The sequence below is a fragment of the Neoarius graeffei genome, chromosome 13 (assembly GCF_027579695.1).
Source record: "Neoarius graeffei isolate fNeoGra1 chromosome 13, fNeoGra1.pri, whole genome shotgun sequence".
In the NCBI taxonomy this organism is placed as follows: domain Eukaryota; kingdom Metazoa; phylum Chordata; class Actinopteri; order Siluriformes; family Ariidae; genus Neoarius; species Neoarius graeffei.
This window is the reverse complement of record NC_083581.1, coordinates 67,285,568-67,357,656: the sequence shown is the minus strand read 5'-3', so window position 1 is coordinate 67,357,656 and position 72,089 is coordinate 67,285,568. Positions and strand designations below refer to the sequence as shown.

Genomic DNA, 72,089 nt, shown 5'->3' with positions numbered 1-72,089 from the left:
CTACAAACGTAAGCACCTGAAGTTTACAAAACGCTACTACAACTTTGACCGGAATTGTGTTCTCTGGTCTGATGCAATAAAAATGGACCGTTTTGGTAATAAACACTCAAAGTGGGTTTGGTGTAAAAAGAAGGACGGTTATAATGAAAAGAACCCGATCCCAACTGTAAAATATGGTGGAAGTTCTGTGATGTTTTGGGGCTGTTTTTCCTCCAAAGCACCTGAAAACCTTGTTAGGGTACATGGCATCATGGACTCCATGAAATACCAGGATATTTTAAATCAAATGTGGCTGCCTCTGCCAGGAAACTAAAACTGGGTCATTATTGGATCTTTCAGTCCCCTGACTCGAACCCCAGTGAAAACCTGTGGGCTGAGCTGAAGACGAGAGAGCACAAGAAAGGGCCTCGGACCCTGGATGATCTGGAGAGATTGTGTAAAGAGGAACGGTCTGAGATGCCCTGCTCTGTATCTCCAACCTTATAAAATGTTATAGGAGACTCGGTGCTGTTTTACTGACAAAGCAGGTTGTACAAAGTATGAAATGCAGGGGTGCTAATAATAGTAATACACGTGTTTTTGTTGAAAATAATTATTCCTTGATGAGGGATTTGTTTTTCTCTGAATACATTTATTTCAATTAAAGGTTTTCTCATTTTTTCAGTGTGAGATGAAGAGACTTCACCGAAAGGTGGATTTTTTCTAACCCTTTTTACTCATCTTTACAAGGGGGGCCAATAATCATAGAGGGCACTGTATATAATCTCATCTCATCTCATTATCTCTAGCCGCTTTATCCTGTTCTACAGGGTCGCAGGCAAGCTGGAGCCTATCCCAGCTGACTACGGGCGAAAGGCGGGGTACACCCTGGACAAGTCGCCAGGTCATCACAGGGCTGACACATAGACACAGACAACCATTCACACCTACGGTCAATTTAGAGTCACCAGTTAACTTAACCTGCATGTCTTTGGACTGTGGGGGAAACCGGAGCACCCGGAGGAAACCCACGCGGACACGGGGAGAACATGCAAACTCCACACAGAAAGGCCCTCGCCGGCCATGGGGCTCGAACCCAGGACCTTCTTGCTGTGAGGCGACAGCGCTAACCACTACACCACCGTGCCGCCCCACTGTATATAATATTATATTAATTTACATTAATGTAATGCAATACATCTGATTTCAATCTGGATCATACTTCATAAGAAAATTACTCTGAATTAAACCTGTAAATTTAAGTTCTACCCTTGAATTACCCAGACTTCCAGAATTAAACCACAAATTTAACCACTTAGAAAGCGTTATCTTTGAGACATCGCTGACTAATCAGTATTTCGGGGAAAGTGATAGAAGTCTACTTGTATGGTAGAATAGTATATTTTCCCTTAACTGTAGGCGTACATGTTATTTTTTTGTTTTGCTTTTTTGTTTGCTTGGTTTTGGGGGGGGGATTTTTAAGTCTGTATTTATCGCATGTAAATTAGAGTGCAGGGAAATTCTTTCTCTGCATTTAACCCATCTGGAGATGTGAGCACACATACCCAGAGTAGTAGTGCTCAGGGAGCAGTTGGGGATTAGGTGCCTTGTTCAAGGGCACTTCAGCCATGGATGTAGAGGGAGGGGAAAGTGCTGTTCATTTATTCCCCCACCCACACATTTTTCCTGTTGGTTCAGGGAATCGAACCAGTGACTTTTTGGTCCCAAAGCTGCTCCTCTAACCTTTAGGTCATCTTTCCTAAAACTAGTTCCCAAAACCATGGACTAAAACCTAGTCAATCTAAACACCTTCCCTCATGACAAAACATGAATCAAACTTGATGTCCATGGTGCAAGCCTAGACGTTTACCTGTATGAGTCCAACAGTTTGGCCCAAAATACGTGGATTACATTTATTTATTCAGCAGACACTTGTGTTTAAAGTGGTCAAGTGCAGAGCAGAGCAGAGCAGAGCAGAGCAGTTGTGGGGCTTTGAACACATAACCTGCTTTTGGATTACAGCATACAATTCATTTTAAATCATGCATCCAGGGCTGCACGGTGGCATAGTGGTTAGGACTGTCGCCTCACAGCAAGAAGGTCCTGGGTTCGAGCCCAGCAGCTGACGAGGGCCTTTCTGTGTGGAGTTTGCATGTTCTCACCGTGTCCGCGTGGGTTTCCTCCGGTTTCCCCCACAGTCCAAAGGCATGCAGGTTAGGCTAATTGGTGGCTCTAAATTGACCGTAGGTGTGAATGATTGTCTGTGTCTATGTGTCAGCCCTGCGATGACCTGGTGACTTGTCCGGGGTGTACCCCACCTCTCGCCCATAGTCAGCTGGGATAGGCTCCAGCTTGCCTGCAACCCTGTAGGACAGGATAAGCGGCTCAAGATAATGGATGGATGGATAGATAATGCATCCAATCCAGTCCAGAGTATATATAAGCAATAAAGTGGCCAAACCTGAGATTTTCATGTGAGTATTTCATCTATTTCACCACAAGATGGCGACATTTCCTGTCTTAAACATTTTTTGCAGGTGCTGTTTGTTACTAAATCGCATTGAGTGTAAACACAAGATTTAATTCGGCTGGTTTTGTGAGGTTGAGGTTTTCGAAGAAATAACTTTCCATCCTTGTGGAAAACATTTTTCCCCCTCATTAACAGACTAAACACTGACAGAGCACAATTCTGTTTATTATAAAACGTAACAATATAGGGCTGAATGAAGACTTCACACCAACATCAGTGTTATCAATGTTAAAGTCAACATCTAATCAATGTCTGTTAAAGGGAACAAAACTTCTAATTAAATTCCTTACAGGGGTCTGATTAAAAAAAAGAACCAAAACACAAAGATATTATGGGTAAAACTTTAAAATAAATAACAATAGAAACAAATAGCTTAACATTTTGTTGAAAAATGCATCTATAAAAAAATAACAACTTGTAACCACTAACCAAAAGTGAACAAGAAGCTTGTCTATACGTAAAATATATTGATGTGCAAAAGTTTAGCCCCCCCTTTTTTTTAATAGTACAAACTTTTATTTGATGACTTCTACAGTGCAAAAACATTTTAGATTTCCAAACACTAGTTTTCCAGCATAAAATTAAATGTTACAGAGGGGGAAAATTGTTTGTAGGTGAGTAAAGGAAGCAGTATATTACTGTATGTAAGAAACCACTTCAGACCAAAAAAACAAAAAACAAACATAACTGCTGCTCCAGATTCTGGTTCTGCAAGATTCTCAGTAAGCCTTACAGATCATTTCCTCCTAAGACTGCTGTACTTTTTTTTTTTTTTTACAGCAAAGGGTTGTCACACCAAATATTGTGCACTTTACAGTATTTTTTGGACAGCTGTTTACTGCACTTTATAGTATTTTTTTAATGTAGAAACATTTGATTTGCTCTCAAGAAAAATAGTCTCAAGCACAATGTGTGCAATTTTATAAGAAAATGAGCTCGAAGGTTTATTGAGAATTTTGCAGAACCAGACACAGATCTTCTGGAGACTTGGTCAGACTTATTTTTGCACCGAAATCCAGCATCCTTTATTATGTTTTGGTCTAAAACCTGATCTGTCATGCTTTCTTTCCTGACAGACAAACATTCAAGCGTTAAATTATTATTTTTTCCCCCTGTAACATTTAACTGTGTGCTGTAAAACTGTTTGGAAGCCTAATTTTTTTTTTCTTCCTAGAGAAGTCATCAAGGCAGCACGGTGGTGTAGTGGTTAGCGCTGTCGCCTCACAGCAAGAAAGTCCGGGTTCGAGCCCCGGGGCCGGCGAGGGCCTTTCTGTGTGGAGTTTGCATGTTCTCACCGTGGGTTTCCTCCGGGTGCTCCGGTTTCCCCCACAGTCCAAAGACATGCAGGTTAGGTTAACTGGTGACTCTAAATTGACCGTAGGTGTGAATGTGAGTGTGAATGGTTGTCTGTGTCTATGTGTCAGCCCTGTGATGGCCTGGCGACTTGTCCAGGGTGTACCCCGCCTTTCGCCCGTAGTCAGCTGGGATAAATAAATAAAACACAAACTGAGTTGTTTTAACACACTAGTGTGTTAAATAGTTCAACACAGTTACTGTGTTATAGAGTTCAACACATTTATTAACACAAACTGTGTTGTCCTTATATAAACACGCTGATGTGTTAAATATGTGTTGTTTTTAACACATCTCTTTTGAGAGTGTAGGCTTGCCTGCGACCCTGTAGAACAGGATAAAGCGGCTACAGATAATGAGATGAGATGAGAAGTCATCAAATAAAAGGGTGCACAACATGGGGTGCCTAAACTTTTGCACAGGTTCGATTCGGTTTTAGAGAACATTTTCACAATTATTGTAAGAAGAAGAAAAAAACACACCCAACACTTTCAAGGAACTAACCTTCTCGGTACTGGTTGTAGAGTTTGTGGTAAACGAATTACAGTCGAACAGTTTATGGAAGTCAGGAAGGTTTATGCGTAAAACTGACGCGCTGGAGATTTGAGAACACTTTCAGGAACGTAGGCGATGGATCTGGAGGCTGAAGATCCATATTTCTGGAGAATTGTAATCCAGACCTCGGGTTTTCAGTCAGTCAAAGCCGTGCTCCAGGTCGGCCTGGCTGTATGGATGCTGCGGTGCGTAATTGTTGGCGATGTTGTTGGGACTCTCCGGTGCCGAGACGCCGCTTAAAGTGCCCCCGATGTGCGGTGCGAGAGCATGGTATGGGTGCTGGTACGGTCCGTAGGACGGGTGGATGTTAGCGGTGTGGTGGTAATAGCTCACTGGGGAACTGGCGTAGGTGTTTGGAGACGCAGGACGCGCGTTCCGGCTGCTGTGGAAGCTGTAAGCTGGAACCCCAGGCTGAGGCACGACGCTCCATGAGCCTCCGACCAGCGGGGTTTGCCAGTACACAGGCTCCTGAGAGAAGTAGAGCGGCTCGGTGAAGTTCACAGACGGTATAAAGGGTAAAGCCGGTGCTCGGTAAGATCTCCTGATGCGCTTCCTGCGCCGGTAGTTGCCCTTATCGAACATGTTCTCGAAAGCCGGATCAAGCGTCCAGAAGTTGCCTTTCTTCTCTCCATTGCTGTCCCGAGGCACTTTCACGAAACACTCATTGAGGCTGAGGTTGTGCCGGATGCTGTTCTGCCATCCCTTCTTGTTCTTCTCGTAGTAAGGGAACTTGGAAATAATGAACTGGTAGATCCCATTCAGAGTCAGTTTCTTCTCAGTGCTCTCTCGGATGGCCATCGCGATGAGCGCTACGTACGAGTACGGCGGCTTCTCTTCCAAACCTTTCATCATGTCGGTCCCGGCGGCGGCGCGCGCACCTGCGTTCTCGTCCACCTCTCCGGTGGTGGACACCGCATCCAGGGAGATGTCCAAAGGTTCCGGTTCCTGACCGGACAGCTCCTCAGGTCCTCCATACTCCATACTCGGGTTACCTCAGATTGGGATGGAGATAAACAGGTTGGAAGCGCTTCAGCGTTCACGAGATCAAACCGTGCAGGTGTGTAAAGTCCCGCCCACAAATAAAGCGCGACATTCGCGCGAGCCGGTGCGTAAACGCGCCCTTCAGAAGCTCTCGGGTCAGGGGTCACGAGGTGACATCAAGGTCGGAGACATATTTTGACTCAATGTTAGACTGAGTCGGCAAAGCTGCTTTGAAGTACACTGATGTTTGGATACATGTAGACCAAACTGCTGGTTATTAGGACTTCTGGAAAAAGTAAAACACAAGCCCTCGGCTATCTTTAAATGCGTTTGAAGTTTGTCCCCATACATACACCTTTTCACCCACATTTTTTACCTCATACAGTGCCTTGCCAAAGTATTCTTGAACTTTTTCACATTTTTCCACCTCACAACCACGAACTTAAAAGTTTTTTTTAATTGAGATTTTATGTGACAGACCAACACAGAGTAGCACATAATTGTGAAGTGAAACGAAAATGATAAATGGTCTTCAAAATTTTAAGCAAATACAAATCTGGAAAATGTGGTGTGCATTAGTATTCAGCCCCCTGTACTCTCATCTCATCTCATTATCTGTAGCCGCTTTATCCTGTTCTACAGGGTCGCAGGCAAGCTGGAGCCTATCCCAGCTGACTATGGGCGAAAGGCGGGGTACACCCTGGACAAGTCGCCCAATCATCACAGGGCTGACACATAGACACAGACAACCATTCACACTCACATTCACACCTACGGTCAATTTAGAGTCACCAGTTAACCTAACCTGCATGTCTTTGGACTGTGGGGGAAACCGGAGCACCCGGAGGAAACCCACGCGGACACGGGGAGAACATGCAAACTCCACACAGAAGGGCCCTCGCCGGCCCTGGGGCTCGAACCCAGGACCTTCTTGCTGTGAGGCGACAGCGCTAACCACTACACCACCGTGCCGCCCCCCTGTACTCTGATACCTCTAAATACTAATGCACATCACATTTTTCAGATTATTATTTGTTTAAAATTTTGAAGACCATTTATCATTTTCGTTTCACTTCACAATTATCTGCTACTCTGTGTTGGTCTATCACATAAAATCTCAATAAAAAACTTTTAAGTTCATGGTTGTAAGGTGGAAAAATGTGAAAAAGTTCAAGGGGTATGAATACTTTTGCAAGACACTGTATTTATGTCCATAGTGGTTAGCACTGTCGCCTCACAGCAAGAAGGTTCTGGGTTCGAACCCAGCGGCCTTTCTGTGTGGAGTTTGCATGTTCTCTCTGTGTCTGCATGAGTTTCCTCCAACAGTCCAAAGACATGCAGGTTAGGTTAATTGGTGGCTCTAAATTGACCGTGAGTGTGAATGGTTGTTTGTGTGTCAGCCCTGTGATGAGCTGGCGACTTGTCCAGGGTGTACCCTGCCTCTCGCTCATGGTCAGCTGGGATAGGCTCCAGCTCGCATCCCGCGACCCCACATGAGATAAACAGTTACAGATAAAACAAACAACTCATACCCTTCTGCCATAAGGTTGAGATCACTATATATATATATATATATATAATTTTTTTTTTTTTTACCTCATATTTCTGTCCATGGGCGGCACGGCGGTGTAGTGGTTAGCGCTGTCACCTCACAGCAAGAAGGTCCGGGTTCAAGCCCCGTGGCTGGTGAGGGCCTTTCTGTGCAGAGTTTGCATGTTCTCCCCGTGTCCGCGTGGGTTTCCTCCGGGTGCTCCGGTTTCCCCCACAGTCCAAAGACATGCAGGTTAGGTTAACTGGTGACTCTAAATTGACCATAGGTGTGAATGTGAGTGTGAATGGTTGTCTGTGTCTATGTGTCAGCCCTGTGATGACCTGGCGACTTGTCCAGGGTGTACCCCGCCTTTCGCCTGTAGTCAGCTGGGATAGGCTCCAGCTTGCCTGCGACCCTGTAGAACAGGATAAAGCGGCTAGAGATAATGAGATGAGATGAGATATTTATGTCCATAGTGGTAAGCACTGTCGACTCACAGCAAGAAGGTTCTGGGTTTGAACCCAGCAGCCTTTCTGTGTGGAGTTTGCTTGTTCTCGCCATGTCTGCATGGGTTTCCTCCAACAGTCCAAAGACATGCAGGTTAGGTTAATTGGTGGCTCTAAATTGACCGTGAGTGTGAATGGTTGTTTGTGTGTCAGCCCTGTGATGACCTGGCGACTTGTTCAGGGTGTACCCTGCCTCTCACCCATGGTCAGCTGGGATACGCTCTAGCTTGCCGCCCGCGACCCTGCACGGGATAAGCAGTTACAGATAAAACAAACAACTCATATCCTTCTGTCGTAAGGTTGAGATCAATATTTTTTTATCTCATATTTATGTCCACGGTGGTGTTAGCACTGTCGCCTCACAGCAAGAAGGTTCTGGGTTTGAGCCCAGCGGCCGGTGAGGGCCTTTCTGTGTGGAGTTTGCATGTTCTCTCCATGTCTGCATGGGTTTCCTCCGGGTGCTCCGGTTTCCCCCACAGTCCAAAGACATGCAGGTTAGGTTAACTGGTGGCTCTAAATTGACCATGAGTGTGAATGGTTGTTTGTCTCTGTGTGAGCCCTGCGATAACCTGGCAACTTGTCCAGGGTGTACCCCGCCTCTCGCTCATAGTCAGCTGGGATAGGCTCCAGCTTGCCGGCGACCCTGTAAAACAGGATAAGTGGCTACAGATAATGGATGGACAGATGGATTTATGTCCACTACAATGGACACCAAGACTAATGGATTCTTTCCACATGCTGTCAGACTCCTCAACTCTGAGGGATTGGACTGATAACACACGGACTGTTGATCAAACCACTCCCACTGTACTTAATGTCTGCACTTTATGTTGTGTGCAGTTTAATGTTTGCACTCACTGTACTATTGCACTTTATGTTGTTATTTGTAGATTTGTAGTCCTGTGATGTTTAATGCAGCACCATGGTCCTGGAGAAACCTTCATCTTCTTCTTCCTCCTCCTTGTCCAGCACTATTCCCAGGTCAGGGTCCATGTGCACCCTACTGATCCACGTCATGTTAAATGGAGCATAGTTTTAAGCTGGATGTCCTTCCTGCCGCAAACCTCCCATTCCTGGGCTTGGGAAACAACACACACAATAACACCTATGGGCAATTTAGAGTAGCCAATTAGCCTAACTGCATAACGGCACGGTGGCATAAGTGGTTAGCACTGCTGCCTCACAGCAAGAAGGGTCTGGGTTTGAGCCCATCGGCTGACGGGGGCCTTTCTGTGTCGAGTTTGCATGTTCTCCCCATGTCTGCGTGGGTTTCTTCCAGGTGCTCCCTCACAATCCAAAGCCATGCAGTTAGGTTAACATGGGACGGCCTTGGACTGAAGTGCCCAAGAGTGATGGCACGCACGTACGCAGCGGCTTTGCTTTCCTATGATGAACTAAATTTCATTGTACATTTGTGTAGTGACAATAAAGGCATTCTCCTTTGGACTGTGGGAGGAAACCGGAGCACCCAGAAGAAACCCATGCAGACACGGGGAGAACATGCAAACGTCCTGGAGAAACATTGTTTCGTTTTAACTGTGCTGTACCAACTGTATATGGTTGAAATGACAATAAAAAAGCCTTGACTTTGACTAGAATAGTGTCAAAGGTTTAAAAATTTCATAATGCTTTGTCTCATTGTCTTTTTTGAACAATATACCTACAGCATGTATAAACTTTAAACACTTGTAACGACAGGTAGCACAGTGGTGCAGTCAGTGGTTATTGCTGTTACCTCACAGCAAGGTCCTGATTTCGAACCTGCGAGTTAACCTGAGCCTTTCTGGACAGAGTTTGCATGTTCTCTTCGTGCCTGTGTGGGTTTCCTCTGGGTTCCTCCCACAGTCCAAAGACACGATTAGGTCAACTGGCTACTCTAAATCTAAATCTGAATATGTGTGAATAGCTGTCTGTCTCTCTGTGTTAGCACTGCAGTATTTCAGCCATCTGTCCAGGGTGTACCCCTTGCCCAAACTCTGGCCCAAAGTCAGCTGGGATTGGTGCCAGCTTACCCACAACCTTCAGTGGATAAGTGGTATAGAAAATGAACGAATGTCTAAACTTTAAAAACATGTAGACTAATCATTTTAATTATTTGACTCATTCTTTTCTACAAGTAAAATGAGTCTGTTTTAGAAATGTTATTCTTAAAGCTAACATCAGTATTATGTTTGCAAAATCAATTTGTTATAACACTGCTATGAACGACGCACACGTAGTAGACTTTTAGTAGAATAACTATATCACTGATATTTTATTTGAAATCATAAATGCAAACACTAATGATGTCGTCCTTTGTAATTATATCATCACTGCATGTGTATTCCCTTAACATAGACTAGATTTATCATTTGTGATGAGCTGCTTTGAAATCATTTCAGTTTGGGACAAAACACAGGTGAAATCCTGGATTTTTCATAATAGACATGGGGTTTTTCCAGTGCAGTTTGGCTTCTTGCATCTGGATACCTCTTTTTTTGCCATCGTAGTTGGGCATGTGGTCCATGATGTCATACTATATCTCTTGTAAGGATCTTACTTCCTGAGCTTGGTGTGATGGTCTTTTCACTTGAACTAGTTCAGGAAACATACTTGGTCTGCCAAGTGACATCCTCATCTCCTTATCTCTAGCCGCTTTATCCTGTTCTACAGGGTCGCAGGCAAGCTGGAGCCTATCCCAGCTGACTACGGGTGAGAGGCGGGGTACACCCTGGACAAGTCGCCAGGTCATCACAGGGCTGACGCATAGACACAGACAACCATTCACACTCACATTCACACCTACGGTCAATTTAGAGTCACCAGTTAACCTAACCTGCATGTCTTTGAACTGTGGGGGAAACCGGAGCACCCGGAGGAAACCCACATGGACACGGGGAGAACATGCAAACTCTGCACAGAAAGGCCCTCGCTGGCCACGGGGCTCGAACCCGGACCTTCTTGCTGTGAGGCGACAGCGCTAACCACTACACCACCGTGCCGCCCCAAGTGACATCCTAAAGATACAAAAGATGTACTGATACTACACAAGTGACAAGAATAACTACAGGGGTGGGTTTCCCAAAGCCTCTTAAATGCTAAGAGCATCTTAACTAGGAGAGTGAGCATTCATTGTGCTGCTTGCGCTACCATTTAACAATGATCTTTGTGCTTCGGTGCTTTTGGGAAACTCAGGCCAGATTAGTACCTTTTATTTATAAGGGTTTTTCAGTCAGGCAGCCAATGCATTGCAAGAAAAACAAGAGTCATGAGGAGATGACAAATCCCCCTGGCCCCCACATGAAACCCCACTCCAAATTTTCCTAAGTTGATTTGGTTGGCATGGAAATATGGAAAAAAAACCCACAAATCCCAAAATATCAAAAGGCACAACTCATCTAGTCACTTAACATAACCGTGAGGCCTCGTGGAAAAATTCCTAATAGTTTTTGAGTTATGCTCCGGAAATTAAAATGTTTACAGACGGACGGACAGAGCAATAGCTATATCCCCCCACATTATATGCCGGGGGAATAAAAATCACCAACCCCATTATGATCACGGATTTATTTTATCAGTAAAATCCAACTATTCAGATATCAGGCATACAGTGGTATGCAAAAGTTTGGGCACCCCCTGGGCAAAATTGCTGTTACTGTGAACAGTTAAGCAAGTTGAAGATGAAATGATCTCCAAAAGGCATAAAGTTAAAGATGACTTATTCCCTTTATATTTTAAGCAAAAACAATTTTTGATTTTCATCTTTTACATTTTCAAAATGACCAAAAAAGGTAAAGGGCCCGAAGCACAAGTTTGGCCACCCTGCATGGTTAGTACCTAGTAACACCCCCTTTGGCAAGTATCACAGCTTGTAAACACTTTTTGTAGCCAGCTAATAATCTTTCAGTTCTTACCTGGGGGATTTTCACACATTGTTCCTTGCAAAAGGCTTCCAGTTCTACAAGTTTCTTGAGCTGTCTTGCATGCACTGCTCTTTTGAGATCTATCCACAGATTTTCAATGATGTTTAGGTCAGCGGACTGTGAGGGCCAGGGCAAAACCTTCAGCTTGTGCCTCTTGAGGTATTCCATTGTAGATTTTGAGGTGTGTTTTGGATCATCGTCTTATTGTAGGACCCATCCTCTTTTTAACTTCAACCTTTTTTACAGATGGTGTGATGTTTGCTTCTCGAATTTGCTGGCATTTATTCGAATCCATGCTTCCCTCGACCAGTGAAATGTGCCCTGTGCCACTGGCTGCAACACAACCCCAAAGCATGATCGATCCACACCCATGCTTCAGAGTTGGAGAGGTGTTCTTTTCCTGGAATTTGGCACCATTTTTTCTCCAAACATACCTTTGGACATTGTGGCCAAAAAGTTCTATTTTGATTTCATCAGTCCACAGGACTTGTTTCCAAAATGCATCAGGCTTATTTAGATGTTCATTTGCAAACTTCAGGCGCTGAATTTTGTGGCTAGGACACAGGAAAGGTTTTCTTCTGATGACTCTCCCATGAAGGTCATATTTGTTCAGGTGTCGCTGCATAGTAGAACAGTGCACCACCACCACTCCAGGGTCTGCTAAATCTTTCTGAAGGTCTTTTGCAGTCAAACAGGGGTTTTTATTCGCCTTTCTAGCAATCCAAAGAGCAGTTCTTTCAGAAAGTTTTCTTCATCTTCCAGACTTCACCTTGACCTCCACTGTTTCTGTTAACTGTCATTTCTTAATAACATTACAATCTGAGGAAACAGCTACCTGAAAACACTTTGCTACGTTCTTGTAGCCTTCTCCTGCTTTGGTGAGCACCAATTATTTTATTTTTCAGAATGCGAGGGAGTTGCTTAGAGGAGCCCATGGCTGTTGATTTTAGGGACAAGTTTGAGGAGTCAGAGAACTTATACAGCTTTGAAATCTGCATCATCCGACCTTTCCTAACGAAGAATTTGAACAAGCCACAGCTCAATAAGCTAATTAAGGTCTGGAACCTTGGTAAAAGTTACCTGAGAACTCAAATGTATTGGGGTGCCCAAACTTTCGCATGGTGTTCCTTTTCTTTTTTCACTCTCCAATTGTACAAAACAAAAATAATATACAAATCTTGCAGAAAACGCTGAAAAGAAATGCGTCGTCTTTACCTTTATGCCTTTTGGTGATCAGTTCATCTTCTGCTCACTTAACTATTCACAGTAACAGACATTTTCAGCAAGGGTGCCCAAACTTTTGCTTGTCACTGTATATGCAATCATATTTTTTAATTGGTCATGTCATACATAAGGATGAAGAAAAGTACCTGTACTGATTAGCAAGACAACGAGATCAAGTTGGGAAGGATGTGCAACACCAGGTTAGGCTGATAAAAAGAATGCAGATGGAAGTGTGCTTACAAATGAAGAATGTATGTTGAGAAGGTGGATGGAGTACTTTGAGAAGCTGACGAATGAAGAAAATAACAGAGAGAAGGTTGGCTGAGGTGAAGACAGTGAATCAGGAAGCACAACAGATTAGCAAGGAAGAAGTAAGAAGAGATATGAAGAGAATGAAAAGTGGTAAGGCCCAGATGATATACCAGTGGAGGCATGGAGACGCTCGGGAGAGATGGCAATTGACTTTTTGACTAGATTGTTTAACAAGATCTTGGAAAGTGAGAAGATGCCTGAAGAATGGAGAAGTAGTATACTGGCACCAATATTCAAGAACAAGGCCAATGTTCAGTGCTGTAGTAACTATAGAGGCATAAAGTTGACCAACCACAACATGAAGTTATGGGAAAGAGTAGTGGAAGCTAAGATAAGAGTACAAGTGGAGATATGTAAGCAGCGATATGGTTTCATACCAGGAAAGAGTACTACAGATGCAATATTTGCTTTGAGAATGTCAATGGAAAAGTATAGAGAAGGCCAGAAGGAGCTGCATTGTGTGTTTGTGGATTTAGAGAAGGCATCTGACAGGGTGCCGAGAGAGGAGCTGTGGTACTGCATGAGGAAATCAGGAGTGGCGGAAAAGTATGTGAGATTGGTGCAGGATATGTACGAGGTGTAGGGACAGTCACAGTCCCTTCTAGAACTACAAATCCCATCAACCAACTTCTGCGATGACCTACGCCACGCCTGGGCGGGATTGCCTATGTCACATCCTCCCTGAAGCCATAAGTGGCTCAACCACACTTCCGTTCTCTCTCTCTCTCGTCGTGGACTCCATGCCGTCCAGACATAAAGAGACACCCTCTCATCAGAACATCTGAAATCAAGACATCTGCTTTGCAAGAAAGAAGACTCAGCGCGCTTTCGTATTTACCACTGGCCACGGTAAAAATACTACTTAAGTTGCGCTGTCTCACTTACTTGAGTCTACAACCGGTTTTATTTGTATTATAAGTAACATTATGACTGCCGCCCAAGCAGTTAATTAAAAGTTAGAAGCGACCGGATTCCTTCTGACTTAATCACTGTGCACATTGTTTGAGCAGAGACTCTTCCTCATGAACGACGAAGTGTCGGACCAAGAATTCTCTGCTTTTCACAGAAGCCTTCACGAGCTCTGTGAACCCCACGAAACTTCGGAATATCTGGAAGTAAGGCTGGCATTTGGGCAGATTAGTCTTAGGAATTAGCTTTATGAAGTAGTGTGAATTTAAACTCAGGAACTGTTTAATTGTGCACACTGTAGACACTCAGAGTGTTGAGTTGATCACTGTGGTTCTATATTGTTTCTCTCAGTCGTTCAAAAAGAGATAGGCTGTTGCATGCTTTTCTCTATCCTCTCTAACACCTTTAATTTCATTATTACACATATTTTGACCTCATCAAGATTTCAGTGGATTTAGTAATAAGCTAGTGAATTAGCAACCAGGGCTAATTCCTTTGTCTCGAGGGACCACGAGGTGATTGTCACCTCCCCCACTTGAGATAACATTCCAAATCTGAGTTAGTTACCGCGCACATTCAAACTCTCTTTGTCTCCTCCTTCTCATACTGCGCAGTCGCGCATGGGACACACCCTAAGAGCTCAGTTGCTTGCGTAGTAGTAAGGAGAAAATCTCTCCTCCCCTCTCTGCCTCGCACCCCTTCCTCTCTCTCTCTCTCTCTCTCTCCTCACACACACACATACCTCAGATAAGATTCCAATCACTCTCACACACACATAACACACACACCGTTTATGCTTGCTTATATATCTGCTGACTTTATTGAATGTACATCATTGTTATAATAAATTCAATTATTCTGTTAAACTGTGTGTTTATTTGTTGCTCCTATATACTCGAAGTCACACAATCTCAAAGAATTCCAAATTGCCTTCAGAGTGCTATTGGCTGTAGTGTCGGTAAATAATACATTATTGCTGCATCAGTAGTGATCATAATCATTTGGAATATACCCTAATTTAGCTGTTTGGTAATTTATTATTAAAACACCAAAATTAATGGTATTATTAATGAGACTGATTTGATGAGACTGATTTAATGAGACTGATCACTTAAGACCAACAGCACCCACAGAGGACAATGTGACAGCAGTGAGATGTGCAGTGGGAACGACAGAGGCACTTAAGGTGGATGTTGGCTTGCACCAGGGCTCGGCCCTAAGCCCTTTCTTGTTTGCAGTGGTATTGGACAGGTTAACCGACAACGTTAGGCAAGAGGCCCCATGGGTAATGATGTTTGCAGATGATATTATGATCTGTAGTGAGAACAGGAAGCAAGGGGAAGAAAACTTAGAGACATGGAGGTATGCACTGGAGAGAAGGGGAATGAAAGTCAGTAGGAGCCAGAGATGTTCACAAGTCATTTTTTCCAAGTCCAAGCCAAGTCTCAAGTCTTAGTACTCGAGTCCAAGTCAAGTCTCAACTCTTTGAGGGGTAATGCCAAGTCAAGTCTCGAGTCTTTTGCCCCAAGTTCAAGTCAAGTCTCAAGTCTCAAATGACTGAAATTAATGTTCTCTCATTAGATGCTATCTGAGATGATACTGCATTTCTGTATGTTTTGGATTGAAAGCATTTACTGTACTTTATTATCTATTAGGCTATTATACGCAATATCAAAATTGATCAGAGCATGGTAACCTAGGAGGGCTATTTCAATGTGTAATGTGATGAAACATGAAAGCTTTGTTTGAACTTGATAAATATATTTTGAAAAAATACCACAGTTTACATTAACAAATGCATTATGTTGTGTGGCCTTTTCATTCTTAAGGTCTAACATGGTCCTGTCTGTCCAAATGTCCACAGTCACAGTGCCTGTCTTTTCTAGTTTTGATTTGATAGAGGCCTGTTTCTCTGATGTTAGATCACTCAGACGTCTTGTAACTGTGCATCGACTTACTGGTTTATATCTCTCCTCTGTCACTGACAAAAATGTCCTGAAGTTGGGGTGCTCAATCAAAGACGGGGCAAATTGCATCCAATGACAAGGTCATTCACTATTGATTCCGTGATGATCCTCTGTCTAGGATGACCCTGGTGGTATACTTGCACACCTCTCGTCTGAACCAAGAAAGACTCAATGCTGCTCTGTCCCTCTTCACTGGTCCCTGTCTTTGCTTTGCTGAATTCTGCAAACCTGAAGATGAACATATAAATCCATTTATAAAATATGGATGATAAAGCTAATATTGGCGGCACGGTGGTGTAGTGGTTAGCGCTGTCGCCTCACAGCAAGAAGGTCCGGGTTCGAGCCCCGTGGCCGGCGAGGGCCTTTCTGTGCGGTGTTTGCATGTTCTCCCCGTGTCCGCGTGGGTTTCCTCCGGGTGCTCCGGTTTCCCCCACAGTCCAAAGACATGCAGGTTAGGTTAACTGGTGACTCTAAATTGACCGTAGGTGTGAATGTGAGTGTGAATGGTTGTCTGTATCTATGTGTCAGCCCTGTGATGACCTGGCGACTTGTCCAGGGTGTACCCCGCCTTTTGCCCGTAGTCAGCTGGGATAGGCTCCAGCTTGCCTGCGACCCTGTAGAACAGGATAAAGCGACTAGAGATAATGAGATGAGATGAAGCTAATATTGTTGCTAATAGACAAAATACTATGTGGCTGTACCTTCAAAATTAAAAACCCTGCTGTTATTTTATATTAACTGCATTGATGCAATATTTTTTATACCATATTGCATTTTTGCAGTAAAATCCAGTAGGCTAGTTTGTATACATTCTGTTTGTCCAAAATATGACATTTACTCCAGAGCAATATTAGACTAACAATAATAATGCAGTGGAATAGGCCAACAGTATGTTTGTGATAGATGTTCTGAAAGAAATACGTTTTAATATTTTTTTCTGAATAAACACTTGGGGAGCTGAATGTAGTTTTACCAGATCATAACAGTAGCCTATTCTGAAACCGCGATTAATGCATAAGCTTAACGTTAGGCTACATCCATGAACTACATCCATATAGCCTACTCTGCCACTATCTGGTAACAGGTAGCAGAGTATACTGTAATAGTAGGCTCAAATGTGGTGAGATGTTAATCAAATAAAACCCTAACATTGGGCGGGTAACAATAAATCTATAATCTGCATGTAGTCTGTGGTTCGATTAGTTTGCTAGCGGTAACGTTATCTGTTCATACACGCTAAATTTTCGTTTCACCTAACCAAGTAACTGACCTATCCTTGTGCGTTCTGAGGTGCTTGATAAAGTTGGATGTAGTTGAGCCGGCATCATTTATCCTGATGCCACACAGTTTGCAAGTGGCCGTTAGCTTGTTAGCTGTCTGTGTGAAGGCTTTACTGTATATCCAAATGCGATAACAAATGGCACAGTTCCAGGTGAACTTGCCATCGCCATGGTCAGTGTTGATTTGAAATCTGTGGCTGCATGCATGCGTTACGTTGCACGTAATAGCCTATCAAGGGAGGGAAATATTCAATCTGCCTCTGATTTTCCCATAAGGCTCGGCAACACATTGGAAAAACTGAAATAATGAAATAAATACTTCCGTGAAATGAACGTTGTTCACGAGTCACAACACGCAAGTCCAAGTCAAGTCTCAAGTCATTGAGGGCAAGTCTAAAGTCAAGTTTCAAGTCTTTGTTTCTGCGACTTAAGTGCAACTCGAGTTCGAGTCTCAGACTCGAGTCCCCATCTCTGGTAGGAGCAAGACGGAGGACATGTGCACGAATGAGGTGGAGGACAGTGGAATGGTCCAGCTACAAGAAATAGAGGTCGTCAAAGCAGATGAGTTCAAATATCCGGGGTCAACTGTACAAAGTAGTGGCAAGTGCGAAGGAGGAGTGCAGAAGAGAGCGCAAGCAGGGTGGAGTGGGTGGAGAAGAGTGTCAGGAGCGATTTGTGACCGAAGGTTGCCAGCAAGAGTGAAAGGGAAAGTAGACAAGACAGCAGTAAGAGCAGCCATGTTGTATGATTTGGAGCCAGTGGCACTGACAAAAAGCCAGGAGGCTGAACTGGAGGTAGCGGAGATGAAGATGTTGAGATTTTCACTGGGACTGATAAAGTTGGACAAGATTAGAAATGAGTATATTAGAGGGACAGAACGTGTAGGATGGCTTAGAGGCAAAGTAAGAGGCGAGATTGAGATGTACAGAGGTGAGATCCAGGGTACACTAGGGAAAGAATGATTCAAATTCAAAATGCATTTGTCACATACACAATCATACATAGTACGATATGCAGTGAAATGCTTAGTGCAATGCTCCATAAGTAGTAAAGATAGTTAAAAAAAGGAAAAGTAGTAAAAAGAAAAGAGTTAAAATAGAATGTAATAAATACAATTAAAAAATATGATAGAATACTCTGCAGAATATTTAAGAGTTATTCCACGAAATCGAGCCGTACATGAGCTGATAGTCACCAAGTCGGCTATAAGCCATGTACGACCAGATTGAGTGGAATAACTGTTTTATTCTATCCACATTCACTGGATTTTGAGAAACAGAGCATTTTTATTTTTTGCAAATTCGATAAATAAAAACTTTCTACAAAACGTCCGACCAAATAATTTCCGCTTAGAATGTAAGCAAACGGACAAAACGACAGTAGCAATTTGTGAAAAATGCTATAATAATAATTCTTGAAAAATAAAAAAGATATATGTTCTTACCAGGGCGGCACGGTGGTGTAGTGGTTAGCGCTGTCGCCTCGCAGCAAGAAGGTCCGGGTTCGAGCCTCGTGGCCGACGAGGGCCTTTCTGTGCGGAGTTTGCATGTTGTCCCTGTGTCCGCGTGGGTTTCCTCCGGGTGCTCCGGTTTCCCCCACAGTCCAAAGACATGCAGGTTAGGTTAACTGGTGACTCTAAATTGACCGTAGGTGTGAATGTGAGTGTGAATGGTTGTCTGTGTCTATGTGTCAGTCCTGTGATGACCTGGCGACTTGTCCAGGGTGTACCCCGCCTTTCACCCGTAGTCCGCTGGGATAGGCTCCAGCTTGCCTGCGACCCTGTAGAACAGGATAAAGCGGCTAGAGATAATGAGATGAGATGTTCTTACCATCAAATACTTTTATTCCATATTTTGTTGCTTTTTTTTTTAGTTTTCTTCTTTCAGGTTTTTTTTTTGGCGGTTGGCAAATCAGCTTAAAGCTGCATTACCGCCACTGACTGGGCTGGAGCATGGAACAGGAGATATTGGGGGGAAAAACAACTATATTCTTTTAGCTATTTCTGTTTATTTTAAATACTTAATTTCTGGGGCTTTGTTTTCGAGTAGAGTTTTTATTTCGTCCTTAGTTAGTTCAGCAACATGCTCTGCCATTTTGTTTTTCTCTACTCACGGTATATGAGCTGATATCCTAGTAGTAGAGTAGCCAATCAGAGTGCACGGTTGCTCATATCCAGTGAATGTAGATAGAATAAATACAGAATATTTAGAATATGCATAAATATATATTACACTAAAAATGCACTTATTGCACAAAGAGGTACAATTGCAATGGGAATGTACTATATATATTGCACTTTAGAGAGGTGAAATTGCATGAAGAGGTGTAAGAGATGGAAGGAATGAGGGTGAAATGGTGACGACACTTAGTTATTGTCCTGGTTAAGAGCCTGAATGGCCTGAGGGAAGAAGCTCCTCGTCATCCTCTCCATGTTGGCCTTCAAGGAGCGAAAACACTTCTCTGACCTCAACAGAGAGAAGAGTCCATAGTTGGGATGGCTGAGGTGCTTCATTATCTCCATAGCTTTGGTCCGGTACTGCTTGGTGTAGATAGATTGCAGGTCAGAGAGCTCGATATGGATGATGCGCTCGGCTGATCGCCCCACTCTCTGGAGAGCCCATCTGTCCTGCTTGGTTATGTTCCCAAACCAGGTGGAGATGTTTCCCGTCAGGATGTTCTCGATGGTGCATGCATAAAAGTTCCTCAGCACCTTCAGTGGAAGACAGAAGTTTCTGAGACATCTTAGATGGAACAGACCGAGATGGAGTTGCCGGGTAGAAAGAAAAGAGGAAGACCAAAGATGAGATTTATGGATGTGGTGAAGGAGGACATGAGGACAGTTGGTGTGACAGAAGATGATACGGAAAACAGGAGGAGATGGAGGGACATTATCCGCTGTGGCAACCCCTAACGGGAATGGCCTAAAGAAGGTCTTTTCATATAGCACTCGGGGGAAAAAAGATACTAAACTGTACCATTCCTTGTTGGTGAGGTTGTACCTTTAATATGTGTAATTTACCAGGAAACATGGATCCTTTAAAAAAGATTTAAGACAAATTATTGGACTGTAATTACCTTTTTTGAGTTAAGTTTTAAAAGTACACTACATGCACCTTTTTAGACAAAAGTCATCAGGAGATGACATTTCCCCCCGTCCCCCACATGAAACCCCACTCCAAAATTTGCCAAGTTTAATTGGTTGCCATGGAAATATGGGGGAAAAAAAAAAAATCACAGAAATCCCAAAATGTCAAAAGGCACAACTCCTCTAGTCACTTAACATTATTGTCGGGTTTCGTGAAAAAAAAAAAAAAATTCCTAATAGTTTGAGTTATGCTCCGGAAACGAAAATGTTTACAGACAGACAGAACGATAGCTATATCCCCCCACATTATATGCTGGGGGGATAATAAAAGGTGAACACTGTCGGTATAAGTGTATGGTTGAGAGTACCACCCCAACAACAAGGAATGGTACTGGCCTGAGTTTCCCAAAAGCATCGTAGCACAAAGATAATCGTTAAATGGTAGAGCGAGTAGCACAATGAACGCTCTCTCTCCTAGTTAAGATGCTCTTAGCATTAAGAGGCTTTTGGGAAACCCACCCCTGTTTAGTACCCTTTTTTTTTCTGAGAGTAAGGATGTATACACGCCAGTACTTTGACCCTGATGGATAAAAGATAAATTCTCATCTCGTCTCATTATCTGTAGCCGCTTTATCCTGTTCTACAGGGTCGCAGGCAAGCTGGAGCCTATCCCAGCTGACTACGGGCGAAAGGCGGGGTACACCCTGGACAAGTCGCCAGGTCATCACAGGGCTGACACATAGACACAGACAACCATTCACACTCATGGTCAATTTAGAGTCACCAGTTAGCCTAACCTGCATGTCTTTGGACTGTGGGGGAAACCGGAGCACCCGGAGGAAACCCACGTGGACACGGGGAGAACATGCAAACTCCGCACAGAAAGGCCCTCGCCAGCCACGGGGTTCGAACCCAGACCTTCTTGCTGTGAGGCAACAGCACTAGATAAATTAATGAATTTATTTAATGAGCCCATTTTATATATATATATATATATATATATATATATATATATATATATATATATATATATTTTTTTTTTTTGTTTGTTTTAATTATTCCTGAACAATATCTGATATGGTCTAAAAATTGATGCCATACTATTGTGTGTTTTAAATGTATAAATTAGTAATTCTATAGTGTTTGTTGGGAAGATACTTAATGTATGTAAGCAGCACTTTTAATCTAAACCACAATCTTATATGCAAACAGCAAATCGGCTTTTTTGTGATGTTGAGATTATTCTTGTAGCCGACTTAAAATAAATAAAATTTGTTTTTAAATAAAAATGTTAACTCTAAAAAATTTTTAGAGAAAAAAAGCGCATTTATTCAACACCTTTTTCATAAAAGCCAAGTATGTTTACATGCACATGCAAATCCACCCCACATGTGAAACACAGGTTAATTAGACAATATTAGAAATTATACACAATAACCAGCTGTACTTTATATTTCAGCAGGAGCAATTTTTTTTTTAAATTTTCCATTTTTCACCAACTTGAAATAAAAGAGCAAAGGGGCCAAGAAGAAAAAGAGAGATACAAGAGACATAACGCACATCTCAGTAGTTTCTTCTAGCTAGTAAAATGCAGGATTCTTTGTAAAGCAGCAAAGGATTTCTCAGTAATACTGATACAGTAAAGGGAGACTACAGTTCATCAGAACCAAATAAAACCATCATAACAGCCCAGTTCATAATCTGAACTTCATATACACATATTCCAGGTGTCTTGACAAAACTTTGCTGGTACGTATTTGGGATCCTGTGACGGAACATGTCATGATCGTATTTTGCCTTTAGAGTAAAGCCTCGGCGACTGATACCATGTGATTTATCCTCATAGATTAATGAACGGAAGAATAATTCGAGAGATGCGGATTACAGATGACAGCTACACTGAAATTTACTTCTGCTGCCCTTAAATTATTCTTGAACGTGAAAATCTCACATTCCTCCATGAACGGCGCTTTCTGAGATGCGTTTCAGACATGACATTTTAATCTGCAATTGTGCCGTTTATTTCATTTAATAAAACGTCAGCGGATCTTTTATATTACGGATATTTAAAAAAAAAAAAAAAAAACTTGAGTGGGATCCATAATATAACAGAACTACATCACACAACCTTTTATTACATACAAAGAGCATGCAAAAGTAGGCAAACGTCCCATTCACGTAACCAACATAAACTGTAACCAGGGTTTGTCGAACAATTTTATTAACATACAGTGTATTTATGGTTTTACCATACCCCTGACTAGTAATCTAAAATTCACCATATACATTCACATTGTATAAATGCATCCACAGCAGACAGCTTCAAGTCCTTGCCATGATTTGTACACAGTGAAACTAAAAATGAAAATGCTAAATTAAAAAAAAAAAAAAAAAAAAAAAAAAAAAAAACCGTTGCATTTTCATACAACAAACTTCAGCACATTTATTTTCCGAGTTTGAGTCTCAATGTTATGTATAACCAATTTATAACATACAACCAATACGTATAATTTGTTATGGACGATTGGTTATATTTTATATTATGTATGATTAAGTTTTTAAAATCAAGTCCCTTCATTAAAGACGCCTAATAATGACTGCATTTTTCATCTTAAAGGAACAGTCCACCGTACTTCCATAATGAAATATGCTCTTATCTGAATTGAGACGAGCTGCTCCGTACCTCTCCGAGCTTTGCGCGACCTCCCAGTCAGTCAGACGCAGTCAGACGCGCTGTCACTCCTGTTAGCAATGTAGCTAGGCTCAGTATGGCCAATGGTATTTTTTGGGGCTGTAGTTAGATGCGACCAAACTCTTCCACGTTTTTCCTGTTTACATAGGTTTATATGACCAGTGATATGAAACAAGTTCAGTTACACAAATTGAAACGTAGCGATTTTCTATGCTATGGAAAGTCCGCACTATAATGACAGGAGTGCTAACACCTTCTGCGCGTTTCGACAGCGCATTGATACGGAGCTCAGATATCAATGCGCTGCCGAAGCGCGCAGAAGGTGTTAGTACGCCTGTCATTATAGTGCGGACTTTCCATAGCATAGAAAATCGCTACGTTTCAATTTGTGTAACTGAACTTGTTTCATATTACTGGTCATATAAACCTATGTAAACAGGAAAAACGCGGAAGAGTTTGGTCGCATCTAACTACAGCCCCAAAAAATACCATTGGCCATGCTGAGCCTAGCTACATTGCTAACAGGAGTGACAGCGTGTCTGACTGCGTCTGACTGACTGGGAGGTCGCGCAAAGCTCGGAGAGGTACGGAGCAGCTCGTCTCGATTCAGATAAGAGCATATTTCATTATGGAAGTACGGTGGACTGTTCCTTTAATGTCAATCTCTCAACTCAGTGGAGTGTGTGAGAGAGAGAGAGAGGAGGGGATTTGTGCATGTATTTCACTGAAACAGAATACAGAATGATTACAATTTGAATTTAGGGATGAAGTGTGAATGTAGTGTAGTTTAATGCATCACCAAGTACAAAATATTTACACATACTGTATATCTGCGTACACACTCGCTGGTGTAGGAGCGTACGCGAGTATAGTGAGAGTTACCCGACGTTTTGAACCGTTCAGTGTATTGAACTGGAAACTTTACAAAAAGTTGTTTCAGCCTTACGATAGAAATTTAGTGAAAATAAAAGTATAAGCACAATCATTCAGCATTCCTCACATTATAGCATTCCAATTTTATTACTCGTTGAAAGAAAAGGTCATTGCACAATAGCACCTCACGTTGCCTGCTGAATGCTCAGTTCACTTAAACCGCAAAGGCTTCAATTAATTGCAACATGCCGCTTTATTTCAGACATCTTTATGAAAGCAATTCGTAACAGCAATGTTTAGAAAAGCACTGCCGTTATAGTTTTGGGGCATGATGGGATGCTCTGTTCTATTTGTGAGCAGAACTTAATTGGCACTTAACTCCACTTAGTTTATTTAAGTGTTCTCAAAACGTGTTTCTTTTTGGATCACAGAAAATGCAAAGACAAGCAGCAAAAACAGCTACCAGTAGCGTAAATTCTCTGTCGGACATTCCAGCCTAAAAGCGGTTGAAAGCGCCTAATCCCAGTGTACATCACGTTAGGAGACATTCGAGAACTTGACGTTTCAACCTCATTCTCATCTCCAGTTGTAGTAGAGATAGAATGATATAAAGGTTAAGTTCGCAGTCAAGCTGGTGACCAAAAGTCCTGGCCATATGGAACTGCCAAAAAAACCTGCGAATAAAAAATAGGGATTAAAAAAAAACGAGTTGACAAATTTGGATCAAACAAACATTTGATTTTATCAGTAAACCAGTATTAGACCAGTTATTATACAGGGTGTTTCAAAAAATTTGATGATATATTTCACAATCTAATAACTTTGCCAGTTCTTGTTCAATTGACCTCAAATTTTAGCAGCGTGTGTGGAAAGAGGTCAAAATTTTATGTTTTTTGTTTTTATCTTTTTAGGTATAGAAGTGCCATTCACTGGAAAAGAAAAGGCGTTTTGTGTGTTAGAGTACGCTCGAACACAGTCGAACAAGACTGTGCAGCGTGCATTTATGAGAGAGAGAATTCTCTAAAAATGCACCAACCGCAATACAGATTTGAACATGGACATTTGGAAAAAGTTCAAAAAGGAAGGCTGTCTGTGCAGGACAAAAGGATCTGGACGACCACGAGCATCAGAAGAGACGGTCGAGCGAGCGGGTTCGTGAATATTGAAAATTTGTGTCAGATAACGTTATCCAGGGACAAATGTCGGCCCGGGGGCATTTTGAGTTATTGACAGATTCAGAAAGTACAGTTTCTAAGCTTTCCAATGATGCCTTCCATGTGGAGATCTGACAATATTTGAAGAATGTGTGGCCTTTTGAAAGTGCATACCTCTTAAAACAGAAAAGGGATAAAATCGCCCTCAAAGTTTTCCATCTCAGCTACTCTGGGTGCAGGGCGGGCACATAATGGTGCTCATTTGCATGACATTAAGGAAAGCCCTACCCCCTACGAGCTAGCACGATGCTACTTTCATGTAAACAAAGATCACCACATCAATTTTCCTTCCATGCAAAGTATGCCCAACACAATTATGAAGTACAAAAATAAGTCCTAAAGTATACTTTAACGTTTTGTGGTTGAAAAATTACTTACACCGTTAGAAAGAAAGAGAGCACAATGATAACTAACAACGCTAGTTTCATGTAACCAAACCACAACACTCTCCGTTACATGCAAAAATAACCACACAGCCTTAGATTAATAAACTTACCCCATCAGAAAGAGAAACGTCGCCTTGCACACACCAATGCCTCCGATGGAATATGTAGTCCTAGAACACTTCCTTTTGGTTGCGGTTTTTTTGCTAGAAATGGTTCTCTCCGATGTAACTACCGTGTGTCTGTTTGCTTCGCGGTGTTTCAGCTCCTCTGCGCTCTGTTTAGCTTGCTCATTCCATAGTGAAACTACACGCCTGTATGCAGCTTAAGTAGCCACGAGCTCAGCTCGTATCATACAGCTGATTCGCGAAAAACAAACAAAAGACTTAAATCATCATGTGAATGGCCCATATGGTAATTTACCCACACCCCCCAGCAGGCTACAGTCCTGACAAAAACGAAACAATTTGCAACAAAAAAATTTATGCTTTTCCAACAAAACAATCTATTATCTGAAATACTGATTGCATTCTTCAAGATCTCAACTTGCACATGATGGAAAAAAAAAAAAAAATCACAAATTTCGAAAAAAAAAAATGCTTCTTTTGCGATTATCTCGGATTCGTTTCGGCCGACATGCATCCCTGGATTCGGTGAGGTGTCACATTTGTGGAATCGTTCATGGAATCCACATACCTTTGAATTTCTCGTTCAAATTTTGAGGAATAAATCTTATATCGCTCAACATTAAGCCTGTTCAGTTTCATTTGCCGAGACTATGCAGGTTCTCGGATATTTACATCTCAAATAATATAAATTTTTTTTAAACACCCTGTATTATAGCAATACTACTAGGATTCAGCTCTGGTACTTGGTATTTACCTTCCCATTTGGATTTGCTGTCATTTTCATTCCCTGTGGTTGTGTCCACATGACAGTTGGATGACCCTGAAGAGCTGCTCATTTTGTTCTTCGCATGTTCACAGACACTGCCATCCCCAAGCAGCGAAGCCAAGTCTGAAATGAACGAAATGGCACAACTTCAACACGGAAACATGGCTTTCACAAGCGACATTTAGCAATTGTTTTCTCCAATACAAGAAGGATGTTCCCCATTCTCTCACTAATTTAGTCACTTGTCATTTCCCACCCACCAACCAGCTTCTTCCCATCTTACAACAGAGGAAAGTGAAGGTTAACAATGCGCTTCCTCAAAAGACACGTGAAGCCAGCCAAACGCATCTTTGCGAATTGATGTGCGTGCGTCGTCACAGGGCAACCTAATGCACTTTAAAGAAACTGGCATCTACCTTCTTCCTCACAGATGCTCATGGTTGGCCAGTGTCACTGTAACGGACAGGGGGGAGAGGGTATGCCACCCTTCCCATCCAGAGAGCGCAACCAATTGCTCCCTTGGCTCCCAGCTACATATGGCTGTGGCATTATTGAGGTTTTTGTCAAATTTTAACAAATATCCAAACTCAAATCTATTAAAAATACATCACGGTCTTCTGGATGGCATCTGATCATAAGATGTGCCAAACCATACTAAATAGGGCCCCACCATACCTGGTTTACCAAACTATTTTGGCATCGTTACTTTGGACAGTTGTATCATGATTTCAGTCACAGTCTAAATTAACCAACCAACCAACCAACCAACATCTTAAAAGGGAAAAAAACCCAAAAAACTTCAGACAAAATACATCAAGTCCATATGATGCACTTTCTTGTGAAGGCGGATGCATTTTTTTTACTCAAGTATTCTTCCTTTTTATATTGTGCTAAAAAAACTGACCGACGTGTATAGTCAAGAGAGTTTTGAATACATCACAAAACTCTAAACTTGATTAGGCTTCTAATTAATTCAAAGAGTTAACCAAATGCACTGGATGTACTACAGCACTTAGCTTTGGGAATAGTACAAATAGGTACCCAATGGGTCCATGTGGCTACTGTTTATAAATAAAACTGTTTTCTGATCCCATGTCCATACAGTAAATATAGCATATATACATGTTATCAGTTATACTCGCCTCATCTCTTGCAAGCATCACTGAGCTGTGAGCAGCATCAGCGCTTGCTGTATTTTGGTTACTGATACAATGCTGTGAACTATATTTTCAAAATAGTAAGAAAGCACTTGTTCATGAATTGTCTTGGAAGCTTTATTTAGTACTAATTAGCACATTTTGTTTCACAAGTGTAGTGTAAAGAATCTCGAATAAATAATCCCTCGAAAGGGCTCAATTATCCCTCGAAGGAGCTGATTTATTCCCACATGGGACTTTTGTAATTGCAAACCGAGCAGATCGCTCAAAAGATTCCACCGTTGTCTTCACTGCCTTCTTGAGATTTTGTTGAATTAGAGATGAAAGTGGAGCAAAGAAAATAACCCTGAACTTTTGAAAGTCAAACTAAGATATGGGGGGGGGGGGGGGGGGGGCAACGTCCCCTGAAAAAATTTTAATAACACGCAAAACCCTGCATTCTAGTGCATTCTAGTACTTATTTTCACTAAAACAAGTTATAACTTTTAAGCCTTTTTCTTTCATGTACATTAATGATTAACATGTCAAAAATATCAAATTTAATTCCCCTAGTTAATGAGTAATTTTCAGGAGCGCATTTAGAAAAAATTGCGGTGATTTTCCTGCCTACACAGTTCATTACTTTGAAAAAAAATCAGACAGTTGAAGGTAAACTCAGCAAAATCCCAACACAGTTCTGTTAAAAAGTAAAGGTCTGTTAGAGTTTCTAAAGCTTTCAGGTTTCAATGTTGGGGACATTGAGCCTCGTTTATCAATCTTTTAGTAGGGTTGTGCGTTTGCAGAAGCTAAAGTGAACTAAAAATTTCCAATTCATATTTATGCGAGTTGAAGCCAGTTGTTTACATTAGTTCGTATTGTCTGTAAATTTAAACACGCCAATGAATACCAAATTTCTCATGTAAATCAGGGGCGTAGTGAGGATTTTTCGGGTGTGTGTATGTCACACACTGACTGGCAGCCTGAGTACATTATGTAACAAAAAATAAATTCCCATTGCTAGTTTTAGGCAGCTTAGGCTGGGTTTACATTAGACCGTATCAGCGGATCATCAGATTAACGTTTTTAAAACGATTAGTGTGCACACAGCAACACCAATACACGATTCGCGTGCACACAGCAACACCAATACACGGATACGCTCGGCTCCGCAGGCATCCTGCGCTCCAAATCACTCCGCCCTGAACAGCGAGTGCCCTCTGGAGGGTGCGCACTCCGGCCCTGCGCAGCTCACAGAGCGCGCGAGTGAAGTGCACGAGCTGTGATTCGGGACTGAGCCGCTGTGTGTGTGATCTCAGTGCATATCACTTACCACTTGCAAGTGGAAGGATGGCAAGCCTAAAGACAATCATAACTACACAATGGGCAGTATTTGCATCAGTATTTGCAGTATTTTCATACTTTTATACTCTTTAATGAAAGGTGATACAAGGCGGAAGTCCACGCCGTTTTTCAGCAGTCGCGTCACATGACCAACGCCAGCGAATCAGGAAGGTGGACGTCACAGTGACGTTGTCCAATGACGACGCCAGCTAGAGCTCAGCACAGCGTATCCGCGTATTCTCAATGTTTACACAGCACCGGAGCTGGCACGATCTGGATTGAATACGTGGACCCTGGCGGATTCCCGTTTCCCGGCGTTTTAATGTAAACGGACAGTGCATCCGCGAAGAAAACGAGACAGATACGGTCTAATGTAAACTTGGCCTTAGAAACCGGCTCTTCCATTATTGCTGTTTCTTCCACGTTTTCTTGATGTTGTGTTCTAGAAACGCGACACTAAAACTTAGCTTCGAAACCACAAAATGCAACTTTGATGGGAAAAAAATATATAATAAATTGCTTACCTCTCTTCACGTCAAAAGGAGGAGGAAAGTTTTGCTTGTTTTGACATGGCGAATTATTAACACGAGGAAATACTTGTAATTCGCAACTAAAAAGACTGCAGCTACACTGGCAGCTTGAACATGCTTTCTAGTGCGACTGTGTTGCACTTGCGCAGAACGTTGTCAGTCCTGCGCGCCTTAGCACGTGCACCTGAAGGCGAGCTCCGGCATGCGCGTCGTTAACAAAGAACACCTGTCTTTAATCAATCAAAGAACTATGTTTGGGCTATTTAAGGACCGCGCCCATGCAAGGACGATGCGAAGTATTACGCCGCATCTAGGAACGCGAAAAATCCGAAAAATAAATTTCTCCATTCGGAAAACCGGAGATTTTCAAGAGTTTTGTCAAATATCCGGATTTCCGGGTAAATCCGGAAGACTTCCATCTATAGTTGAATGGCTGGAACTCTTGGCGTAAATATCTGCCAAAAAAAACCCCCCACACCTTACAAAACCTTTCATTTGACCTTTCCAAAGGACCAAACAAAAGCTGAGATAATCAAAAGGCAAATTTTCTTAAAACAAACACCACTTACTTGATATAGAATCGGTAGCCTTGGTGAACCACGAGGTGAATTTCGTTTATCTTTTTATCTGCCGATTATCTTCCGATACTACGACATTATAACGAGGTTTCACCTATTTCATTTCTGGTTCTGAAGTTTACCAAGAAGTAGAACGGGTAATCGAACTTGATCAGGATAAGTGCTGATTGGTTCTGAAGTTTTGCTCTTGTGACACTCATTCTTACACTCGTTCTTGTGTACCTTTGATAACGCGAGATCACGATTCGCCGTTCTGGTGATTGTAATGCTTATGCACTATTGTTACACTCATTCTTACAACACGATGACATAGTCGCTTCGCCTCTAGGAAGCAGTAGCCACAATAAAAATAAGCTTCCTCTAACAACTAGAATATCCATGTACCATGATTGTTTGAGGGGAAGTGAGGAACATCAGGGATGAAAGCTCTACTGTTGAAGTAGTTCAGTTCTGACAAACATGGGGGTGGAGATGAAAGACTCCTGGATTCCAGAGGAGAGGAGAAAAGCTGCAGCTTCTGCCCACTGATGTTGAGTCGCGCTGGACTGATAAGTGGCCGCCGCTGCCGGGCTGAGCCGGAGGACGACGTGACCGAACCTGCCACGGACGGTGTGGGGGAGGGAGCAGGGGACGAGGGCCGACTTCCTGATTTCAGAGAGAAATAATCTAAACAAACCAAAAGTAAAAAATTGCATCAAAACATTTTACAGTACCAATTTGTCCACAGATAATGTATTTCATATTGGTAATATTCTGGCAATAGTCATAACTAGTCCATCAGTGCTAGCTACCTGAAGGCGGAGAGTCTTTGCACTGTGAAGACGGCCTACTCCCGCTGAACAGGAAACCAGAATCTACAGCCAAAGTAAAAAAAAAAAAAAACCACCACATACGTAAATCAACATAGTTTTCCAGAGATATTGATCATAATACGCTTCACTGCTTCATGATGGGTGTTCTTTCGAGAGAAACAGGAGCATGACTCACTAACATGCTCATTTTTTTTCGTCCACGATGACAAGTGCATGTTATGGTTTCATTAGAGTTTGTAAAGACTTGGAACAAGATACATGAGACCAACGTCATCCAAGTGCAAGCTTTTGTGCTAATGGAGAATGCAGCTCTTCAATGGGTCACCACAGCTGCATTAAGGCTGAGAAACCAATCTGCTCTTACACCTGAAGACCTGCAAATCAACACCAGAGCCTGAACTCTCCCAGCATGGTGAGTAGTGGAGCAGAACCGTCTGAATACATCCGGAACACCATGTCGATACTGTGCAGCTAAAAAAGTTTGCACTACTCGCTTTAATAAAGGAAACACTTGGTGCCATCCCAAACTGATACTTTATACCAGCTCCTCCCAGATTCTTCCATTGGGAGTGCTCATTCGAGAAATATCTACCTCCACTCACAAAAGGTGCCAGCAGTCTATGGAAGCAATTTTGTGCCAAAATGTTCATACAATACTTTTGAAATATCAAATGAAAACGACAAATCAAAATACAAAAAAAGAAGTCAATTTTTTTAGACTGGCAAACAAATTATTCGTGTAATCGTGCAAAATATCAGTCTATTACTCTTCAGAAACCTTTTATTTTTGTTCCGCGTCTTTCTCGGTTTTGTTTGACGCAATTTATTTTGGTTGCGATTCCAGCTTTCTCATTTGCGCTCCCTGACTTTTTGCTTGCAGTTTTGGCACAAACTTCCCGTGTGGGCGGGCTGTCCAGGAATGCATTCCCATTGGCTAACTTGTGTTTGACTGACAGCGCCGCTCAGCCATTCCCTACTCGGATTCTGGCGGACTGTTTGACGAGTGACCGATCCATTGACGGTAAACAAGGATCGAGTGGACGTCACTGGCGACTATGATACTGAATTAATTCAACAAAGTGTAGATTCAATATCATAGTCGCCACTGAAGTCCACTCGATCCTTGTTTACCGTCAATGGATCGGTCACTCGTCAAACAGTCCGCCAGAATCCGAGTAGGGAATCGCTGAGTGTACCTGTCAGTCAAACAAGTTAGCCAATGGGAATGCATTCCTGGACAGCCCGCCCACACGTGAAGTTTGTGCCAAAACTGCAAGCAAAAAGTCAGGGAGCGCAAACGAGAAAGCTGGAGTCGCAACCAAAATAAATTACGTCAAACAAAACCGAGAAAGACGCGGAACAAAAATAAAAGGTTTCTGAAGAGTAATAGACTGATATTTTGCACGATTACACGAATAATTTGCTTGCCAGTCTAAAAAAATTGACTTTTTGTTCTTTTTTTGTATTTTGATTTGTCGTTTTTGTTTGATATTTCAAAAGTATTGTATGAACATTTTGGCACAAAATTGATTCCATAGCAGTCCTTCAAACACGCTACGGCAGCCATACAAAACCCCGTCAACATGGCTGGAGACAGACTGGGAGAGGTAGATGGTGATTGAGACGAAGAAAAAAGGCTTTGTAAAGGGTTAAATCACTTGGTAAAAACTTGCCAGTCTGAAATGAGAGGAGTGATACAGAAACCTTCTTGCAGCACGTGGCAGGAAGTTATACTTCAGCCAAACCATGTTTATACCCAACGGCTCGTAAATACACGCCTTTACACTTCAAAAAGTAGAACAAGTGCAATTTGGATATGCTGACAGTTTAGCTTCCTCCTGTACACTTTTAATAATACTGAATAATTTAATATTGTGCTAACTAATTCGTGATGTGATCAGATTTTCAAGACCAGTAAGCACTGTTGCTTTTCTTCCCCGTATTCTGTATCATAACGTTTACTGTATACACTTTACTACAGTGAGTTTATGTTAATTGGCTGCATTTATTGGAGCTTTATGTGACACAACACAAAGTTAGTTCTGGTTCACTAATGTGATTGGTCAAGTGGCATTTCAAGAGAGCGTTTGTTTCCTATAATCGTACTTTATTATACCGACGTTCACTGGATATGAGCAATCGCGTGCTCTGATTGGCTATTCTACTACTAGGCTATCAGCTCATATACCATGAGTAGAGAAAAACAAAATGGCGGAGTGTTTTGATGAACCAGCCAAGGACGAAATAAAAACTCTACTTGAAAACAACCCCCCTCCCAGAAAAGCGACAAAATACAGAATGAAAGTATTTGATGGTAAGAACATAGCCTTTTTTTTTCAATAATTATTATTATTATTATTATAGTATTTTTCACAAATTGTTACTGTCATTTCACTGGTTTGTTTACATTCTTCATCTTGAAGCATTAATTTCTGAACTTTAAGTTTTTATTTATCAAATTTGCAAAAAATTAAAAGATAAAAAAGCTCTGTTTCTCAAAATCCAGTGAATGTGGATAGAATAAAACAGTGATTCCACTCAATCTTGTCATACATGGCTTATAGCTGACTCGGTGCTATGCACCTCGTCGACTATCGGCTCATGTACAACTCATGGAATAACTTAATTATTTTTTTCGCGGTGCGGTTTCCATCAAATCCTGCGTTCTGATTGGCTGGCAAGCGGATCTGTATCCTACGATACGGACCCCAGTTACAGACCCTGGTTATGGACCTCTGTTGACTCACTCGTTCACAACAACAAACATGGTAGCATTTTTTTGTCAACATTTATCTTTTTTTATTTAAATAAGATTTATTTATAAGATTATCAAAAATCTTATAAATTTTTGCCAGCATTTCTCAGGAGAATAGCATTAATTTTACAGCATGGATAGCGATAACGACAGTGTTCACAGTGAAAGTGAGTTTTACTACCCTGAGGAAGAAGAAATAAAAGAAAACATTTCAGGAGAAAGCTAAAAACCTGTAATTTGCTAACGCCGAGCAAAAACATGGCTGAATCCTGAATGACTCAATTTTGTATAAATAGGGGACTACATAGGCGGCAAAATGTAGTTTTTTTCCTGCCATGGAAGTGCACTTGTATACCGAGGAGGAAGCCATTTGCATTACAGCCGTGAATGAGGATTCAAAATGGCGGCTCGGCTCGGTTTTCCCTTTCGGGTGCTCTCGTTTTCTGTTAGAATTTGGTAAAGAAAAAATAAATATATTATTTACCAGCTTAAGGTCGGTCCGTATGGTGAAATACCGTGACCTCGGCCTTGAATACTGACCTCGGCCCAGAGGGCCTCGCTCAGTACTTTCAAGACCTCAGTCACGGTTTTTCACCATACGGACCTCCCAGCTGGTAAATAACATGCATGTATTTTATTCCTTTCTAGCGGGTATTGTTAGCATATCGCTTATCTTGCGTGTATTACGTCACTCTACCCAATGGAGAATGAGTGTTGAATATGGTTTACGATATTGCATGGTTGTCAAGACAACATGACGTCACACGTCAGAGATGTAAAACTTCCATGCTAGTGAGTGACTGACAATTTATAAACAAACATGGCCGCCAGGTTTGCTTTGTTAAATACGGAAGATTTTGAGGGAATTTTGAAAGGGAAAGACGCATTGAATGCCCGAAAGGAGGGTGTATGTACTGTATAATAACAACAACTGTCTTTTTTCGTGGTATATCAGATATATTCCATTCAGCTAACATGATATTGAACTCGTCTTCAACTTGTTCAGTATCATGCTAGCTGAATGGGATCTATCTGATATACCACTCAACGCCAGCCAATATTATTTAAAATATCTACACGACTGCGATTAGCTAAATTACTCGCCGGGCAGCTTCTCACCTACAACCCAATCACAGCCATGCTGATATTCTTAATTAAAATCAAATTATGGCCTAATTAAGAGATAACTGGGACGCTTAATACACCTGACTCAATATTACATACAGTATCTTGCAAAAGTATTCATCCCCCTTGGTGTTTGTCCTGTTTTGTCGCATTACAAGCTGGAATTAAAATGGATTTTTGGAGGGGTAGCACCATTTGATTTACACAACATGCCTACCACTTTAAAGGTGAAAATTGTTGTTTTATTGTGAAACAAACAATAAGATGAAAACAAAAACAGAAATCTGGAGTGTGCATAGGTATTCACCCCCTTTCATATGAAACCCCTAAATAAGAGCTGGTCCAACCAGTTCACTTCATAAGTCACATAATTAGTTGATTAAGATCCACCTGTGTGCAATCAAAGTGTCACATGATCTGTCACATGATATCTGTATAAATCAACCTGTTCTGGAAGGACCCTGACTCTGCAACACTATGAAGCAAGCAACATGAAAACCAATGAGCACTCCAAACAGGTCAGAGACAAAGTTGTGAAGTAGTATAGATCAGGGTTGGGTTATAAAAAATCTCAAACTTTGAATCTCTCACAGAGCGCCATTAAAACCATTACAGCAAAATGGAAAGAATATGGCACCACTACAAACCTGACAAGAGAAGGCCCCGCCCCCCAAAACTCACAGACCGGGCAAGGACGGCATTAATCGGAGATGCAAAAAATACACCAAAGAGAACACTGAAGGAGCTGCAAACATCCACAGTGGAGATGGGAATATCTGTCCATAGGACCACTTTAAGCCGTACACCACAGATGTGCGGTCAGGGTAGGCAGGGTAGGCACTGCCTACCTTAGGTAAATTTCATTAAAATAAAAACCAACACGTGTTTTTAAAAAATATATTGTTGAGAGTTAACAATGTGCAATATGGGTTTTTGATCGGTCTTCGGAGACGTAAATGTACTTTTAACAACTCATTTGTTCCAACTCATTGTTTTGGAACAAATGAGTTGTTAAAAGTACATTTACGTCTCCGAAGACCGATCAAAAACCCAAGTTATCGCACGACGCAAAGCACCCAGGCTTTGGCAGGTTGTCACGGGAACGCGCAATCCTCCGCTCGCATTTCGAAGACCAGGGTAGGCTCCCTTTGGGTCTGCCTGTCTTGACTTCAACGCTGCCAATATAGGGGGGTTGCGCATGCGTATTATGTATCGCATAGACAGTCTATGGGGAGCAAAAGCTCAGCTTTTGCCGCAGCGGGAATACGCGAGCCAATCACAGCGGTCAAAATGAAAAATTGTTACATTGCACATGAAGTGCCTACTGTCTGTGCTATATGCCCCACACACTGTATTTTGAGCACGTTAGCGAAAACTTCACAGGTGAATATGTCTACAATTGCACACTTAAAGTGTTTCAACAAACTTGATTACCAGCAGAAGTTGCTTACAATCAATCGAGGTAGGCCAACACCCCCTCTTAACGATTTCCATCAGCGAAAGGGGCAGAAAATTGTATGTACATTCCAGCCGGAATGGTACAACAGAAAAGAGTGGCTTTGCGGGTGTGAAGTTAGCAAGTGTCTGTTCTGCTTCCCCTGTCTGCTGTTCTCCAAACAGCGTGACAATGTGTGGGTATGTGCCGGCTACACTGATTTAAACAACCTGCCCACTGCATTGGCCAAACATGAAAGATCAAATGTACACATCCAAAATCAAATAGCATTGAAAACATTTGGGAAGGGGACTCCAATAAATTTAGCTTTGGACGAGGCCAGTCGACTGCAAATTTCCGTGCATAATGCAAAAGTTCGCGAAAACCGTGAGATACTAAAGGATTTGATTCGTGCCACTTGCTACCTTGCCAGGCAGGAGCTAGCATTTAGGGGGAGGGATGAAACCACTGATTCAGCTAACAGGGGGAATTATGTGGAGTTGTTAAACGCATTTGCGGAGAAAGATGAGCGTCTGAAGATGCATCTTGAAACATCATCGGTTTTCAGTGGTACATCTACCATAGCGCCATCTAGCGGCTGTCTTTGAAAATAACGATTTGATTTGCTTTGATTTTTTTCCATCATTATTTTGAGTATAGGCCTACTATCTATCTATCTATCTATCTATCTATCTATCTATCTATCTTATCACAGCATGAAAAAGTGCACAGCATGTGTCACTGCCTACCCTGCCATAGGGCTCACCGCACGCCACTGCCGTACACTCCACAGAGTGGGGCTTTATGGAAGAGTGGCCAGAAAAAAAAAAAATCATGTTTGGAGTTTGCCCCACAGCATGTGGCAGACTCCCCAAACACATGGAAGAAGATTTTCTGGTCAGATGAGACTAAAATTGATCTTTTTGGCCATCATGGGAAATGCCACGTGTGGCGCAAACCCAATAGCCTGAGAACACCATGCCTACAGTGAAGCATGGTGGTGGTGGCAGCATCATGCTGTGGGGATATTTTTCATCTGCAGGGACAGGAAAGCTGGTCAGAATTGAAGGAAAGATGGATGGCACGAAATACAGGGCAATTCCGGAAGAAAACCTGTTCGAGTCAGCCAGAGGTTTGAGACTGGGACGAAGGTTCACGTTCCAGCAGGACAATGACCCTAAACATACTGGTAAAGCTACACTGGAGTGGTTTACAGGAAAACATTTAAACGTCTTGGAATGGCCTAATCAAAGCCCAGACCTCAATCCAATTGAGAATCCATGGCATAACTTGAAGATTGCTGTCCACCAACGCAACCCATCTAACTTGGAGTTGGAGCAGTTTTGCCTTGAGGAATGGACAAAAATCCCAGTGGCTAGATGTGCTAAGCTAATAGAGACACATCCCAAGAGACTTGCAGCTGGAATTGCAGCAAAAGGTGGCTCTACAAAATATCGACTTTTCGGGGGGGGGGGGGGGGGGGGGGGATACCTGTGCACATTCCAGATTTTTGTTTTTTTCATCTTAATTATTGTTTGTGTCACAATAAAACAACAATTTGCACCTTTAAAAGTTGCAGGCACGTTGTGTAAATCAATTGGTTCTAACCTCCCAAAAATCCATTTTCATTCCAGCTTGTAATGCGACAAAACCAAAGGGGGATGAAAACTTTTGCAAGACACTGTACAAAGTATGTAACATATATACATCAGAAATGTTCTTAATACCTTAAAGAAAATGCTGATTTGATGGATGTGCATGCGATTTCAATATTTACTGTTTTTCATAAATATGCCTTTTATTTTTCAAATGACTATTATTTCATCTCATCTCATTATCTCTAGCTGCTTTATCCTTCTACAGGGTCGCAGGCAAGCTGGAGCCTATCCCAGCTGACTACGGGCGAAAGGCGGGGTACACCCTGGACAAGTCGCCAGATCATCACAGGGCTGACACATAGACACAGACAACCATTCACACTCACATTCACACCTACGGTCAATTTAGAGTCACCAGTTAACCTAACCTGCATGTCTTTGGACTGTGGGGGAAACCGGAGCACCCGGAGGAAACCCACGCGGACACGGGGAGAACATGCAAACTCCACACAGAAAGGCCCTTGCCGGCCCCGGGGCTCGAACCCAGGACCTTCTTGCTGTGAGGCGACAGCGCTAACCACTACACCACCGTGCCGCCCGACTATTATTTCAAATGAATAAATAAGATTGGTATCAATAAAATTTGATGTCAATTTTAAATTATTTTATGTTGCTAACAATTACCCAAAAACAAACAAACAAACAAAAACAAACAAACAAAAAAAGGCCCCCCGATTCCAACAATCCAACTCAAATATTTATCCCACTGCCAATTAAAGACCGTACCAAACATGTCCGGTCTCACCATGAATTAAAAGCTCCGTGAGCCAAAGTGCCAAACACTAGCTGCTGTTCCAACACACCTGCTTGGCCGGTTACTGATTAAAGGAGACTTCATGACGCTCTCATCTGAGGATCCCAACATGAAACAAACCGTCCTCTAGCCACTAAAGCATAACAGTCATTTCAATACCACTCCCTAAGACTAACCCTATCCCTGGATTTGAATGGCTTCAAAAAGCCTCAGTGGGCTAACGTGGCTTTCTTGCTCATGAGAAAGTGCAGTCATTTGAAATTGAGCAGAAAATTGCGAACAGAAGCCTTGAAACAGTGCAAGATGAGGAAACAAGTTTCTCTTCAACAGCATACAACAATATACAAAGCGTGTTCCTGTAACCCGACACCTGTAATGGGAAAATCCCATTTTGATACATGTAACCATTTAAAAAAAAGACAGATTATTTCTCAACCTAAGCATGTTGACAGATGGCAAAATTCCTGTACGAGGTGCGGCCACACCTGAAGTGACGAGTGAAGCAAACTCCGTTCAAACAGGCACTGACCCGTATCCTTCCCATCAACCCTTCACAAGTTCTGCATGACCGCGCATTCACAGATTCCTTTCACGGTTTGGCCCAGAGCCTGAGGCCCATATACACGCAGGACAATAATCTCCTCAATAGATTGCGTTCTTTCAGGTGCCCTCTGATTTGAGTAATCAAAAAGAAATGCATTCTCTCTGGGACATCATACACTACTTTAAGACTGAGCAGGAAGAACAAGCAAAAGGCATGATCTTAGTAACCAGATTGTTTAATCATGTCCTAATCTATCTATTGTCTTAAATGCAGTGCCGCTTGGAGAAGACACACGTTTTGACAAATGACAAGGCAAATAACTAACTATTATATTCAGTGACTTCAAGCGTAACTTTTTGGTTTGTGTTTAAAAAAATAATAATAAAGAAAATTTAAAGATTCCATCCATTCCCCCCTGCTATCTATATATTTGTCCGTTTGAATTGTAAAATGAAGCAGGTAAGATTTTCACGTGACATGCTTCATGATAATGTTTCATGCCAACACTTTTTACCAAATTAAAAATCAATGCAAACAACATTTGTAACAAGATCAACTGTGAGCTACTGCTCACTTACGTATCCCCCCTCACTCTCGCTTATATCAGAACGCAAGCAATCGAAGGAATAGGACACTTATTATGAATGTTGACTTCAAGAAATAATGAACCCTAAAACAAGTAAGTAAAGAGCAGTGTCTCTCCCCAGGGATTTCAAATAGCATCCTGGTAAACTGTCATTTTGAAATAGCATTTTGCTTCTTGAAATAGCATCAAAATCCACCCTATATGTTTTGTAAATACATTTAGCCGGTAAACAGGAAGTCGATGTGCGACAGACCTGAAAACGATATACACGGTATAGAACCCCAAGCTGAAGCTCGGTACCAAGTATCAAGCAGTTGTGATTTGTAGCTGCTGAGAAAAGCGTTCCGAAAAGTTTGTAAGTCAACGCTATGTTTCGCAAATATATTCAGTTGGTAAACAGGAAGTCGATGTGCGACAGACCTGAAAACGGTATATACGGTATAGAACCCCAAGCTGAAGCTCGGTACCAAATATCAAGCAGTTGTGATTTGTAGTTGTTGAGAAAGCATTACGAACATTTTGTAAATCCACGCTATATGTTTCGTAAATACATTCAGTCGGTAAACAGGAAGTTGATGTGCGACAGACCTGAAAACAGTATATACGGTATAGAACCCCAAGCTGAAGCTCGGTACCAAATATCAAGCAGTTGTGATTTATAGTTGTTGAGAAAAGCGTTAGGAAAATTTTCTAAATCCACGCTATATGTTTCGTAAATACATTCAGTCGGTAAACAGGAAGTTGATGTGCGACAGACCTGAAAACAGTATATACGGTATAGAACCCCAAGCTGAAGCTCGGTACCAAATATCAAGCAGTTGTGATTTATAGTTGTTGAGAAAAGCGTTAGGAAAATTTTCTAAATCCACGCTATATGTTTCGTAAATACATTCAGTCGGTAAACAGGAAGTTGATGTGCGACAGACCTGAAAACAGTATATACGGTATAGAACCCCAAGCTGAAGTTTGGTACCAAGTGGCTATGATTTGTGGTTGCTGAGAAAAAGGGTGTTTTGGACGGACGGTGATATGGATGGATGGCCAGAGGTAAACCAGTATACCCCCCCCTCCTTTGGAGCAGGGGTATTATAATAATAATAATAAGCAAAGATAATGGAGCCGACCGATAAATACAAATACAACTCCAACAAAGAAAATAATCATTAAACAGCCAAATTAACTGAAACAATTGAACTGATTAAATGGTGTTATACTGCAAAACAATTCAAGACGTTTTCCTGTTTTAAAAAACTATGAAATCCGTACTGAACACAGTTCAACAGTCACAAAAACTCCCATTTGAACATGCAAATCAAAATCCCATACCATTAATCTACTTCTACACTAGAGATTCTTTTCTATAGCTCACTGTGATTGGCTCACGGTGGCCAATATAGTGCATATATAGTGCAACCGACACACAGGCTGCGTCCCAAATCACAAACTCATTATAAATAGTACTCTCTTACTATATTAAGCAATAGTTCATCCATTGTTTAGTATGATCATAGAATACTAGTATGCTTTAGTATGCTAGTAGGAAATTCAGCCACATGTGACGAACACATTTCTGTAGTTGGCTTGTAAGCAACTAATGTCCAACTAACAAATCAAGGAGAAACAAGAAAAGAACAGTGTACACAAACACAGGTCAACAAATAACTTAATGGGGTATAATGATGAATGTTATTAATTTATATGGCGGCATGGTGGTGTAGTGGTTAGCACGGTCACCTCACAGCAAGAAGGTTCTGGGTTCAAGCCCAGCGGCTGACGGGGGCCTTTCTGTGTGGAGTTTGCATGTTCTCCCCGTGTCTGCATGGGTTTTCTCCAGGCGCTCCGGTTACCCCCCCCCACAGTTCAAAGACATGAGGTTAAGCTAGCAAGGGGCAGCCTTGGGCTGAGGTTGGGCTTAAGCGCCCTTGAGTAAGGGCACCGAACTCACTACTGCTCCCTGTTCGCTGTAGCATAGCTGCCCACTGTTCTGGGTACGTGTGTGCATTCAGTGCTTCAGATGCGTTAAATCTCACTGTGTGCTTAAGTCCGTGCTTGAGTCTACGTGTGACAAATAAAGGCTCCTTGGTGGCTGCTTCTTCTTCTTCTGGAAATCAGCTTTCTATTAATTATGCGTCTAATGCAACTGCACTGTTTGAACACCAGATCTGCACAACCCATAAAGCTGAAATATAGAGAGAGCATACTGGTCACATGATCACATTATTTCCTGGACGGCCTGCAAGATCCCCTTTGCAATCTACAGCGTCTGACAAGAGGCCACGGAAGTCGGTCATTTTAGCCGACTTTGGAGCTCTATTTCTGGTTAAAACGAAACCTCAGGCACTGCGACAGAGCTCATTATGTTTCAATTGATAATTTTCTCCAGGTCAGAGACTTTTTTTAAATTCAGTCAAATGTTTGTGCGCGCATGTATTGTTACACCCACCGTTTATGAATATTAATGAAGAATGGGCAGTGTCAAAAACTGGAGAGGCAGAGAAAGGCAGTCTACTTAACAGTTATTCCACGAAATCGAGTCGTATATGAGCTGATAGCCGATGAAGCGCATAGTGCCGAGTTGGCTATAAACTGTGTATGATGAGATTGAGTGGAATAACTTATTCCATCCACATTCAGTGGATTTTGAGAAACGGAGCATTTTTAATTTTTTGCAAATTCAATAAATAAAAACTTATTTCAACAAATTTTAATGCTCCAAGATGAAGAATGTAAACAAACCAGCGAAATGACCGTAGCAATTTGTGAAAAATGCTATAATAATTCTTTGGAAAAATAAATAAATAAAACATTCTTACCATCAAATACTTTTATTCTATATTTTGTTGCTTTTTTTTTGTATTGTTTGGGGTTTTGTTTTCGAGTAGAGTTTTTATTTCGTCCTCGGTTGGTTCAGCAACACACTCCGCCATTTTGTTTTTCTCTACTCACGGTATATGAGCTGATCTCTTAGTAGTAGAGTAGCCAATCAGAGCACGTGATTGCTCATATCTAGTGAATGTGGACAGAATAATTAACAATTATTTGCTGAAGGCGAAGCGAATATCGGTGAACAATAACCAAGATGAAGTCGAGGTTGTTTCTCTGAGCCCGAGGTGGATAATTGTTTTAGTATAAATACACAGGTGATTTTATTTTTTTTTTTTTAATCGTATTCAAAAATTTTTTTTTACATTTATTTCAACTTCAAAAGTGGTATGTAAATGTAATGCACACAGACTTATGTCGCTTTTCTATGCCGAGTCACATAAAATACTTTGTTTTGAAATCGATAAAATAAATCCCAATTCCACCTTACCTTTTGAATAGTTTTAGGCCAAACTTCATAGCATCTTTAGTCCTTTTAAGAACAGCATTTATCATTTGTAATTCTTCCTCACTTATAGTGACAAAGCGATTGGCTGCCATTTTGCCGAGTCGCTCGCGGTGATTGGTCGAAAAATTCAGACTATTTCTCGATAATCAGTGCACGTGATTTTCTATCATCACCTGTGTATTTATTAACTACACTAATTGAAAATATTTCAGAATATAAATCCCTTAACATGTGTTTAATTAATAATATACCCAGGAAAAATACGATATAGATATGAGGAGGGAGAGAGACAGAAGGCACACAAGCAGAAGACAGTCTGACCTTGCCTGGCGAGAGATGGCATGGTGCCCAATGAGAGGGCTCTGTTGAGACGACCTGGCAGTGAGGAGGGCGACGCTCGACGGGTTTTCTGGCTTTGCTGGTGAGCCAGAAGCTGTGCCAGGTTGGGAGGAGGAGTGGGGATGAAAGTAGACGATTCCGACACCATCGGGGACTGACCACTGCAGTACATCCCAAAAGAACTGCCAGACAGATACCTGAAACAAACGAGCGCATGAGTACCGATCCCGTCTGTCACACGTCTTCATCTCCTGCCTGTGATGAAAAGCTTTACTTTAAGCAACAAATAGAATTTGCAGATGGAATCTAAGTCATGCCTCTGAAAACATCCAACAGCTGATTTGTGTCCAGACATTTTACATAAATGGTTCATGACGTTTAAATCAAGACAATAAGAAAGAAAACCGTGTATAGACGGGCATGATTACGTTTCATCTTTACACCAATTCCCCTTTCAGATGTTCACAAGCTTCACGATGATCAGCTCCGTTATGAAAACATCAATCTTCAATATCAAACTTTTCTGGAGGCTGTTTTCATACCTCATTAAAGGGGCCCAAGACAAAACTCAGAAAATACACACTTCCCATTTTACAGTGCTTTATTTGTAACAGCAGTAAAACTTACAAGAGCAGTGATCAAGCAAAAAAAAAAAGGAACAAAATTTATTCTGACATGATTCTTTGCTTTTAACACACAATAATGATAGTTATTAAAAAAAAAAAAAAAAACACGTGCATCTTGGACATTTTCCCACCCATGACTGTTCACAATCATTTCTTCACATTACATGAAAACCACTTTATGTCTCAGTAACAAACTGTTTCACATTTTTTTTAAGCTTATGAACACGGAAGATTTATTTTTAATTCATAAAATGATAATACTGGGTTGTGAGATGGTATGACAAGGAGTACATTTCCATGAAATAATTTTGTTTTAAAGCAATCTGGTTAAAAAAAAAAAAAAAAAAAATCACCCAATGAGAACACACACACACTTGGGTCTAAATGAGTGCGGATATTTCGATTTCTTTTCAAATAGATGAAATAGCACCTCTGCAGTAACTGCAACTCCCCAATAAACCCTTCAAAACAAAGGACACGACACTCAATTCAGTTCAACTTTAAATTCAAATTTCCTGCCAGATTTGTCCCCTTTTACCTCGTAAAAGACTTGAGATTACAGTATGAACAACTTAAAATGCATCTTTAACCCAATCATCATATGCTGTTTACTTGTCCACTAACAATCTGACAACTGAAAATCGATACTGGTCCATGTTCATGTCGACACACTCATTGACATTACAGAAAAATCTGTGTAATGTGGTATCATCACCGATTCTATATATTTATTTGGTTATTCACTCAGATTATACTGATTATGGAAAAAATGTTAACAATCGTAACTAAATGCAAGTGCAGGAATACAAATGGTTCACACACCATAACTACAAACTAATCTGGCACAATATAACTACAAAAATATGAACTTAAATCACATTACTTGGTAGAAAAACAGCAACATCACCACAATCATCAGTCACTCACTATACTGGCAAAGGCTTCAACAAACTGAATTAAACATTTTGCTGTATTTCAAGTTCAATAAAGAAAGGATGGAACCATTCGATGTGTAAAATATCCATTAGAAAAAGTCTTACAGCTCTTAGATACGCATAAGGAGTCACATTAACAACTCGACAAGGATCCTACAGCCCATTTTTTATTTTATATACAGTATATCTCCATATTCACTGGATATGAGCAATCGCATGCTCTGATTGGCTACTCTACTACTAGGCTATCAGCTCATATACAGTAAGTAGAGAAAAACAAAATGGCGGAGCGTGTTGCTGAACCAACCGAGGATGAAATAAAAACTCTACTTAAACAAAAAACCCAAAAAACAAAATATGCAATAAAAGTATTTGATAGTAAGAACGTATCTTTTTGTATTTTTCAAAAATTATTCTTCTCACATTTTTCACAAATCGCTCCGGTTATTTCGCCGATTTATTTACATTCTAAGCGGAAATGATTTTGTCGGACTTTTCGTAGAAAAGTTTTAATTTATTGAGTTTGCAAAAAAAATAAAAATAAAAATGCTCCGTTTCTCAAAATCCAGTGAATATGGATAGAATAAAAGTGTTATTCCGCTCAATCTGGTCGTACATGGCTTAAAGCCAATTCGGCGCTACGTGCCTCGTCGGCTGTCAGCTCACGTACGACTCGATTTCATGGAATAACTTAAATACATGAGTGTAATGTAGCAGTTATACACTGAATACAATACTGAAAATTTCAGGAAGCTTTTCTCACAAGGGCTCTACTGAATAATAGATTTTCCAAATAATACCTTTATTATATTGCTAATGTTCATATAATATTGTATTTAGTTCTTAAATCACAAGATCCAATAAGTATTGTTGTAATTTCTCGTGCATAAAAGACCCATATATAGTGCTCAAATAAAATATGAACAGGAAATAATATTTTAAAAAATAAAATAAATAAATCACCCCAGTCACAAATAAGAGTGTTATGGTTGGAAATTTTCATGGTATAACATCCTAGATTAAAAACATCACGGACGGTTTCATGGTATCACAGTATTAATCAGCTACTTAAAAAAACACAAGATTTATTTGTGCAAAAGCCTCTTTGGGTCCGTTCACACCTGGCATTAATGTGCATCCAATTGTAACCGCACAGCGTCAAGTATACAGTACGTGTGAACAAAAGGGGTTAAAAAGGTGTTTGAGACGCATCGTAATCCAATTACTCAAACCACCTTCAGAAGTGGTCTGGGACAACCACGACCAAAAATACATTTGCAGTGTGAACACAAAAGCGTCACAATGGGTCCTGGACAGCCACAAAGGACCAGATAATACATAATCATCGTGAGTCTGACTGGAAATCACACTGAAATTTAAAGTTCTCAACTGCGAGGCTAATGGTGAATATTTGAAGCACGAGTCTTTGACACTAACCTGCACTTCTACTTTGAACTCGTAGCATCCTGTGGGGTTTTGTGGTTATATTGTTCACAAAGTGCAAACGTCAGATCAGTAGTGGATTACACAGCCAAATGGTTTTCAGAGCAGTCCACATCCCCTATACTGAGAAACCGAGGGTAACGGGTTGGTGGAGGGGTTGTCTTTTTTTTTTTTGGGGGGAGTATACGTCATACACCGCCTATGACTGACTGTGAAACCATGACACCATAACAAACCTAGACACGAAAAAAAAAACCTTCAAACATCATGGAACGACAAATGCTTACATTTCCTTAATACTATTTGCTGCACACCTCTAATAATTAATATTTTACTTACTGGACCTTCATCTATACAGGAACACATGACAAATACAGTGAAAGAGACACAGTAATGCAGCAGAGGCTACACAACCTACAGCAATGGTACTTTTACACTTGCAATTCTGCTTTTCCTTTTAATAAATGACATTTCTAATACATAAAAAGGGCTGCTCTGTTATTATGAACTCCCTCAATAGCAAATCAGTTGTATTTCCCCAAACATTTTCTTTAAAATACTCTTTTGATATAAGAAATGCTTCTTACATCATCCACCACCAATAACACATAAGCACAGTCTTAATAAAGTTAAGTCAAGAGAAGTTTGAGAATACGGAGTTAATGTTAAAAGGTTAGATTCTGGTGAATTGGAAACATTAACACAATTACAGTAGAAAATTCTAGCAGACAGAGAGGAAAAAACCAAAGTAACCACAAAAAAAAAAAAACGAGTGCATGTTAATGGGGACGGTTGTTTGTTTTCCCTCAGATGTGTCAAGCAAGAGTAAGAAAATCACTGAGGCAAATATCTGACCTAATATTGATGGATGAGCAACGGCATCTTTTTTTTTTTTTTTTAAATGGACCCACCCACTTGGGTTTCTCTTGGCTCATGTGTCTGGGACTCATAAATTCACCCAGATGAACCTGAAACATACGGTATTTTACGTCCTGGGTCCTTTCCCCTTTAGTGAATTGGCTGATCTGCCTGGAATTTTATTAACATTTAGTACGAGTGCTGCTTTTGCTAATAAACTGTCATTTTCAGGTGTCTCCTGAATGTCTGTAGCATGGGGTCAAAAATCATAAAAGCTACGGCTAGATGTTGGCAATCGGTAATTATCACAACCATATGCGTAAAATACTAATTCACATTTGATCATTTCATCCAAAGCAACTGATGTGTGAAGAGCATAAAGTTCAAGTTAATGCATTAAGAGCCTTGCTCAGGGATTTAAACACACATCTTTCCAGTCAGTGGAATTTGTTCAGTGGAGAAAAAGGAAAAATAAGTAAATAAATCAAGTCAATGAAACGCCAAACACCCAATACTTGGCAACAGTGCCTTTGAGGATTTTCTATTCTTCATGAAATACACGAAGATTCAACTCAGATATTTAAACAACTAACATACATATACGCAGTCCTTTTACCAAAATCAAAACTACATAATTGGATCTTGGACATCACTAGTTCAAATACATATACGCGCGCGCACGGGAAAAACAAACAAAAAAAAATAGCCGAGATGTCAAAAGTCAGGGATGCAGTATAGGATATCCTGCCACTTCCTTGTTCAAAGCGCAGCTGCTAACGCTAATTGTTTAGTATTGTTCGGCTGCTTGAAGGGCTTTTATTTGGTCCCGATTACCTCAGCTTCCCAATTCTCAGAAACTCATTCAGATCTGTTTTCAGGCCACCTTACACAGGAAAACCCTCGTCAGCATACAGTTTGTTTAACTATACTAAACGTACGTGATTTGGTATCAACAAAAACAGCAATATCAGTTTCAAGTTTAAAAAAAAAAAAAATCAGCTAGTGTTTTACGACTAAACTACCAGCAACTTGAATATAGCTTTTTTTCCTTCCACACAGTAAGATGACAAAACACACTCACCTCAGTACATGCTTTGATTAGTAACGCTTAGTGAAAATTCCGTATTAGTGTAGACGATTAAACTGACCGGCTTTCAATGAGCTTCAGCTCCAAATAAATATCGACTTTGCTCCATCAAAAATAAAGTACCGTATTTTCTGGACCAAAGTCACTTTTGTAACATTAGTAACAGATATATCATCAAGTAATATACAACACTGACACTTTTTTTTTTTTGCATTAGCTTAATGTTTTTAAAATAGGACGACTTGTGTTTTTTCCATGAGGTACATCAACACTAACTGCTAACGTGGTGCTAACACAGAGTCCAATAGCCATGCTAATGAAAATTAGCACTCTCACTGTAATGATAAAACAATCTGTTTACAAGGTAAATAGGATTTTTGGATTAAACCTTGTTATAGAATAAATTCCATTATTTAAAAAAAAAAAATGTAGTTAGAGACATATTTTCCAAGTCTGAAAGAGATTAAATAATTATAAATAACAAATATACATGTAGCAAAGGCTTTCACTCCGGAAACAATACATCACTGAAGTACAGCAAGATTAAATGGACTACAAACAACGGAGACTGGACTGTACAAGCAGGGAAGTGCCATTTTAGTACAGACATGCAGAATAAAAGATGGCTAGTGTATTAATCTTAATAACCTGGAAAATATGATCAATTCTGTAGTTCCTGATATTCGTTTTTGCTGTAGATGGAAATTTGTCATATTTTTGATGACACAAAACTAGTCTTTCTTGACAAAAAGGAAATTATGTTCAGCAAAAGGTCTCCATTTTAATTGGTTTTCTGTTGAGATCCGTCTAACACCGACCGAATTTAAAACCCCAACAGTGTCGCCATGTTAGGCTTCTGGATGAACCTTTACTCACCGGTTCACACTTGTGGTTTCCTAAAAGCTAGAAGATGCAAAATGAAGACAGCCACAAGATGGTACTGATGGTTGCAAACATATAGCAGGTTTACATCCATGGAGGAGAAAAGATGATGATTACAAATGCAGTACTCCAAACAGAAGTCCTACAATGCAACCTGCACAACTATTCCTTATAAATGGCTTAGTGAAGTGTCACTGTTCGGATTCTGACCTGCGGCCTCTGGCTCTTCTCTGACTCGTGGGCTTGCGTGTTGCTACGGCTGCGGCGAATCCGACCAAGCAACACAAGGAAGTGGCGCCAAGCTTGATCCCGTCCAGCCAATCGGGGGTGTTCGTCTTCAGGTAGAACTCAACAGAGTGCAGGCATAACACGAGGAGCCAAAGGAAAGAAGCAAAGGCGTCAATCCTCCTTAACCTACAGCAGGAAAGAAAGGAAGAGATGCAATAACAAATACAGCATGATAAACTGGGGCAAAAAAAAAAATAAAAATTAGGAAAGTACATTTCACCTAACAGGCCCTGCCATTAGGACACCAGTGATGCAAGTCAAAAGGCCGACAGACGCTACAGCCATCTGATGGTTGCTTCCAGACTCCCAGATCAGCTTGGCGTTCTCTACAGCCTCGTCTGGAAGAAGGCCCACCAGATCGCGCCACATCTTCCCACTTCTGGTGCTGTCGTTGACCTTAGCTTCGGTGTCATTATGGAGAGCGTGTTTAGGTGGTGCGACTCCTCCCTTCAGATTGTCAGAGCCATCAGAGCGGTAGGATACGTCTCCAGATCCGCACACAGCCAGGGCGACCAGGAAAGCACACGCGAGGAAAGCCAGGGCTCGCAGCGTTATCAGCCAGGCAGGAGTGGAGACAATATAGGAGCTCTGTACCAAACAGACATGGAGCTTATGAGCTGCTATGTACATGGCTGGAATGTTTAGAACTCAAGTCTGAGATATTAAGGCCGAATCCCATTTCACCCCTTGGACCAACCCCTTGGCCCTTCCCCTCCATTTTGCGCGTTCACGTGAAGGGGTAGGGGTATCCCAATCCCAGTTAACGCGGAGGGGAAGGGGGAGGGCTTCTGTACCCCTCCAAACGGAGATTTTCCTGGAGCTGACTCCAAACGAAGGGGTTTGAGTGATTTCCCACAATGCCATGCAGATTTCAGCGAGATTTCATGCGGATTTCATAAAGATGGCGGTTCCCGCGGCGAAAGATTGTCATAAATGTATTTTCTCCATTATTTACGTGTTTTAAGTTGTTATCCAGAGGAAACGCCGCTTGATTCGCTTTCGAGCTGAGAATGAGCAGCGATTTCTGAAATCCAAGCTGCTGCTAAAAAGCTTTGGGAGTGAGTATTGTTTTCGGTTGCTTGACTGCGTACGTTTTGTTCTGTTATTCTCGCTTTTATTGTTTACATGAGTGTTCTGACACCTCATTCTGTCGGATGTGGTGCACGAAGCGCCAAAGATATCCCATTCAGTGGTGTTAGTTAACAAATCACACCCTGCCAGCAGAGATTTCTGGCTCTGACTGTAGCGGCTGGTCGCAGCCAATGACGCATTTGGTTGCGTTTTGCTAACGTAAACGCTGACGGAGGTACGTGATGACGTATGCGATCGTTGAAGGGCTATCCCAATACGTAAGGGTTGAATTTCAAGCCCTATCCCTTGTAGCTCAGTTTCAAGGGGAAGGGCCAAGGGGAAGGCGGAGGGAAAGGGGGAGGGGTAGAAATTAGAATTGGGATTGGGCCTAAATCGGGCCTTTTTGTGTCTTTGGATATCACATACACTCATGGATCTGTGCTAAAAATGAAGCAAAACAAATTGTACTAACCAGGAACTATGACTACTTTTATGGGATTAATAAGAAGTTTATCAGTGCTAATATTTATTAATTTGAGACTAGCGCAGTGAGCTAAAGCACCATTCACAACTGGATAAATGGAATATTAAATAAATCACTAGGAAAACAATAAAAGACCACAGACTGACACACAAACAGGGGCTTTACTGAACCCAGGAGAAACTGCAATGTTATTAGTGAGGACAAGAATAATACCGCTACAAAAAAGTAGAGACATTAAGAATACTAAATGTATAAATATTAATATTATATTGGAAATGTATATATACACAGGGCAGCACGGTGGTGTAGTGGTTAGCGCTGTCGCCTCACAGCAAGAAGGTCCGGGTTCGAGCCCCGTGGCCGGCGAGGGCCTTTCTGTGCGGAGTTTGCATGTTCTCCCCGTGTCCGCGTGGGTTTCCTCCGGGTGCTCCGGTTTCCCCCACAGTCCAAAGACATGCAGGTTAGGTTAAAGGAACAGTCCACCGTACTTCCATAATGAAATATACTCTTATCTGAATTGAGACGAGCTGCTCCGTACCTCTCCGAGCTTTGTGCGACCTCCCAGTCACTCCTGTTAGCAATGTAGCTAGGCTCAGCATGGCCAATGGTATTTTTTGGGGCTGTAGTTAGATGCGACCAAACTCTTCCGCGTTTTTCCTGTTTACATAGGTTTACATGACCAGTGATATGAAACAAGTTCAGTTACACAAATTGAAACGTAGCGATTTTCTAGGCTCTGGAAAGTCCGCACTATAATGACAGGCGTACTAACACCTTCTGCGCGCTTCGGCAGCACATTGATATCTGAGCTCCGTATCAACGCGCTGTCGAAGCGCGCAGAATGTGTTAGTACGCCTGTCATTATAGTGCGGACTTTCCAGAGCATAGAAAATCACTACGTTTCAATTTGTGTAACTGAACTTGTTTCATATCACTGGTCATATAAACCTATGTAAACAGGAAAAACGCGGAAGAGTTTGGTCGCATCTAACTACAGCCCCAAAAAATACCATTGGCCATGCTGAGCCTAGCTACATTGCTAACAGGAGTGACAGCACGTCTGACTGCGTCTGACTGACTGGGAGGTCGCGCAAAGCTCGGAGAGGTACAGAGCAGCTCGTCTCAATTCAGATAAGAGCATATTTCATTATGGAAGTACGGTGGACTGTTCCTTTAACTGGTGACTCTAAATTGAGCGTAGGTGTGAATGTGAGTGTGAATGGTTGTCTGTGTCTATGTGTCAGCCCTGTGATGACCTGGCGACTTGTCCAGGGTGTACCCCGCCTTTCGCCCGTAGTCAGCTGGGATAGGCTCCAGCTTGCCTGCGACCCTGTAGAACAGGATAAAGCGGCTAGAGATAATGAGAATGAGTATATATACACACACTGCAACCCTGCTATAATGAACTCTTGCTATGAACCTTCACATATAATGAACCAAATACGTGTCTCCTGCCTTTAGGGACAATGAGTCAGATGCTGTGTCTGAAATCACTCCAATTCACGACTCCCTACTCACTATCTAGGGAATTCTATATAGAGAAACTATATAGTGAGCTCATTGGTAAAACTGGAAAAAAATGAAGGAAAAAAAAAAAAACAAAAAAAAACACCAACACACTTTCGGACACTACTACGCCACGCCGTTATTTACGTCATTACTGTCACGCATTAAAACGTGCCAGATCAGTCGGCTGGTGGGTTTTCAAAATAATAAATACGTGCATGCATTTTTGTGATAAATCCATTTATTTTTTTCGCGGTCCAAATCCTGCGCTCTGATTGGCTGGCGAGCAGGTCCGTATCCTACGGTATGGACCCCAGTTACGGACCCCGGTTATGGACCTCTGGCGACTCGCTCGTTCACAACAACAAACATGGTAGCATTTTTTGTCAACATGTTTTTTTTTTTTAACAAGATTTATTTATAAGATTATCAAAAATCTTATACATTTTTGCCAGCATTTCTCAGGAGAATAGCATTAATTTTACATCATGGATAGCGATAATGACAGTCTTCACAGCGAAAGCGAGTTTTACTACTTCCCTGAGGAAGAAGAAATAAAAGAAAACATTTCAGGAGAAAGCTAAAAACCTGTAACTGTTGCTAACGCCGAGCAAAAACATGGCTGAATCCTGAATGACTCAATTTTGCATAAATAGGGGACTACATAGGCGGCAAAATGTAGTTTTTTTCCTGCCATGGAAGTGCACTTGTATACCGAGGAGGAAGCCATTTGCATTACAGCCGTGAATGAGGATTCAAAATGGCGGCTCGGCTCGGTTTTCCCTTTCGGGCGCTCTCGTTTTCTGTTAGAATTTGGTAAAGAAAAAAATAAATATATTATTTACCAGCTTAAGGTCGGTCCGTATGGTGAAATACCGTGACCTCGGCCTTGAATACTGACCTCGGCTCAGAGGACCTCGCTCAGTACTTTCAAGACCTCGGTCACGGTATTTCACGATACGGACCTCCCAGCTGGTAAATAATATACATACATATATATTATACTGAGCGCATTTCCCACATTAATAAATCCAAAGTACTTTGTGTCTGCTGCATTTTTCAGTTCTTTTAAATCAAGGCTGAATACTTTTTCTTCTTTCCCGCCGCCTTTTATTAAATCAAATTTGAGGCTTTTGTTGAATTCCTCGCTCTGCACTGTATATTCTTGTATTTTATCTGTCTTATTGTATTTTAGGGGCGGCACAGTGGTGTAGTGTTTAGCGCTGTCGCCTCACAGCAAGAAGGTCCGGGTTCGAGCCCCGTGGCCGGCGAGGGCCTTTCTGTGTGGAGTTTGCATGTTCTCCCCGTGTCCGCGTGGGTTTCCTCCGGGTGCTCCGGTTTCCCCCACAGTCCAAAGACATGCAGGTTAGGTTAACTGGTGACTCTAAATTGACCGTAGGTGTGAATGTGAGTGTGAATGGTTGTCTGTGTCTATGTGTCAGCCCTGTGATGACCTGGCGACTTGTCCAGGGTGTACCCCGCCTTTCGCCTGTAATCAGCTGGGATAGGCTCCAGCTTGCCTGCGACCCTGTAGAAGGATAAAGCGGCTAGAGATAATGAGATGAGATTGTATTTTAGCTTATTTTCTATTCTCTTACCATTTTTAACTGTATTTGAATGTCCATTTATAATGTGTTTCTTCCTCAGTCATTTCACCCCTAATACACGACAATATTCTCTCGTTGCTGCACCGGGTGCTCCTCTCGGTCGGCTGCCATTTTTCTTTCAGCGCGACCACAATGCATAATGGGATCTATTGCTTGGTTAGTGACCATTGGCTGTACACTACTTTGCACGGTGCATTGTGGGATACTACGAGTCCACTATATATAGAGTGTAATAATTCTCACTATACATTCAAACAGCACTACAAAATGGCGAACCCACTACATAGTCCACTGTATAGTGAGCAGTGAGTGATTTTGGACACAGCGAGAGTATTAAATAAATAAATCTCCGAGCCATGCGTTCCTCTTCCTCCAAAGACAAACAATAAGTAAATCAAGTCTGCAGTCAAGTTAACGCCATACAACAAAGGCTTAATAAGTCTCGCTTAGGTGTGGATCACTAACAATTATCGAGAATGGTGATCAAAGGATCGATAAAAGGATGAAACGACTGCCGATACACTTAACGCTTACTTAAAGCGTACCGGCGCCGTTTTTATACCCTTCACCATGACGCAATGACATCATCGGTGATGTGCAACACATGAATGAACTGAATGGTGAAGGTTTAGAAAACGTAGCGTCAGTGGGTAGACATTAACAACGATACACCGGTAATTTCTCTGAAGAAATCATTGCGTCAGTTTGTGGTCGTTTAACTCTGTCTGCAATGGTGACTGGGAAGGAGAAATTCATAATGAGGAGAACGTGCTTAAAATTTAATATATGACGAGTGTTTGGTGTGACAAGTGGGTCCATTTCAGTATTACAAACGTTTCGGTATAACAAACTATTTGGTCGTCCTCCAAGGAGTTTGTTATGGCAGTAATGCAGCGCATTTTATACATTTCCAAGTAAAAACAAGATCAACTGTGAGCTACTGCTCACTTGCGTATCTCCCCCCCCCACTCCCGCTTATATCAGAACGCAAGCAATCGAAGGAATAGGACACTTATTATGAATGTTGACTTCAACAAATAATGAACCCTGAAACATGTAAGTAAAGAGCCGTGTCTCTCCCCAGGGATTTCAAATAGCATCCTGGTAAACTGTCAATTTGAAATAGCATTTTGCTTCTTGAAATAGCGTCAAAATCCACCCTATAGACCCCTTTCACATGACGTCACCGCGCCGCGAGATTTTGTTAGGCGCCATATTGGAAGACCAAGTACATGCACTCAATATAAAACAAAGTACGAGCGAGAGTAAAGTGACACGATGGATGATAATTCGGGTTATGTGAGTACATTACCAGCTGCAGAAAGGGCACGGTATGTGGAGAAACTGGCTGTGATTGATGGGTTTGACCCATATGATAAGACTCAGGAAAAATTATGTGAATCCAAGCACACAGTTTAACGCAAAAGTTCGTTTATATCCCAACCTTGTCAGCTGTCAGATTTATGTTAATGGACCCGGTAAGCTGGTAAATAATATTTATTTTTTTCTTTACCAAATTCTAACAGAAAACGAGAGCGCCCGAAAGGGAAAACCGAGCCGAGCCACCTCACGGCTGTAATGCAAATTGCTTTCCTTCTCGGTATACAAGTGCGCTTCCATGGCAGGGAAAAAGAAACTACATTTTGCCGCCTATGTAGTCCCCTATTTAAACAAATAGGAGTCATTCAGGATTCAGCCATGTTTTTGCTCCGTGCTTTTACTCGACCAAAGTTATACAGTATTATGAGCTTTAAATTGCATAAATAAAACCATTTGGTGAAACTGTGAAGAAGAGATTGTACTGGTTTAAAGTTTTTACCTAACGTTTTCATGTCGACTCCAATTAATACACTAGTAGAATCTATGACTAGTTTAGTAGGCCAAAACTTTTTTCAATTTTTGACTGTACCAGCCTGAAAAAACTTGCGACAGTCAAATGGAAAAAAAGAAAGCTGGTCATGTTGTACTGGACTAATCTATGACTGATGAGTATAGTAAGTGATACTAGTACTGATACAATAAAACAGACGACTGCAATCTGGTAGGCAGCACGATTTATATTATTTCTCCGTGTCAGATACATAAGGAGGACCGGACACCAATTCTGCCATCTGTTTGCTACCCAGACATTGTAAACTATTTGTTGTTTACACCCAGTGCCTACACTGCTGATGACTTGAAAGCCTACAAAGGGCTACAGGCTTACAATTATGTTGTTAGTGGCTTGGTTCGTGACATTACAGCTGTTATTAAGAATAACCTACACATAGTTATGGCCAAGGTAATCTTGTTGATATTTATCTTTTAATAATATATCTTTTCAGTTGAAAAATTAATACTTTTTGTTACTATTAAGGTATCCATAATTTAGGTTAATTTATCCAAATTATACATATGTATTTATGCCTACACAACAACTATCTCATCTCATTATCTCTAGCTGCTTTATCCTTCTACAGGGTCGCAGGCAAGCTGGAGCCTATCCCAGCTGACTACGGGCGAAAGGCGGGGTACACCCTGGACAAGTCGCCAGGTCATCACAGGGCTGACACATAGTCACAGACAACCATTCACACTCACATTCACACCTACGGTCAATTTAGAGTCACCAGTTAACCGGAGCACCCGGAGGAAACCCACGCGGACACGGGGAGAACATGCAAACTCCACACAGAAAGACCCTCGCTGGCCCCGGGGCTCAAACCCAGGACCTTCTTGCTGTGAGGCGACAGCGCTAACCACTACACCACCGTGCCGCCTCACAACAACTATGTTTTATTTATATAATAGGAGGGAGAGCAAGCCCCAAACCATCCTAAATTATTATTATTATTAAATTGTAGAAGTCTGGGAGGCTTGCTCCTCATACAGTTATCAACTTGAGGCCAATTTAGCATGTTTTAAATCTGAATTTCTTGCGTTTGCTTACCTCAAAGTGTCCGCAGATCATGCACAGACTTATCCATTATATCCACAGTTTTTTGCCAAGTCTCACACAGGTTTCTTTCAAGTCTACTGTTGGGCCAATAAATCATAAATAAAACAGCTCAGATTTGTTTAAGTCGTTTGCCACTCCACTTTATTCTCGTGGGTTCACATACCGCTGCCGTTATGACGAGTTTGTTGGTCTTCCAAAATGGCGCACGGTCTGTTTACTTCCGGTTTCGGGTGACGTCAGTGAAAGGGGTCTATGTTTCATAAACACGTTCAATAGGTAAACAGGAAGTTGATGTGCGACAGACCTGAAAACGGTATACACAGTATAGAACCCCAAGCTGAAGCTCGGTACCAAATACCAAGCAGTTGTGATTTGTAGTTGCGGAGAAAAGTGTTACGAAAATTCTGTAAATCCACGCTACATGTTTTGTAAACACATTCAATCAGTAAACAGGAAGTTGATATGCGACAGACCTGAAAACGGTATACACGGTATAGAACCCCAAGCTGAAGTTTGGTACCAAGTGGCTATGATTTGTGGTTGCTGAGAAAAAGGGCGTTTCGGACGGACAGACATTGGTAAACCGGTATACCTCCCCTCCTTTGGAGTGGAGGTATAAATAAATAAAGAATAGTTACACTGAACACAGCATGTCGAACACAGCACACGCTGAACACTCAGCACGACACTGACCGTGATGAAGGCTTTGTCTGCATCTCGGCTGCGTCTGAGCTGGTGGTTAAGGAGCAGAGCCCTCAGCTGCCGGTTCTGGTGCTTGATGTAATACTCCACTGCAGTCTGACACGGCCTGCACAACTTGTACGTCTGCTCGAGATGATGCTTGTAGACCTCAATCTCTTCATCATAGTTCTCCTTCAGAAAAAAATTAAAGTGGAGTCAGACCTGCACAAAACCATAAAGCATTTCAGAGCAAAATAATCTCATATCATCTCTAGCTGCTTTATCCTGTTCTACAGGGTCGCAGGCAAGCTGGAGCCTATCCCAGCTGACTACGGGCGAAAGGCGGGGTACACCCTGGACAAGTCGCCAGGTCATCACAGGGCTGACACATAGACACAGACAACCATTCACACTCACATTCACACCTACGGTCAATTTAGAGTCACCAGTTAACCTAACCTACATGTCTTTGGACTGTGGGGGAAACCGGAGCACCTGGAGGAAACCCAGGCGGACACAACATGCAAACTCCACACAGAAAGGCCCTCGCCGGCCACGGGGCTCGAACCCGGACCTTCTTGCTGTGAAGCGACAGCGCTAACCACTACACCACCGTGCCGCCTAAAATAATAATAATAATAATATTCCAGTTAAGAGTTAACCAGCATTGCTGGCTGACTCTGAATAGAAATAACTGAATGTCAGTTTCAGGTAGAAGATTCTTATCAAACCGTCTGACTGATGAATCTCTGCTAGCGGAGTGAAAATCGGAACAATCAGTAACGTTGGAGGGAAACTCAGAAATAATAAATCTTACTGACGGGATGTTTTTCCAACTAACAAAGGCTGAACTGAAGGGAGAAACAGAAGTGTCCAGGACATGATCGTGCACTCCATGCTCTACTTCACAGATTCGGTTCACAGAAAAGGGTGACTGTATACATTTTAAATAAAAGTCATCTTTTCAAAATGTTGGCCAGCAACAGTATACATCGCTATATTGCTGTTTTGATGAAAATGTAAACTGAGAAGAGGAAGAGTAGAAGCTTGTCACTCTTCTGAGATTTTCTCTAATGTAGTTAGAGTTGATGGCTGACTCGGGTCAGTTGTAATCCAATCACGATTAAGCGGAGGCATGCTCTCGCTCTCTTTCTGAGACACGCACACACACAGAGTAAGAATTTATCTTGGAAAGAGTGATGCGGCAATCAACACTGACAAGACCGAGTACAAGTTCCCATTTTCTTGGAAAAGTTTCACAGGGTTCATTTGTCAACATATGGTAAGCTGATACATTCCTGGAAAGGAGGATGACATTTTAATGACTATATTTCATCCTAAAATGCGCTGACACCTTATGAGAGGTCTGATTGAAGACTTTAGCAGAGTGAAGCGATGGCAGGAAGAGAAAAATAAAAAATAAAAAATCTACTGGTACTGGTGCAGATGTTAGCAAATCACATCCCAAGAATGGACAAATGTTGGACATCAGGCCAATAAAAACTCCAGTATGCTGCCCAGTCCTATGTTTTGGTTGCCTGGAAACCTAACTGACTGGGCTATAAAGTGGGAACGAAGCTAATATAATAATGTATGTACAACCAGTTTGTTCACTAGTTAGTTAAATGCACTAATACAAACTAAAGGTGAAATAAGCATGCTTTCGTCTAAACCGGTGAACGGGGCGCTGCGCCCTCTTACTCTCGGCATGCGCCCCCTTACCGAAATGCCGACTGAACCCCAAGTCACACTTAGGGCCTCTGCATGCTCTTGCGACAAGGCTTTCGCAGATAGCTTTTCGCAGACAGTTGTAATTTATCATTGAGCGGGGAGTAATAGGCGTGCGTGATGTTATTCACCGCCACAACGCAAGGGGGCGCAAAGTCGCAAAATCGCTAGGAGTAGTTGGCAGGTGTGGTTAGTGGAGTGTTTATCCTCCGGTTACTTATAATGACTAGAACTGGAGTCGTATAGATGTACGTACTTCCTCACTTCCTCGATCAACCGCTCTTTGTGCTGCTCCATCTTCGCTCGTGTTTTTAAAAATGGCGGTCATGAAAACAAACCAAACCGGGAAAGTAGGGAAGCGGAAGTGCGTGTACAGCGGATGTAGAGTGGACCAATCAGAGCCCTCTTGTCTGCGACGCTGTCTGCGAGGCTTCTGCGGTGGTCACAATTTTTGGGAGGTGCGCGCAGAGCGTCTGCGAAGGTGGGGGGGGGGGGGGGGGGGGGGGGGGCTACGCAGACACTATCTGCGACGCCATCTGCGAGGACTGGGTTGTCAGCATAAATTGGCCTTTAGGCCATGCACTTATATGCTACTGCACAACATGCAAACGATCTTTTCTCCGTGAAAACATCCCAGCAACACCACGTGACAATGTGTCTGATCATCAAATACGTTATAATTACTTCAAAAATATTCTAATCGTAGTAGATACGCCGTCAGACGGTGCAAAAACGATCCGAATTGGCGTTTTCCAGACCGAGGCGCCATGTTGTTTAGTTGTCGTAGCTGCTCTCACAAGATTTGACATAGGTTACATACAAGGTCAGCTGACTTGTCGAGCGAGATTTCTCGAGACTGAATGACCTTTCACCCACCGGCACGGGAGCTTTAGACAGAAGTTGTTCGCGAGTTGTTTTTGCTGACACTTGGGCATTTAAAGATGTTATTCAGCTGCATGAAACGGAAAAAAGCCAAAGACTGTCCGGGACAGAAGATGATGACTTCTTTTTTCTGTCACAAAGCGGATAAAGATGTTTCCGATGGCAAGCTCGTGACAATCGAGGGATCGGTCCGTGCCGCCAGTTCTGGAGCCTCATTGAAGGACGTGAAGCCAACCGAGCGCTGTGACAGCGGCGTCACGGAATCCGTGACGCACGAAGACCAGATGTCTTGCTCTGATGAAGGCACCGAGTGTTCAGTGGAAAAGCAAAAATGAGAAAAAGGCCAAGTTCCAGGAAAAGTTCAAGTATTTTTTTTTTTTTAAGTGCATATCACAGGTAAATTCAGGAGCAAGATCAGTGTAATTCTCCTATTTTATATTAAACTTTGGTCAAATATCTAACATTCTGTGCAATTTTTTTACCTTGCGCAATACCAGAAAAATTCAGTTGAAATCAAGCCATTTGAGGTGAATTGGTCCACCTCTGAAAAAACTTGGCATTTGGATTTCCCAGCAAACACTGATTTTCGTGACGTCGCGTGCGGGACGCCTCCTTCTGAATCCTACGTCAGCGCTGGTTTGTTTATGAGAAGACGACCTGGTGGTTTTCTGCAAATTTCTTCAACGTTATCGCGTAATTATTAAAATGGTTAACAGATGTATCGTAGGAGGGCGTAGCAACACCAATCTTGATGGGATTAGTACTCATCGTTTCCCAAAAAAACGGACAATGAGAGAGAAATGGGAGCGCTTGGTCTACACAGGCTGTGCACTGAAACCGTGCAAAGCTCGCGCAGCCTGCTGGCGCTTCCGCAGGTAACGTCAAGAATCTGGCTCCAGACTCTCTTGGGATTTTTTCCAGATGCGTTTTGTTACGTGTTGTTTTACAATCAGGGTACAAAGTTTGTGTCACAGGGGTCCAAAATTCAAATTGATTCAAACTGGTTCTTGTACCAGTTTTTAAGTGAAGGACAAGTTAAAGAACAGATTTCAGGTAATTTTTTGACACGTGTCGTTTTGTGTAATCTGCTATAAGATAAAGAAAAGTAGCAAAAATGTTATCAAAGACTCCTTGTCAAAAATGAAGTGATTCTCGGAGAGGACATTTTTTTTTGACAATTCAGAATCCACTACTTCCATAGTGCTTTTAAATATAAGGCTGTAAGCTTTGTGTTAGTTGTCTCTAATATTTATGTCCCAATATCTTGACCACATTTTAGGATGAAAATAATCATTTTAGATATGTTATTTTATATTGAAAAACTAGCTGTCTCGGAGAGGACATTTTTTTGACACAATCACATACTAATTTGATCAAAATAGTCTGAAAACTTGCTGGCATTCAACATTAAAACTTAACTATGTTTCCAGTGATATGGAACCAAATATATATTTTATGGTATAAAGAATGATGTAAGTGCATCCCTTTTGGAGCTACCTGTGGTCAAAAAAGCACTTTTTCCTAAATGACACGAGTAATTTTGCTAAATATGACATATATTGCCATACATTCACCAAAAATAATGTTATCACCAAATTTTTTTTGCATGGTAAATAGAGCGATCACAAGGCTACAATAAACAACCAAGTTTATTTAGTCAAGCCTTTTGATACTGAAGATAATAAGTGTTAAATGTGATTTTTAGCTTGCGTACCCTGATTGTAAAACAACCCTTATTTTATTTTTTTCTGCTGTAGACAGATGGCCTTGTGCAAAATTACCCTTCTGGAGGAGTGTGTAAAGGGACATACTTTCATATAAAAAAAAAAACGAAATTAGTCCAGAATATCCCCTTTAAGCGCGCTTATATTTTTTGCATGGTTTCAAACTTTGTGATTTGGGTTGGATTCCAACTTTACAATGTTTACTTTTTTTAGTTTCCTTTTAAAGGAAATAATTTTGCTCCGGATTTTTTTTTTTTTTCATTTTGAACAACTAACTCTACCTTATTCTAGTATAAGAAAACAACAGATTTCTCTGGTGAAAGAATGTTTAATACTTTAAATTTAATTCATTTGAATTTGAATTATAAATTTCAATTTGAATCATGAGGAATTAGCATTATGTGTAATTTGAATTATGAGGTATTAGAATTTGAATTAAGCATTGTTTGTGACAAAGTTTTCCTTTGCAGTGTTGACAAACAATTTGTTTCCTTCTCAGATAGCCTCAGAATGTCCCATTGTAGCCTCAATTTTTCAAAGGCTTCGCATGGCGGAAGGGAGGGGAACCCTTCCACCACCACCCACCCCCTGCCATGGTTAGCGCCCTCATACTAATTTTTTCTAGAAAAACCCCTGATAAGTATGTGCATTACTGGAGAGGGGACAACTGTGCAGCCATCTTCCTCATAGATTTTTTTGATGTAGGATATTGTGTTTGTGACCACTAAGAAATCAAGTTGTCACTGGGGAACATTTTGGCTTTGAGATACATCATATTTTTGGTTTTCAAAGCCAGGAGGAAGTATTTTCTTTCTCTGGTTGTTGAACCTATTGGTCAGGTGGTCAACTATAGATAGTTTTCACATGACGTCACAGAGTCGGGGATTCCCTAGTGTCGGCCATCTTGCGTGTCAAGCTTACTGTACGGGTGACTGAGCACACATTGTAACGCGCGAGTACAAAGTCTTCAAAAGAACCCAAGCAGGTTATTTAAAGCTAGCAATGGTGCACACTTGTTGTATTCACGGCTGTCGTAATGGGTCAAATGATGAAGTCAAGCGGAGCTTTTATGGAATTCCCACTGTACGGGAGCACGAAGGCAAGCAAACAAACTCAGCATACAAAGGAGAAATCTATGGCTTGCGAGAATCAACCGCAAGGATTACCAGCCTTCCAAACACAGCAAAGTCTGCTCCGATCATTTTATAAGTGGTAAGTTGTTTAAATAAACAATCAATTGTGTTTAAGTTTGTTTTTGGAAACCAAAACATCATGTGAACAATCTCTGGAGAATGCCTAACTGGAACCGCTGAGTGTACGTTTACATTGTAATGCACACTTAATATCGCTCGTTTGTCACGTTTCTATTTGACACTTGTCACTTCACTCACGCAAGGGTCATTTTTGAAAAACATTTTAGGTCTATTCTGTATGATTTGATTTGTGTTTGGGATGCAAACAGCGCGCCTTTTGGCGGATGCCGCCTGAATCGCGCAGATCCGATTTTTTTTTTTTAGGGGGGGCGTTGGAGTGTCCGATTATAATTTCAAAGTAAATTCTGTATTAAAATTACTAAATAAGCAAATCCGTTACAGTCCATGAAACAGGAAGTATAAGGATGAGAAAAAAAGTTTAAATCGGAAAGCTGCGCACATTTGCGCAGCCCGAGCGGTGTGCAGGACTGCGCAAATGTGCGCGGTTTTGCGATTTAAACTGTTTTTTTCTCATCCTTATACTTCCTGTTTCATGGACTGTAACGGATTTGCTTATTTAGTAATTTTAATACAGAATTTACTTTGAAATTATAATCAGACACTCCAACGCCCCCCCCCCTAAAATAAAAATATCGGATCTGCGCGATTCAGACGTGAAAAAGGCGGCATCCGCCAAAAGGCGCGCTGTGAATATATAAAGTTGTATATATCAGACAGCCTTTAAAGTTTGATGAAGTCAGTTTCAGGCTTTGGAGCAGGCTTTGGCAGTTTCAGGCTTTGGCAGCCCTGCATAGTCACTTGAAAATGCATCTTTGTCCACTTCGTAGGGGTCAATTCCCCCAATCAAGGCCAGTTTGGCTGCATACCGTTGTCGTGAGATGTCGTCTAATGCATCTATATACTTCTGTCTGCTTGATTTTGCCAACATTGATCTTTATTTTAGAAAACTGACTATATAACTTCATAAATTCGTCCGAGATAACGTAGCCAGTAGTGGCGATGGTCCGTTTTGTTTGCCCCACAAGATGGCGAATAGGGGGCGTTCCCCAGAATGCCGTGACGTCAGTGAAAACTATCTATAAATAAACAAGAGTGCTCTGAGAGCACAATAGCCCCTGCTGGCAACTCGGCCATAACTCTGGTAAAATGCGACTGAATTGAATGAAACTGCAATGTGTGTATTAATGACATATAACAAAGAATCCTGCCAAGTTTCGTGAAATTCCTCCAAAAATTGTGAGAGGAGTTGATTTCAGAAGGTGAGCACCCTTCCCGGGACAGACGGACATCGCCACGACATAATCCCCTTTCGGCCAGCGGGCGATAAAAATTATAAGGGAAGTTGATTTCAGAAAGCAAGCACACCTTGATGAAACTGTCACGTACAAGTTTGTTAATAATCAAGGGCATAACTCTGGGAAAAAATTTGCCCAAATTAAACGAAATTTCAATATGCGTATAACTGCCATATAACAAAGCCTTTTGCCAAGTTTGGTAAAATTCCTCCGTAAATTAAGAGAGGAGTTGATTTCAGAAGGCAAGCACACCTTCATGAAATTATGAAAGTACAAGGTTGTTAATCAAAGGCCACAGCTCTTGTAAAATGCGACCAAATTTAATGAAATTACAATATGCGTACTACCGACATATAACAAGGCCTTTTGCCAAGTTTCATGAAATTCCTCCAAAAACTGTGAGAGGTGTTGATTTCAGAAGGAAAACACACCCTCATGAAATTGGCAAAGTATAAATTTTGTTAATCAAGGGCTGTAATGCTGGTAAAACGTGACCAAATTAAACAAAATTATAGTATGCGTATTACCGACATATAACAAAGAATTTTGCCAAGTTTTGTGAAATTCATCCAAAAACTGTGAGAGGAGTTGATTTCAGAAGGTGAGCACCCTTCCCGGGACGGACGGACGGAAATCGCCACGACATAATCCCCCTTCCGGCACAACAGGACATGCTTGTCCCAGGTTAGTAATTTCTCCAACCTTGCATTCAATAACTGACAAGCAGCCACGTAACTGAGAAAAATTACACGTTGTGTGTTTCTGCACAGATTTTATTTCTTAATAAAAATGTTTTAGATGCTTTTGTATTGTTGGTCTAATTGGAAAACGCCCACCAATTTCTACTAGTATAAAACTAAGTCTCTACTTTGAGAGCTACAGTTTCAGCTCAGGTTGGATATTAATTAAACCACCAAGGTCTCGGCTTCAATCTCGAGCTGCACAGTGTCTCCCTTTAAAACATCCGATTCATTATCCAAGGAGTCATACGAGTGTTGAAACTTTATACCAAGTTCCAAGTAGTAGATTTGAGACTTCCTTTCACCCTACTGAACATCACACCCTGGTTTCAACCAAGAAATAAAAATCCAAACCTACTTCCTCTCTGGGCGTGAATGAAGCCAGCTGCTTAATCTTCACTGTCTGGTTGTTGTTGCATTTCTTACACAGCAGCATTTGGCAGTTTACCCACTGCAGAGTCTTGGGGGCTTCAGATACAGGAAGGCCAGCTGACACTCCATGGTTGAGGTGCTCCATATATTGCGCAGGGATTGGTTTGTTATAGTCACCATTCTAAGGATTTTTAATGAAAGAAGCATAAGGGGAAAAAAAAGGGCAGTTCAGGACCGCGTTGATAAGTCACGTGCATTTTCAGCAATTAACGTACACCCATGTTGTTTCTTGACGTTACCTCTTGGAAGCCGTTGTACTGCTCACAGTAAGGACAGTCCCAGCAGTTCCTGTTTCCATACGGAACCTCCGTGTCGTGATTACAGAACCAACAATTCACCTTCACATGGGTTGGTTTCTTCCTATAAATAAATTAATTACAAAATTAAAAGAAAAAAAAGGGAGGGATTACAACTCCGATTCCAAAAATGTTGGGACAAAGTACAAATTGTAAATAAAAACAGAATGCAATGATGTGGAAGTTTCAAAATTCCATATTTTATTCAGAATAGAACATAGATGACATATCAAATGTTTAAACTGAGAAAATGTATCATTTAAAGAGAAAAATTAGGTGATTTTAAATTTCATGACAACAACATCTCAAAAAAGTTGGGACAAGGCCATGTTTACCACTGTGAGACATCCCCTTTTCTCTTTACAACAGTCTGTAAACGTCTGGGGACTGAGGAGACAAGTTGCTCAAGTTTAGGGATAGGAATGTTAACCCATTCTTGTCTAATGTAGGATTCTAGTTGCTCAACTGTCTTAGGTCTTTTTTGTCGTATCTTCCGTTTTATGATGCGCCAAATGTTTTCTATGGGTGAAAGATCTGGACTGCAGGCTGGCCAGTTCAGTACCCGGACCCTTCTTCTACGCAGCCATGATGCTGTAATTGATGCAGTATGTGGTTTGGCATTGTCATGTTGGAAAATGCAAGGTCTTCCCTGAAAGAGACGTCGTCTGGATGCGAGCATATGTTGCTCTAGAACCTGGATATACCTTTCAGCATTGATGGTGTCTTTCCAGATGTGTAAGCTGCCCATGCCACACGCACTAATGCAACCCCATACCATCAGAGATGCAGGCTTCTGAACTGAGCGCTGATAACAACTTGGGTCATCCTTCTCCTCTTTAGTCTGAATGACACGGCGTCCCTGATTTCCATAAAGAACTTCAAATTTTGATTCGTCTGACCACAGAACAGTTTTCCACTTTGCCACAGTCCATTTTAAATGAGCCTTGGCCCAGAGAAGACGTCTGCGCTTCTGGATCGTGTTTAGATACGGCTTCTTCTTTGAACTATAGAGTTTTAGCTGGCAACGGCGGATGGCACGGTGAATTGTGTTCACAGATAATGTTCTCTGGAAATATTCCTGAGCCCATTTTGTGATTTCCAATACAGAAGCATGCCTGTATGTGATGCAGTGCCGTCTAAGGGCCCGAAGATCATGAGCACCCGGTATGGTTTTCCGGCCTTGACCCTTACGCACAGAGGTTCTTCCAGATTCTCTGAATCTTTTGATGATATTATGCACTGTAGATGATGATATGTTCAAACTCTTTGCAATTTTACACTGTTGAACTCCTTTCTGATATTGCTCCACTATTTGTGGGTGCAGAATTAGGGGGATTGGTGATCCTCTTCCCATCTTTACTTCTGAGAGCCGCTGCCACTCCAAGATGCTCTTTTTATACCCAGTCATGTTAATGACCTATTGCCAATTGACCTAATGAGTTGCAATTTGGTCCTCCAGCTGTTCCTTTTTTGTACCTTTAACTTTTCCAGCCTCTTATTGCCCCTGTCCCAACTTTTTTGAGATGTGTTGCTGTCATGAAATTTCAAATGAGCCAATATTTGGCATGAAATTTCAAAATGTCTCACTTTCGACATTTGATATGTTGTCTATGTTCTATTGTGAATACAATATCAGTTTTTGAGATTTGTAAATTATTGCATTCCGTTTTTATTTACAATTTGTACTTTGTCCCAACTTTTTTGGAATCGGGGTTGTACATCCAGAGCAGTGGACGTGTCTGGGACTATTTTTTTAAGGAAGAAGAAGCCTTTGTCACATGCACACTCAAGCACAGTGAAAGTCATCCTCTGCAGTTAACCCATCTGAAGCAGTGAACACACACACACACACACACACACAGCAGTGGGCAGCCATACTACAGCACCCAGGGAGCAGTTAGGGGTTAGGTACCTTGCTCAAGGGCACTTCAGCCCAAGGCCGCCCCATGTTAACCTAACCTCCATATCTTTTACACACACTTATGTAGAAATTATAAAATACAAATCTATAACAAAGTTTCTACTTAAAAAAAACAAAAAACAAACAGGGTGTCTAGACTTTTGCACAGTACTGTACATCAACAGTAAAGACCTAATAACTCATTTTAATAATTGGTGATGTTAAATGTCATCATTAACTGTTATGCGTATTAAATTGGTTTCCGGTTGAGAGTACGCCATGCGCATTTTGGCTGCTGCTTCTCACCAGAGCTTTTTCTTTTTTTTTCTCTTCCCTTTGTTTTTCTTTCTGTGTTTGTATAGTTTGATGTTTGTTTTTTGTTTGAGTGTTTTGTCCGCCGGTTGTGGCGTTGCTCCGGACCCAGTTTTGGGCATCGGTTCCTTCCAGGCCTTGGTCCGCCGTGGGTGATGCCTGTGCTCCTCACTACGGACTGCAGTGAGCTCGTTGCTCTTTTAACATCATGGTTGTCCAGCAGTGCTTCTTTGTGTTTTGAGCGGTGTTGCCCGGTGGCTGTGGAGGTGGTTTGGGACGTACCAGCGCTCTGTGTGGCGGTGCTTCTGTGCTCACTTTGTGGATCCATGGTGCGGTGTTCCGAGCGATGTTGCCCGGTGGCGTCATGGCAGCTGTGCAGGATTTATCTTCGTGCACCTTTTGGTGGGACTGTGGTAGCTACGCCACTGGAATTACATCCTGACCCTCTTTTGGTGGATTTTTTCCCTCTTTCCTTCCTTCCCTAATTGTAAAGAGACCTTGGGTGTGAGAAAGGCGCTATATAAATTGAACTTATTATTATTAAACGTATGTAGTTAAAGCAAGACACAACAGGTGAGAACCTTTAGTAGGAAATTTGGTCACTTCAACATTGAAAATATTTACTTTTTTTGGGATAAGTCATATTTGTAAAATATTCTTTTAAACTGTGGCAAGACCCAAAAAAATAATTAAAAAGTTCACTATTTTTATCCATTCTCGATCACCAAATTATCTTAAAGCTAGACGGCCTTTCGATTTCATAAAATCAGTGAAATTTTGTTCCCTCTGAAATTTGGTCATTGTGATATACATTTATTTCTGTAAAATCTAAAAAGAATAAAAAATGAAATCAGGCCATTCTGTGGCTGGGAAGTTATTTAATTTGAGGTGATTAAAGCAAATGTGCATGAAATCGCTCGCTTTGCGCAGTCAAGCAGACAGAGGAAGTCCGTGTGCGCATTCTTTTGGGTTTTACAGCAGCTGGCATCCACAGTGTTGCATTACTGCCATCTACAGGTTTACCTTTGAGCGTGCACTGACAGTTCCATCATTCTGCCGCTAAACGAACAGCTGATCACACCGAGGTGCTCGCTGACCGCCGATATTTATTAGTTGGGTCCTGCATTTCCTTTCCTTTGTATACAACATAACGTCTTTTTTTTTTATCGCGATGCGGTTTCCATCAAATCCTGCACTCTGATTGGCTGGCGAGCGGGTCTGTATCCTACGGTATGGACCCTGGTTACGGACCTCTGGCGACTCGCTCGTTCACAACAACAAACAGAGTAGCATTTTTTGTCAACATTTTTTTTATAAGATTTATTTATAAAGATTATCAAAAATCTTATAAATTTTTGCCAGCATTTCTCAGGAGAATAGCATTAATTTTACAGCACGGATAGCGATAACGACAGTCTTCACAGCGAAAGCGAGTTTTACTACCCTGAGGAAGAAGAAATAAAAGAAAACATTTCAGGAGAAAGCTAAAAACCTCTAACTGTTGCTAACGCCGAGCAAAAACATGGCTGAATCCTGAATGACTCAATTTTGTATAAATAGGGGACTACATAGGCGGCAAAATGTAGTTTTTTCCTGCCATGGAAGTGCACTTGTATACCGAGGAGGAAGCAATTTGCATTACAGCCGTGAATGAGGATTCAAAATGGCGGCTCGGCTCGGTTTTCCCTTTCGGGCGCTCTCGTTTTCTGCTAGAATTTGGTAAAGGAAAAAATAAATATATTATTTACCAGCTTAAGGTCGGTCCGTATGGTGAAATACCGTGACCTCGGCCTTGAATACTGACCTCGGCCCAGAGGACCTCGCTCAGTACTTTCAAGACCTCGGTCATGGTATTTCACGATACGGACCTCCCAGCTGTTAAATGACATAGTTTTTCTTGCTTTCTTTCTGGTACTGTAGTCGGTCTTTCACGTTTCATTCACACACTCACGTCCTCCATTTTTCTCTCCTGTTTCAAATTTCTATCCCACAATGCCTTGGGTGAACGGGGAAAGCCCACCACGTCATGCATGATGTAGTATCTTGAATTGGGTCATGGTGAAGCAGGAAAAAATAGCGGAGAATTTAGGGCCATGTGGCTCTAAATTCATTAATTGTTCTATTTAAAAAAAAACAAATAAAATTAGAAGTCTGTGATTCAAAGTCAGTAGCTTTCGGTCCATTAAACAAAAATAATTGGGTGTTGGTGAAAAAATTTTTTATGACCTAGACTTGGGGCGGCACGGTGGTGTAGTGGTTAGCGCTGTCGCCTCACAACAAGAAGGTCCGGGTTCGAGCCCCGTGGCCGGCGAGGGCCTTTCTGTGCGGAGTTTGCATGTTCTCCCCGTGTCCGCGTGGGTTTCCTCCGGGTGCTCCGGTTTCCCCCACAGTCCAAAGACATGCAGGTTAGGTTAACTGGTGACTCTAAATTGACCGTAGGTGTGAATGTGAGTGTGAATGGTTGTCTGTGTCTATGTGTCAGCCCTGTGATGACCTGGCGACTTGTCCAGGGTGTACCCCGCCTTTCGCCCGTAGTCAGCTGGGATAGGCTCCAGCTTGCCTGCGACCCTGTAGAACAGGATAAAGCAGCTACAGATAATGAGATGAGACCTAGACTTGAAAAATATGAAATGCAGGCCACCTTTAAGCTCCATCCATTTGGCACAAAGTCTTCTCTCTTATAAACCTCTCTCATTAGAGCGGAAACACATTATAAACCATATTGCATTTTAAAAACCGGTTTTTCAATACTCCGAGCCTTTCAGTTTCTAGATTCATAATACATTAATGAAATATTCATTCCTGTCCTTAATTAGACCAAATATTATGGACGAACATCTTCAAAATATGGTTTATTTATTTTACATGACTTTATATTGAATTATAGTATATATATTTTATAAAATATCAAATATATTTATTAAAACAGTGCATGACATTTTCTTGAGACAATGAAATGATTTTCCAGTTTAAAAAAAGTATCTTTAGAAAAAATAACATAATTCTAACATTAAAAAGACTAGATTTTTAGTTGTATTATTAAATATGCAAATATATACATGTTGTGCATGTTTAATTAATTAGATAGAGCCTCATTTGCATAAATACATATATGTTTTGTAAGAGTAACAACAAATCAGCTGACAAACACTGTGAGCCCTGCTGACTTTATTATTAATATCCTACTCACCTGTAGTGTCTTGATATAAAATAATTTTATACACTCCAGACAGAATAAAAACAAGTTATTTTATTTTATAAAAAAAAAAAATAAGTCTGACGCTTGTGTGAGGTTTTGAAGAAAGTAAAAAAAAAAACACATTTCTGAAACTGCTAACGGTAGCTAGGCTAACTGCTAACGCCTCTTTAAATTCAAATTAGCCGATTAGAGGAGCGATAAAATGCACAGAACATAAACAGACACTTTATGTAAGAATAATCTTGTATTATTAACACAAAGAGAAAGCAATACTTCTGGGGGAAATTATAAAGTGTTTAAATGTATCAGGCTCGTGCACCGGTCCTGAGCGTGAGCGCGCGGTACCTGTTGTTGATTTTGTAAAGCAGCGCGCCGCCGGTGAGACACGCCGCGGCCCCGACACCGCCGTACAGCACATGCGGAAACTGCGCCAACATCTGCTTCAACAACTCCATTGCAAAATAATCTTTAGTGTTCTTAACTCTAGTCTTTTTTCCCCCTTAGCTACACATCTGTGCATGCACGCGCCAACACGAGCGTGTGTCAATCAAGTATATGATAACTTCCGGGTTATGAATTACGTGTCAAAATAAAAGTCCACCAACCATCGCGTTTGTGAGTCAATGGCTGGTCAAGGACAAATTTATTATTATTCATCTCATCTCATTATCTCTAGCCGCTTTATCCTTCTACAGGGTCGCAGGCAAGCTGGAGCCTATCCCAGCTGACTACGGGCGAAAGGCGGGGTACACCCTGGACAAGTCGCCAGGTCATCACAGGGCTGACACATAGACACAGACAACCATTCACACTCACATTCACACCTACGGTCAATTTAGAGTCACCAGTTAACCTAACCTGCATGTC

General features: G+C 41.5%; 2 protein-coding genes across 4 annotated transcripts; both read right to left on the bottom strand.

The window, feature by feature from the left end:
* Positions 1-2,653: 2,653 nt before the first annotated feature.
* On the bottom strand, positions 2,654-5,481 carry foxl2l (forkhead box L2-like). Its single transcript, XM_060938384.1, has one exon. The coding sequence runs from the start codon at positions 5,396-5,398 to the stop codon at positions 4,556-4,558; it is 843 nt and encodes a 280-aa protein (XP_060794367.1). The 5' UTR covers positions 5,399-5,481; the 3' UTR covers positions 2,654-4,555.
* A 17,944-nt stretch (positions 5,482-23,425) lies between these two features.
* tmem201 (transmembrane protein 201) lies at positions 23,426-71,759 on the bottom strand. Of its 3 annotated transcripts, none has more exons than XM_060938381.1 (12): positions 71,568-71,645; positions 68,018-68,504; positions 65,755-65,875; positions 65,442-65,636; positions 57,513-57,692; positions 49,434-49,801; positions 49,136-49,339; positions 43,077-43,291; positions 30,547-30,609; positions 30,140-30,421; positions 26,159-26,293; positions 23,426-24,353 (listed from the first exon to the last, which is right to left on the bottom strand). In XM_060938381.1, the coding sequence occupies exons 2-12, from the start codon at positions 68,143-68,145 to the stop codon at positions 24,256-24,258; spliced, it is 1,989 nt and encodes a 662-aa protein (XP_060794364.1). In that variant the 5' UTR covers positions 68,146-68,504; positions 71,568-71,645; the 3' UTR covers positions 23,426-24,255. The 3 variants fall into 3 exon arrangements, with proteins under 3 accessions (XP_060794364.1, XP_060794366.1, XP_060794365.1); XM_060938383.1 differs by having other exon boundaries at positions 68,306-68,504; XM_060938382.1 differs by lacking the exon at positions 68,018-68,504 and having other exon boundaries at positions 71,568-71,759.
* Positions 71,760-72,089: the final 330 nt, after the last annotated feature.

Coding starts and splice junctions, on each gene's coding strand:
- foxl2l (XM_060938384.1), bottom strand. CDS start 5,398: ATGGAGTATGGAGGACCTGAGGAGCTGTCCGGTCAGGAACCGGAACCT.
- tmem201 (XM_060938381.1), bottom strand. CDS start 68,145: ATGCCCAAAACTGGGTCCGGAGCAACGCCACAACCGGCGGACAAAACA. Junction 65,876..68,017: donor AAAAAAAAGAAAAAGCTCTG/GTGAGAAGCAGC, acceptor ATTTATTTATAG/GAAGAAACCAACCCATGTGA. Junction 43,292..49,135: donor AGAAGAGCCAGAGGCCGCAG/GTCAGAATCCGA, acceptor CGTTTGTTTCAG/GTATCTGTCTGGCAGTTCTT.